Genomic DNA, 72,089 nt, shown 5'->3' with positions numbered 1-72,089 from the left:
AGATACTACAGACATCTTGGTTGAAGGGAAAGTTAAAGGTATTGTGGGTACTTCACCCTCAATTTTGAAAAATATCAAGATATTGGATATAGAGCCCTCGGTAGAAACTAATGTACATGCAAATATTGAGATACTGGCAGAATTAGTGAGTGTAAAGGTTGAAAGTGTACTAGTTACTAATGTTGAGGACAATAGTCCTCTGGATCTGAATGTATAGGTTGAGGACTTAGTTCCTAAGGGGGAATCGATAGTCACTGATACTGCACCAAGTGGCAAAGCCACCGATGCAAGTGAGGAAGCTATAAAATTTAAACCATTAGAGGAGAAGAAAGGGGAATCCAGCAGGGAACCGGTAGTGAGCCCATAATTGTTGTCAAAAGACACCTTGCAGGTTAAAAAGAAAAGCATAACGGAGATGAGTTCTACTGAACTCATGATGATGGCTGCATAGAAAATGATGAAGGAAGGATCTATGGATAAAGGATTTATTGAGAAGTCTATCCCATTTTTGTATAGACTTGTCTCAGAGTGCAAATTTGACAAAGAAGCAAGCCCATCTAGCAAGCTTAAAATAATCACAGAGCACATTTCAAAGGACTTTCAGTCTTTACAATAGATATCAAACCGACGGGGATTGGAGAGGTTTACATAGGAAAAAAGAGCTACATTTGATTAGATGATTGAGTCAGAGAAGAAGGAGATTAATGATAAGTTGAAGTTGATTGATAATGCCTTGACATAGTGTACTAATATTTATAGAGTATGTTGTAACACAATTTTACTTACTAGAGAGACAGATAAAAGGATTAAGGATATTCAAGAGGAGACTGTAGGTATAGTCAATTCTTTTGATGGATCAAATTCTTTAACTACATCTATAGATGGTTAGATTTTGGTTTTAGAAGCCCAAGTTTTAGTTCTTGAGAGGGAAAAAGATAAAATCATAAGGAGAGCTAGAGGTCTTAGAGGATTGGTGATTCCCTAGTTGGATTCATTAAGTGTACATAAGAAGGAGTGTATAGATTTGGTTGGTAAGCCCACACCAATAGAACTTAAGGATAAAGAGTCATATGCCCATGTGCTTAATGGAATTGTATCTATTTCTGGCACACTCAAATCAGGTTGGGATACCTATCTAGAGCTTTTGGAGAAGGCCTATCTAGAAATCTTCAAGTATATTCAGCTTTGGTAAGGTATTTTGGGACATTCATTGTACAGTCTTTCATTCTTTGTCCCAGTTTTTGGTATTTTTGGCATTGATGTCAAAGGGGGAGGTATAGGTGAGAAATATTCTAGAGATTTGGAGGTATGGAGTATTTTGTTTAGATGGATATTCAACTCAGGGGGGAGCAGGCTCTGGATGAAACCGGTAGATGGAAACCATGATCATTTTTCACATGAGTGTTTCCATCAATGCTAAAGGGAGAGATTGTTGGCAATTGACACTCAATTGATTGGTTCCAATATGTTGTCATTGATTGCAACATGTTCCAGCTTCATATTTTGGTTTAGTAGTGTATCGACAAACACTTCACCAGCATCGACACCGACATCGATAGGTATCTTCACCAGTGAGAAGGAATTTTTTGGGTACCGGCATTACAGGCCATCATGACTTCATCAGGTTATTGGTATTGGAGGCCGACATCATTTGGGAGATCTAGAATCAGAAATTGATTTTGATATTCATGTATTTATGTTATTGAGCTGACATGTATATTCGTATTGTAATTATGTTTGTAAGATGGCATAAGGCATGATGGATTGTAAAGGGGTATATAGGTCAGTTGATTAGATCATTTTATAATAGGAAATAAAATAGATATGTATGGTTATGGAATGTAGTGGAGATGTGAAATATATGAGAGAGATCATGTATGTGAGGATATTTATGTAAGAGGGTATTTCGGTAAGGGTTTAGGGTTTCAGACCAGAACAGACAGAGCTTAACCAGAACTGTATTCAAGCATAGAAGATGCTATCATTGCAATTCAATCATTTCTTTGGATTGTACTCTGGATTTGTATGTAGTCAGTGAGGCTCCTTTTGTGATTGAGCAGTGTGCTCTAGGCTATAAGCCTTCCTGCAAGTGCAGGCCCCTATATTTTGTAATATCTTTCCATATGGCTAGTGGATTGATATTGTGGGTCACAAATCCCACCGTGGTTTTTCCTCTTTGAGGTTTTCCATGTATAATTCTCTATGTTATGGTATTCATTTGTGTGATTGGCTTATTGGTTGCTTTGCTTCTTTCAATTCTATATGTACTGGTATACCGGTTGGTGAATGCATGTTTTAATAGGGTTAAAATTGATTATTTCGATAGAACACTGATTCACCCCCCTCTCAGTGTTCTTGGATTCCAACATCACATTTTTTGTAAATGTTAATTTTTTAACATGTATGAATTGTAAATTGTGATGCGACTTATGATATCTAACTTTTTGTTGTTTTTCACTTGTAGGAGAATCTCAATGTTCTTATTTGTAGGCAAGCGAAGCCTGATGGTCTTGATCTCTGAGATCAGTTATTTCAGTAGGATGTTGCATTGATTAGACATCTTGGGTTATACCATGTTTTAAATTTTCCCGAGGTTACGACCAACAGGGCCATGATCATTGCTTTGGTCAAGTGGTGGTATTCTAAGACATGCTCATTCCATCTTCTGACTGGTGAGACCTCGATCACTTTAGAGAATGTATGGTGGATTTTGCATATTCTAATTCATGGTGCGAGAGTAGTATATGGTCGTAGATTAGGTATCACAAGATTGTGTGATCTATTTGAGTGCACTAAGAAGGATTTACAAATGACTAGCCGGTATGAGATAGCATGGGATCTTCTTGATTACAATGATCTCATTATAGTTCTATGTAGTATAATAGCTGGTCTTTTTATCTATCGTAGGAGATCTTACAGGTTTCCAGTTGGATGGGGTCAAGTCATTCATTATATGATTATTCATAGATGCATATTCACATAGAGTGCTTGTCTTCTCACCATGTTGTATTATCAGATGCATGGTATTGTCTATTTGAGATATAGATCTATTAGCTATGGTGTTACTTTTATCTAGGTTTGGGCTTGGGAGCATATTCCCATTTTTAGACCAGTTGTTCATATATCTCTTCAAGAAGAGGAGCCTTATGTATACAGGTTGTAGAGCCCCTCCCTGATCAAGCTCTGGTTAACTTAGTTGATCAAGGTTGACCGTATTAATAAATGCAATAATTCAATAGGATGAGCTATGTTAGATGGATAAATTAGTGAGAAAAGTAATTAAACCAGGTTATGGAAGCATTTTACCTTGTGGTGCACATTTTGATGTGTTATGGATTTAGATCCTATAGGATCCATTGATTTGATAATCTTGATATGATGTAGGTCAGCTATCTTAGAATTTGCAGTACATCATTATGATATTAGAAAACATGGATGCATATCGTATTAATGATTGAGTTTCATAGGGATTATGATGATGCTTTTTGAGTAAATTGCATTATGTGGATTTTATTGGATAAATGATAAATTGATTGTTATGATTGAAATTATATGCAAAGTGTTTGAATTGTATGCGATGTCTGAATTGCATTCTTTTGATAATATTATATGTGATTTTTGGAATTACTAATGTGCAAGTGAGATGTGTAGGAAAATTATTCCATGTGACCATGGAAATTATTTTGGAGAATCAAGCCTAGGCCTATGTGCGATTGTGAAGCAAGGGGTTGTCTATTTGGAGAGACAACCCCTCATTTGTAAATGTATTTTAATTTGTAAATGCTATGCTTGGATGAGTGTTTAATTTGGAAATTTGTTTAATTTATAAATTTCAAAAGGGACATTTTCCATGTGTGCTTTAGTGATGTGTAATTCTTTTGCAGTGTCACTTGACACATGTGTTGTAAGTTGAGTTGGCATTGTCATGTCGCTTTTTGAGGAAATTTATTTTACCAATGCATATATTTTCAATTATCCTAAAATGGTCCCAAGTAAACCTAGGATAGGGAGCCATTAGAAGGGTCAACTCAGAGTTGACCCGTAGGTAAACTTTGGGTGGACTTCCAAGGGGTTAAACTAACTCCTGGGGTCTAGTTAGGAGCATTTTTAGTGGGCCATATGATGTACCTATGGATGAAGGCCAAATTTAGCCATGTGTCTACTCCCTAGGGCTTGTTTAACCTCCCCAAAAAGTGAGTTTCCCAAGTTGACCGAATTTCATCTTTAGAAGAGTCTTCCTTGGTTAGATAACCCACTTCATGAGTATCATTCCTCTTTCCTATTCCATTCCTCTTTTTGAGGTATCTTGGTTAGGGAGTGTGTAAGGTTTTGGGAAGACCAACCAATGAGAATCTTTCACCCTTTCCAAGTGGGTTGGAAAGAGTGAGGTGTGGCTTCATAGGGAATAGTTTGGGAGGGAAAAGTTTGATCACCCACTCTCCATTTTGGAGACTTGGAATTTTTCAAAATTTTTGCAAGTATTGGGAAGATTTTTGGGCTAAGTTTGGAAGGAGAAAAGTTGTGGATCTGGGAAGCTCTCCTACAAATTTCCTTACCCTTTTTGGAAGATTAAGGTTGGTTGAATTGTTATCTTTTGTATGTTGATGTTATGGAAAAGATTGTTGTTGCATTGTTTTCTTTGTTGTTTTTCCTTGTTGTTTATGGAGTCCTTCCATATGTGATTTTGGTTAAGTTTTTATGTCATTGTTTTTGGGAGTTTTCAAGGACAAACTCACCCTTGGGAGGGTAGAGTGGCCTTGGGGTGAAGGGTTATTTGATAGCCTTTTGAGTGAGAGGCTCTCTTTGGAAGAGAGTGATTCTCAAGGGATTTTTGTGGCCCTTGCTGCATAGTATTATGTTTATAAAATGGGGGTCATAAGGGGAGTTGTTGGCTTGTATGCCTTGGGGGTCATAAGGAATTATAGGGACAAGTTTGGAGCTTGTGAATGTGTTATATTTGCAGCCTTGTTATGGCATTATGTTTATTATTTGCAGAATTCTCCTCAAAGGTACTTAGTCCACCTTCACCCCACTTGGAAAGTCACATAAGTGACATTGTTTAAACCTTGGGTTGGGAGTGTTTTTGTTGTTTTGAGTTTCTGCATGTATGTGTTTGTATGTGTGTTTCTCGTCTAGCCTTGATTCTCCTAGCTCAGGGGTGTCTTCTAGTAAGCCTAGGTTGGGAGGTGAGCCTCCATGGTCACAACCTATAAACTTTTATTGCAGGTTTTCTTTGGGGATAAAAGATGAAGAAAATTCAAGATCGAGTGCATGGTCTTCTATTAGACTTATTTGGAAATTTGAAAATATGTAATGCAACAAGCCCTCATTTTTGTAGAAATGTAAGAAGCTTGAGGATGAGATTTTTGTTATTATTGTATAATGGATTTGAAAAGAAAAGAATGTTTATTTACTCATTGTTGCATTTTCACTTTAAGGAAATCAAAGAAAAAGTTAAAAAAGAACATACTTATATTGTCATTTGCTATCAATGGAAAAAAGTAGGATAAGTAAACTCATTTACTGGTTTATTGTTTGTTGAAAGAAATATATATAAATTGAGAGGGGTAAACATTTAAATTAAATGTAGCTTTAATTTTATACTCAGTTTTAAATGGTGTAAACTAGTTTATTATGAGTTCTAGATATGCAGTGTTAAGTGAAAATATTTGCAAGCATTTATTTATATTCATTATGTTAAAAGTTGTTAGTAGTAAATCTGTAGTGGATCATAAATGATTAGCAGAATGTAAAACCAATAAGCTAAAGTTTATATTTAAATCTGGCGACTCATTCATTTTTTACACTAGTTATATTGTGAGTTAGTCTTAAAGAAAGTAAAATCATTATTGTATTAATATACCATTTTGGTTATTTTTCTAGTTAAGAGTTCAGATTTTAATTCCTACATTAGCATTCATTGATATTTTTGATACTAGAAATGTTAAATCTAAGAGTATTCATTTGGAGTTTTATAGTTATTCATTTTGCGTATATTCCAATTGTATTTAAATCTGGTGAATAAGATAAGTTATTACTCATGAACTAGTAATAACCTAAAACTGAAAGTAAAAGTTCCTGGTAGTATTTCTATTAATCTCGACAAATAGTAAATCTAGGAAAAATACATTGCACAATAAATGTCTACATATATTCACACATACCATGTAGATTTGCTGGTTGTTGTACATTCAAATCTGGAAATATTAAAAAAAAAAAAAAAGGCTCACCGTGTTTACACAGTGAGTGTATGTTCTCATAAAAGAATATACACATATATGGATATGATAAAAATGTAAAGGCTGCTGACAAATAATTTGAACTTGCTCACTAATAATGTGTTTGTTAGAATATATTTATATATTACCTATAAAACTAAAGTTGCTATTTTTTTTATTATTTATTAAAAAAAAAATGGTAAGATTAAATTGTGAGCATGCATGTATAAATACATTTAATTTCATTTCTAATCTTTATATATATATATATATATATATAAAAAATTAAAAATAAAAAAATTTAAATAAAAAAAATTTAAAGAAAAAAAAAATGCTAGCAAAATTATGGGGAAGTACTAACCTCCGTAGCCCTCGCGAGCATGCAAGGGCGGCTTAGGCCCCCTCTGTGGGCCGAAGCCCATAGGGGTGCCCATGGCGCCGCTACGGGTCAAGATCCGTAGGGGCACCCATGGCACCATTGCGAGCCGAGACCCGCAGGGGCGCCCATGGCGCCACTGTGAGTGGCAACCCCTAGTGGTGGCCTCAGTCATCACTACGGTTGGCCACCGCATCAGCCGTCCCTGCCCCCTTTTCCTTACGGATCCCCCTCGTCATGCCCTTTTGCCACCGTCGCCTCCTCTATGGCCCTCCTTGCATTACACCCTCCATTGTACCTGCACACACACACTAAAACCCTAAGAAAAAAGAAACAAAGAATATGAAATGTTAAAATATGTCACCCTAACCCAATTTCGAGTTAGGGTTAGCATATAAAATAAAATAAAAGAAAATAAGATATGCAACCCTAGCCCACATTCGGGTTAGGGTTAGCATTTAGAAAGATGAATTATTAGGATTGTTTTTTAAAATAAAGTAAAGGGATAACTCAACCTTAATTAGGGTTCATAATTAATAAATATTAAAATAAGAAGAGGGGGAATTCTTTTTAAAATTTGAAAAAGAATTTCCCCCCATTTAGCTATAGTCAATATATGGGAATTATTATATTGACTAGGGAGGAAATTAATTTTAAAATAGTCTTTATTATCTAGGCCTATTTATAATTGGAGATTTAAATTTGAATGTAATATAGAATGAATTAATTAATCTAATATTATATTTGAAATAGGTTAACTTTATTAATTTAATTAAAGGTGTTATCGCGGTTGCTCAATTAATTAATTTTAGTATGAGTTTACATTATCATTATTTTTACTTAGCCTTGAGTATTTTAAATACTATTGAGATAATTAATATATATATATTTATAAATATTTATTGATGTTAAGTTAAACTTCTTTGTAAATTTTAATAATGGACCTTATTAAAAGTTAAATGTTCAATTTTAATCTATAGGGTCAATATTGGCTGAATATTAAATATTTGGTATTTAATATTTAAAAGGGATTAAATTTGACATTAATGTGAAGTGAATTATTAAGAAATTATTATACTTATTTGGGTTAATTTTACTGGTCGAATTTAAAAGCATTATTTGCATTTGCCAATTAATTATTTTTTTAAAGTCAATAAAATATGTGTTAACATGATTTTAACTAAGTCCTAGAGCAATTAAATACTGCACGAGGTGATTAACATCTCTGGATTAATAATTGAAGAATTATTGGAGGTAATTTATTTCAACTAATAAATTAAGTTGTGACGACCCTTTTTGGGGTATAATTAGTCAAGTTGTATTGTAATATTAAATTTGTAAAGTTAATTAAATTAACTTTAGAACACCATTCTAATATCATTTAAGATTTCATTTAGAACAACTTGTTAAGTTGTCACATCTAATTAAGCGTAGGATGCATGTATTTAAGTGTTCAAAAAAAAAAAAATTGTTGTTGTGTTTTTGCCCAAAAGTTTGGGCATGACAAAGGTACACTCCAGGCATCAAACATTGGGGTTCAGGGAACAACCTATATTGGAGGCACCATATAGACATATTTCAACATTTTATTTGGAGACCCTATTTGGATTGCCTTGATTAGGTAGATGATGCACAAGGTTTTCCATTCCACAGGCAACAAAGATATCTCATAGGATAAAAAATGGACACACAAAGGATCATTGAGCTACACCTATCAGGATAGGTACTTAGACTGTTCAGAGAGGTACGGGGTATGCTAGATGTGACCGCTTATTTTTCTCAAGTAGCTCGGGAGGTGTTAGATTGGGGTGTGTGCATTTAGACTTGTGTGGTTACCATGGAGTTTAATACACTTCATGTAGTTCAGTGGGGATGGAGAACCGGGGTTGCAGATCTTGCGACTACATCACAAGTATGATGCATGGTACGCCAAATAGAAGCCTATTCCATTGACTAATTTGACTATTACCATCTCACCATAGAAGATTCGGCATCAGAGATGATGGGGAGGGGGGATAGTAGGGATGATGGAGGAGACGAGGGTGGGGGTGGTGGTGTGGCCATTGTTGTAGTGGGGGGAGATGGAGGAGGTGATGGGGAGGAGGGAGAGGAGGGAGAGGAGGTTGAGGTTGATATCGATGGAGACACCGAGTCTAGTAATGATGATTATAATGATTCATCTTTAGGATCATCCAGCAGCGGGGATGAGGGTGATGAGGGCTCTTATAATATGGAGATGCTATATGTGGAGGATGTACCTGTTATGCAATCAGGTAGGGAGGGTGGATAAGAGCAGGGTGATGATGATGATCTGGAGGTCCTTAGGGCCCATGTCCAGAGTTTGGAGGATTCCCTAGCCACAGAGCAGCATAGGCATAGGAGTGATCGATATTTATTTCATAGAGTATGTAGTAGTGGTGATAGAGAGGGACTAGGATGTTGTTGAGTGAGATGATGCACATTGTCGAGCATAGTTATTCATGGATTCTTTTGATCAGTAGTTTGGTCTAGGTACAAACACATGAACACAAGCTAATAGGATTTTTGATGGTGCCCAAGAGGCTTTGTATTATAGACAACTCTATGAGAGAGTTATTCTTGAGGTACATAGACCTCCTATTTATCATGAGTACATATCTTGAAGTAGGTCTAGTAGATCTATGAGTCAAAGGACTAGTAGTGGGGGAGTCTTGGGTCCACCTCAGGCACCATCAGGATATCTTGAGGTAGGTTCTAGTGGATAGGATCCACCTAATAATAGAGGCAATGTTAGTTGACACTTGATTGTTATCTTACATGAGTCTTCGGGCATTTGATGTATTCTGACACATTTCCATTTTTGAGATATATATAAGCTATGTAGTTTTGGTGGTGATCTATATGTATGTGTTCTGTTAATGTGATGTATGATTCCATGTGCCTTCTATGATGTATTTTTATGTGATTTAAGGTGTATCATTTTATATGCTTTTATGTATGATCTCATGTAACTTATATTTTGATTCTAAATGAATGCAATTTAAATGAATTATGAAATGACCTAATGCAACTCTTATAATAATGGGTCTATCTGATAATGCAAGCTAAATGAGTTAATGAATGCAACTAAATGAATTAATGAATGCAACTAAATGATTTAATGAATGTGACTAAATGAATTAATGAACATGACTAAATGAATCTTTTTGTTGAAAATATGCCAGAATATTGTTTTACCTCTTGACCCAATTAACTTAGAAGAGATGTTACTAGGATGAAAGAGAGAAAATTGATGAAAGATTATGTTAGATGAAACAAAAGAAAATGATTCGACAGAGAGAAACATGATGCAAGAATGATGAAGAGAAAGAATCAACAGAACTAGAAATAAGAAAATGAGGTGAAACGAGAATGATCGGAAATGATTGATTATGGTTGATACGTGAACTTGTGCCTATTATTCATAGCGCAATATAAATTCATCACTGAGCCTTATTATGTAACAATGGAGCTTTGCACATCAGTGTATAAAGAACAAAGATGTAAATATATCTTATTATACAACAAACATGTAACAGACAAGGACTAAACTCTCCATTCTAATAATAATGCGAGGGGTCAAGTTATGTGCAGTAGTCACAAGCATAACTATCCATGATATTTTACATGATGTATTTGTCAAATGAACATACCAACACAAACACCCAAGGTACCATTTCCCTAGAACTTCATTGTTTCACACCACAAATAGCAAACAAAGAAAAGGATCATGCCCATCCCAACTCCTCTAGTCACTTGTGGACATCATTGAGTAGCATAGAAATATGACCTATCACCAAATGATAAAAGATAAAGACTGACTAGGACAAAATTTAGGAGCCATACTAATATGTTCCTTTTCTTTGATTGTTTGATGTGATGGTTGATAATGTATGATCTTAGAAAGTGTGAACCCCATTTAAGACTGACTTGTCTAATTTTGAGTGTATCCTTATTTGTCTAAGACAAGATAACGATTACTTGATATGGATAGTTGATATGATTTATTAGACAACTTGATCAGTGTGATTGTAGATCATTTCTTAGATAGTTGTATCCTTTGTTAACTTCGTACAAAATGTTTGTTGGATATCTACTAGGGTGTTTAATTCTTGTGAGACATTTTATTGCAAGTTTTTTTATTGGTTTTGGTTGTTTCCTAAATTTTTAGATTGATATTTGAATGGTTTTTGCTATTTTTGTGTTTTTCTATGCTTTTGGATTTTGTGTTTTCTCAATATTTTTGGATTTTGTGTTTTCTCAATATTTTTGGATTTTGTGTTTTCTCAATGTTTTGGGATTTTTTCAGGACTTTATTTTCTTTTTTAGGGATATTTTTTCAAGACTTTTTCTAATTTTAGGGATTTTTTTTCAAGACTTTATTTGAATTTTTAGATATTTGTTCAGCTATGCCCTCAATATGCAGACCTATTATGGTATGATTGTCTATAGAGTGCACATGGAAACAATGAAACTTTTGACATGAAACTACACTTATTTAATATGCAAGATTAAAATTCATTTCCTATTCGAACAAGGATGGTTGTCTACTCCTATCATTTTATAGTGCACTAATTGAATAAAAGTTACAAAAAATTTCAAAGATAGGAGTTCAATCCTTTTTCAAAAGACCTTGGATCATCCAACCTAACACATTGAGTAACTAGGATTTATAAATGAAGACGCAAAAAACTTCCCCACCGATACTTGAGACTTTTTGTCTTCTTTTGCCTGTGTGTGCAATTGAATTTATTCCAACCTTGTAACTATTAGAGACCCCTAGAATCCTATATGACTAGCTACGTAAGTTATTCTGACTTCAAAAGCATCCTAGATAGAGCCTCACTACTAGCCAAACATCTATAGCCCTAACAAGGTTATTCATTGTAATCTCTCGAATATTGCTCCATTTCCAGTAGGTGTCCATAGTCCTAATGGAGTTGCCCACATGTTCTCATAGCCAAGATTTTATTACATGATATTTCAGTTATATATCTTTACTCTTTTGCCTTGATATTTTGATATGTAAGTAGCCATAGCTTGTTTTTTTTTTAATTCTTTTGTATTGGCTTGTAAGTAATGAAACCTACATGGGTGTGACAATTACAACAACATTGAAGTAAATTTTGGATTTTTCACTAACCATATAATCAACCAGGTATCTATAATGACAAATGAATGACTAATGTGTATGATATAGCAATTGATAGACTTTGGGTAACAAGAGTCAATAGTAAAAATTCTACCTAACCATAGATAAATTTCAATCACAAGGTGACACTGAAGATGAATGACCTTAGACTTTCAAAAAACTTCATGCATGAGTATCTAGTAAATGAGATGACCTTTGTTCCTTTTGAGTGCAAACAAGTGACTAACTAAGAAAATCTTTGTGCTTTATTGATGCAGCTATATACGATGAGAGTTTTTTAATGTGATTCTCTTGAAAAATAAACTATATGCTATGCAGTGCTTTTAAGAAAATGAAATGAAAATACAATCTAATCTAACCATAATCAATGGTCCTTATGAATCCCACCTCCTACAACTTCTGTAACTTTTCTTTTAAAGTGATACGTGGATTCATCTTCTTAAGTTTCTTCTTGTATGTCTTGATTCCTAGTAATAATGGCAAGTGATGTAGCACCAATTTTGGGTCCAACCCTAGTATATCGGCATATGACCAAGAAAAGTTGATTGGTCTTTTTTTGAAGAATCAGAGAAAGTTGTCATTCTCTTTAGGATTTAATGATTCAGCCAAGTGTAGCTTATGTATGACGCCAACCTCTCCAAAGTAGGTTGTATGGTCCAGCTCTATTGTAAATCCATATTTATGATCATCGTAAGGAAATCCATCTCTGACCTCTAAGAATTCAACTATAGCTTGATCATTTTCAAACCAATCCAAATGTGGTGGTTCTTCTTGCCCCCAATCAATTAAGTGTGGATGGATAAGACATAAATCCTTGTTTTCTTCTGTATGAGGTGTTGTTGATATCATGCATTCTTGGTTGTCATAAGCATACTTTATTGACACGGGATCTAGTTATTTGTCTTCATATATGATGCCATCATCCATAGGTGGTTGATTTTCATAAGCCCTAAATGTTGAATATGTGCTACAACTATGAGTAGAAAGGAATTCATAATCATGAGAGTCATTTATGCTATCAATGTATGTCTCAATGTCCGGTCCTTCTTCATTTAGTTCATCATCTTCCTCAATGGGAGATAGAGAAGTTTCAGTAGTAGTAATAAATAGTGGAACTTGCCCATTACTTGTAGACCCTCTTTCTATAGTAGAGAATCCCCTCATTCTTAGTATAAGACACTCCATCCTTTCTTCATCTAAATCATTTGCCAAAGCTATATTTGTTTCCCTTGGTAGGTTTATTAATGATGTTGGTACAATCTAGGTACTAGACTCATTTACAGGTGCTAATCTAGTTTATGTCACCATATTTACATGTGAAGATGCTATAGGTTTAATATTTTTGGATGGTGCCACACTAGTTTCTTGATGGTGCATCTTGAAACCATTCCCATATTGGTCTAAGGGTAGCTTGATTATTGTCATGTCATCCTCTTCTCTGTATAACCATTGAGTAACATCTTCATCTAGGGATTCCTCCTATAAGTCTCCCCATCTAATGAATGAGCATGAATATGACTACTTAACTATGTCTTTTCCTTTATCATTTCTAGTCAAAGTAGATTCAGGTTTCCCAAAAGATTAGGAGAAAGAGATAATTGCCTAACCATTGATGTATCCACAATTTAGTATTCCCCACATCCAACTTCTTTGATTTGTAAAGAAGACACCATAGTATACAAGGTGCAGAATTTTGTGTATTAATGATTGCCAATGAGTCCATTTGTATGGTGGGAGGAGCCGCCTAATTGATAGGTACTTGATCATCCACACTAGCCTTTAAATGATTGTAATACTGAAATGGGTCTAGATCACCATATATGGTGATTTTGATGTCATTGTATGGAAATTTAACACACTATTGGAATACCAATGGTATGACCTATATGGCATGAATCCATAGGTGACCTAATAGTATATTATATCCCAACTCTCTATCTAAGACTTGAAAGGTAACATCAGTTATAATAGGTCCCACTTGTACTGGTAATGTAACCATACCTTTTGAAGGGTGTTCTTCATCATCATATGCCTTGGTGTTTATTCTCTTTGTGGGATCAATATGGAACTCAGAATATCCCAATGCCTTGATCAGTTTGAGTGTACATATGTTGAGACCAACTTCCCCATCTATAAGTACCCTTTTCACTTTCTTCTTATGTATGTAAGCCTATAAATGTAGTGGATCATTGTGAAAAGTTCTGTCAGTAGGAACATCTCACTTTATAAAAGCAATATGGGTAGAAGCAACCAAATTCCTTACCATGGATTGGAAGGTATCTTCATCTATATCCTTGGTAACCACTAAGTCTTGAAGAGCTTTATCTAGGATAGCTCTATGATTTGGTGATATGCGCAATAACTCAAAAAGGGATATTTGTGTACGATTTTTCTTCAATTTTTCAACCACAATATAGTTTCTTGTTTTTGGAGGAGGATTAGATGGTACACCTTGTAAGGTCACTTTTGATAGGCATGTGATTACTGCACAATCTTTGTCTCCTAGATTTACTCTGATGGTAATGATTATGTTATCTCCTGCACTGATAGCATTTATGGTATAGTCATATGAGACTTTTGTATAGTCGGTTGTGTTGTCTTGTGTTCCTTAGGTTTATGCCTTACCCTTATCATGCTTAACAAATGGGTCTTTAAAGATGGTATGATTTGTGTTTTCTGAACCCTTGTTTGTGTCCACTATGATATCCCCTTGGTCTATCATATCCTGAATTAAGTTCTTCAACTTATAGCAACTTGCAGTCTTATGGCCCTTTGTGCAATGGTATTCACAAAAGTTAGTGTCATTCCACCAATTTGGTTTGAAAGGACCTAGTTCATACTATATACACCTAAAAATGGTCTAAATATAATTAATTAAATAAGCAATTATTTAATTAATCCACCTTCCTAATTTAATTGAATTCACTAAGCAATTTGATTAAATTCCCCCTTTCATTTACTTATCAATAAATCTAAGGATTTATTTAATAAGTTCATTTTCATATTCCCCTTTGATTAATAATTCAAATTAATTAATTCTCCCCCCATCTTCAATTAATTCTTCTAATCTTCTAATTAATTAAAACAAATCAATTTATGAGTTGTTGAGAATTAATTAGTCTTATTTGAATTTTAAATTCAAATTTACCCACATGCCTCCCAACTCCTAACCACTTCTAAACCTAACTCCTTCCATCTAACCCTGGGTTTAATTAAACCTACTCTTCCCTTAAGACACGTGGCATTCTTGGGCCACATGTCCCCTTTCCTTAGACACTTTCTCTCTCATGAGCAAAGCTTCTTGACACTTGTCACCATAGAGATGGAAAATGTTCCCTTTCATCCAACCTTTCTAGAAGCTTCTTGACACTTGTCACCATAGAAATGGAAAATGTTCCCTTTCATCCAACCTCTTTTCCAACCTCCTCCAATTTCACCATTGATATCTTCAAACTTAATCTTGACTGTTGATTCCTGCCACCTCACCCCTGGCCTTGGAAATCCTATAAATAGACCCCATTTTGGAGCAATAATCATTCCATCTCATTTGCATTTCAGGCATTGTTACTATAGGCATATTGATCTTAACATATCATTTGAGCATTGTTATTATAGGCAATTGCATCTTAGATCTAGCTTATTTTCTAGCATAATTGTTGGATCATGTAGCTTAATCATTTTATTTTCTAGCTTAAATACATCATTATCATCTTAAATCCTTCATCTAGATGTAGTCAAGTCACTGAAATTTGCTTATCTAGATTTGAGAGCAAATCTACACTTGCATTTATTGGGAGGCAATAGATCGATTAGCCATGGTTTTATCTTTCTTTGTTTTAAATTTTCTAACCATGCTTGTAATGATCTATTAAGTGTTTTGTATTGCAACTACAGGTATACACTTCACAGGCATGATAGATACACCCTAATTTCTATCAAAGTAATCATGTTTGTTTGTGTCAGTTTCTTTAATATTGATTCAATAGGTTCTCCAAGCAATGTGTAGTTCCTTCTTGGGGTATTCATTCTTGGAAATCTTGTATTTGTAGCTAGTGAAGAATTTGAATTTGTTGACACTGTGTTATTCTCTTGAAATTGATTTTTGTTTTGGAAGGATGATTGAATAGGTCCTTGTAAAGATATAGTTGATTGAGCCATGTTCACTATACAAGCATTGACAACATCGTCATTGGTCACGTTCTTGTTTCTTGACCAAAACTTAGGTTTATCATTGTTTGTGTTGTTAGTTGAACCATGATTTTTTAGAATACCTTTCTCTATAAGCCCTTTCTCACATTTTAAGTATTTTTTTGTCATTTTTTTGAATGGGGTCAAATACTGCATTTGTATTAGGTATTTAATCTATGGTATTAATTTTTCTCTGAACATGTCAACTTGTTCGATTTCTAGAATATGACTCTAACATCTATAGTAAAGAGATCTCCACCATTGTAGAAAGGTTGCAAAAGTTTCCTTTTCCTTTTATTTTGTAGCACATAGATCCATGAAAGTAACTAGGGTATCAATTTTATGTGAGAAATTTTCTATGAACTATTCAACTAGTTCACCCTATGATGTGATCTTTGGTGGAAGGTGCAAGAACCATTCCAAAGTGGAACCACCAAGACTCTTAGGAAGCAATCTCATCAAATAGGTATCCTCATATGCAAATTCTATACAAGAAGTGAAAAACTCTCTGATATGATCCCTAGGATCACCTTTCCCTCAATATCTATCAAATTTTGGTGTTTCAAAATGAGGAGGGAAATGAGGCATGTATAGCATATGAACAAAAGGATAAGGACGTAAGTCCTACATTGTGTAGTTCTTCTTATCATTACTGGTTTACATATTTTTCATCTATTGTTGGATATTTTGGATTTGTTGAGCAAGGATCTCTATTTGAGTCAATGGTGTATTTTGTGTGTACATATTCCCAACAAATGGATTAGTGGTATTATAGATAGGAGGTTGTTAAAATGTACCATAGTCATAATTTTGTGTGTTCTGGGTTCCGCTAGGTAGTGTAAAATAAGCTAGTTGTGAACCTGTATTTGGTTGACTTATACCAAATGTATTAGAGGAACCTAGATTTATGTTTTTATGACTACACATGGATCCCATTGAATGGGAAGCTGGAGGTTGTATTGCACTTGTTGGATTTGAAACTTGTGATGTTTGTGTTTGACTTTGTGTGGAAGTTCTTGACACAACTGATGCAGCTTGAGAAGTGATACTAGCCTGTGTTTCTGTGTTGACATTTATAGTTGATGATGCCATGCCAGTTTGTGATCTATTAGTTGGAATTACAACTACTTGGGTGGATGACACTTGTTCACTTTGGGTAGTGTTTTGTGTAGAACTTGAAGCTACAACTTGTGTTTGTGGTGCATTCTATGTTTGAGTAGCATTTTGAAAAGAAGTAACCCCTGGTGGTAAAATTGTTGTAATGTCAAAACCTTGGGATAACTTAGCACCATTTTGCAATAATAGGGAGAGATACCTATTCTTGTCATGATTAATTAGTGCATTGAGGATCATAAGGACATGTAGGTCTTGTTGAAGGGCCTTAAGTTCTTCATGTGTCAAGTTTCATTGTGTTTCTTGTATCACTGGCGTGTTGTTAATGTTCAATTGTCTATGGGGTTGACTGTTTGGTATGTCCATATTCCATGTAGGGTTACACAATGGTCATTGTTTGAATCCATCTTACTTTTTCTCTTTTTGTGATCTTGAGATGGGCATTAAGGACACTATGATGCAAGACTACGATTCTCCTAGGATATAAGTGCAAGACTTGATACTATAGAACTTATAATGTATGCAAAACTATACTAACACTCTATTGGGGATTGAGATGGGGGAGTTGTCGAGGACCTTGTTGAGGATTTTGTTGTTGTAATGTCACTCTTGTCTTTCTTTAAGAAGTCCTTGTGCAATTTATCTATCACTTCTTTGAGCCTTTTAATACTCTTGGTTTATTTCAAACTCAACTCATATGTTTTGAGGTGTATTTGTCTTTGATTCCCAAACCAAGTTATCTAAGTTGTCAAGGATTTCTCATTGACCATCATTTGACACTAGATTAGGTTGTTCAAAGGGGAACAAACCATCACTTGGTAAACCCATTCGGACTCATGTTATGACTCCTAAAATGATGATACAAATGGTGGAGAACTATGACAGGCGTAAATGTAGATCAAACAAGGACTAATGCAAAGATTAAAATGACTATGCAAGGACCTATGCAAAGATTATGAGGATACAATTGGAATGTAAATGCAGATTCTATAAGGACTATACTAAGACTTATGCGAAGATTATGATGACGTATATGATAACTCTATGTAGATGAAAACTATATAAGGACTGATGCAAGACAATATGAGGACTATAATAAGGACTATAATGCAAAGACTAATGCAAAACCTATGGGCTTTAGGAAAACCTGTGATCACAAGTAGGTAAGATATTTTTCGTTGTGAATTTTTTGGACCTTGTTGAACTATTGATGTTTGAAGATGAACTTTGTTTGAGTAACTTTGTTTGTGGGACAAGTCTTTTCCAATTTTAAGAACACAGTCTGAAGATAAGTATAGATGAATGAATTATGTTCCAAAAAACTCTAAGAATTCAAAGTTATGCAAGGAAGGGCCTAAAATAGCCCAAAAATCTTGACTAACTCAATACTGGTTTAGCACATGTGATACAAATAAAAACATAGCAAGCAATTCCTAGGCTAGATATTAGAAACCATTCAATGAGGCCTTTACAAAATATCGAAACAAGACTGACAGATAGATAATCTAGCAGCATTGGCTCCACTCCACAATACACACTTCTTGAGCATGCCAGTTTCTCTTACCTCAAAAATTCAAAGATCTTATCACCTACGGACTTCTCTCTCATAATGTAAAGTACATGAAGGGTATCTATGGGGTACAATCCACACTCGCTGAATCATCAAATGTGGGATTTAGGATACTAATTTGGTTTGTAGTGGGGGCACTTTCAGGGTAAATCATGTGGATATACATGTGGTTCCTAGTTCATTTAAGAGATATCCCAACTTGTGAAACACAGGTTTTTACGCATCTAGCAAACAAGAACCAAGGGATTTTGACTTTCATCCAGACCACAGAGGTATTTGCATGTCGATACTATGGGAAACCATCAGCATACCACAGTGGCACCAACTGATTTATAGTTTTCACCAAAATCACATATTTATATAGTGGACCGAAAGAAAGTATCGCTTGGGTCGTTCCCTTCTAGAACCAGCGGGGTTCCAAAAGGCAGGTCTTATTTCTAAAAAATAAATAAATTTTTGAGTGTCGTTAACACTTTTATCTTGCACCCAGGTCCATGAAAGCTAGGAGAAAGGATGGTGTGTGTTAACAATAGGACAAATCCAGACAAAGAACAAGTGCTCAAAAATTTCCCTTAAGATATATAAATGTGTGATTTAATCTAATGATAAGTTAGATTCACGTCTATTTTAAAGCCCAAAATAAGGTGGGAGATATGCATGTGCATGTCAATTTTTAACACCAAAATGAAGTGTGAAGTCATGCATGTCAATTTTAATTGGATCCCATGTCAATTTTAAGCACCAAGATGAAGTGTGAGATCATGCATATCAATTTTAATCCAAATCAAAAAGTGAATTAATTATAAAGGATCTTGTAATCAAATGTATCAGTAGTTTCAAAATAATATGGGATTTATCTACCCTTCTCTATCCTTTCCACCACATATTGCAAACAGGAAATCAGTAACACCAAAAAACTAAATAAAAATAGAAAAACTCCTATCTTAATAGACGTATGCGACATAATATCTAAATGATTACGACACATTAACTAAACTATTGTGAATTTTTGCTAAGGTGATTGCAAAACAATAATAGGACGAATGCGAAACCCAATGAATGCATGATCCAAAAATAGAAAATTAAAAGATAAAGAAACCTACAAGACAAAAAGCTATCTCAAAATTAGATTAACCATTTGCTCATCTATGTTCATCATGTTGTATTTTGTAATTTAATTCTGCACCCGGGTATGGTATTTATCAAGGGCATTTTGTTCTTCTATCTCTTAGATTCTCATTTCTGCTTTTAATATTCAATGATGGTATCTTGGTTGTCTTTTTTGCTCTGATATCCTTATGGAACCTAAAATTTTAAACCTCACTTTACCTACCATAAGATTTGCACATATTTTAAGCAGCATATGAAAAGTATAATATCAGAATTTTAGAAATTAATGATGGGGTTAGACAGAAATAGAGAATTGCTACCTGGACACACAAAACTAAATGAATGCAAAACTAAAGTAAACGAATATGACATGGTGTGATAATGAATGTGACAATAACACAAAATGAATATGAAATCTACATTGGATGAATGCAAATTTCTAACAATACAGATGTGACCCAGGATCAAGACGAATGTGAAACAGGTTGTGGACAAATGCAAAAAGATAAACGCACCTACAAAATCCATACAAAACCTGCAAATTTTCAAAAATTTGTACGATCCTGCAAAAACACAAAAAAAGAAACACAAAAGATAAATTAGTTGTTTTTCACGTCGAGTTCACCAAATGTAACAGTAAAATTCATCATTTCTTAACTAGAAATAATAAAGAAATCATGAATCCCTATTCTAGCTATGAATTATAATAAATATCAATGGAATAATGCAAACAAGACAATAAGGATGTATAATATTAATCAAAACTCCCTATTTTATGATCTCATATAGCTTCCATTGTCCTTCTTTTCCTTGATCAATGATGGCTCTCAAATATTGCATTGCTAACCTGCAAATGGCACAAATATTCAAAGCTCGTGATTGTTCAAAATGGAGAATTGATGCTGAATTTATAGATTTTTGGAGGAGATTGGATGAGAGTTGGAACTCAAGTGAGCTCACATGTTGATTGATAGTCAAATTGTTGATTGAGAGGTAGAACTGAATAGATTGAATTGATGATTGAATAGATTGAATAGATAAATGAGTTAACTAATTGAGAAAAAAGTTGTTTGAAATATAAAAAAGATGATTGGAGGATAATTGAGAAAATTATTTAATTAATCAATTAATTGAAATGATCAATTAAATGGATTGAATTATTAACTAGAGATGACTAATTGAAAGCTTTCTAGGAAAAAAACAAATTGTAAGATAGAAATAAATGAATTAATTAATCAATTAATTGAATTGATTAATTTAACATGTGTTGTAGGATATTTTATTCAAAATTCAATTTATTGATTTTCATGCTTTTGAACTTGATTTAGATGTTCAATTTAATCTTGCATGATATTGATTTAAATATATTTAAATTCAATTTGAAATTTGAATTCATACAAACTTGATTTATATTTTCAATTTGATTTTGTATGATATTGAATTTGATTTTCGAAATCATGAAATTGAAATGCACATGTATTTGAAATTAGATGAAATTGGTCGAAATTGGAATTTGGGGAAATTCAATTTGAATTAGAAGAATATTGAATTTAGATGAAATTAGAATTTGGGGATTTGGAATTTGAATTTGAATTAGAAGAATATTAAAATTAGATGAAATTAGAATTTGGGGACTTGGAATTTGAATTTGAATTAGAAGAATAAATTAGTTAATTAAATAATTTAAAGAAATTATTTAATTATTTAGAAATTGATTTTAATTAAATTAAAGGAATTAAATCACAATTAATTAAATAAGAAATATTTAATTAATATTAGAAATTTGGTTGAGAGTTGGTTGCATTATATTCTGGAAAAATGGGGCAATACAGATTTCATCTTTTTTAAGAAACTACAATTCTTAAAGGAATAATTCAAAAATTGGAACGGGGAGTCTTTCAAAATATTTTTAGTGAGAAACTAGGGATAGAAGAAGAGCTAAAAAAGCTTCATGAACAAATCATTAGATAGGGTATGGATGAAGAGGCTTTCAACAAAGAAAAAGGTCTAAATAAATGCTACTATGAAGTATTAGCCAAAGAGGAAATCTTTTGGAGACAAAAATCTAGTTAGACTTGGTTAAAGGATGGAGATAGAAATACAAAAAAAATTCACACCTTAGTCAAAGTAAGGAGGACTCACAACAAGATTTTCTCGATCAGGAATGGTGATGGGACTCTTCTTTCTGACATGAAACAGATTAATTTGGAGGCAGTCGGATATTTTTCAGATTCTTTTAGTGGTGAAGCAAACCTTGATGCAGATCCCCATCACATTTTGGAGGTTATCCCCTCGTGTGTCAAGGAAGAATAGAACAAGATTCTTATAGATCCAGTGACTATGGAGGAGGTTAAAAGAGTTATCTTTGGGTTAGGATCGGATAACTCTCCTAGACTGGATGGATTCCTTGCCCTATTTTATCAAAAATTTTGGGACATCCTTGCAAAGGATATTCTAGATGTGGTGGGGCAATCAAGGAAAGGTGGCTTTGTGTTAAAGGATTTCAATAACACCTTTCTACCTTTGATTTCGAAGAAGGTGGATTATTCATCCTTTGATGATTTCCATCCCATTTCTTTATCTAATACCATATACAAGGTGATTTCTAAGGTAATTGCTAATAGATTAAAACTAGTTCTGGAATCTAAGATATCAAGTAAACAAAGTGGTTTTGCACCAGGTAGATCAATTTATGAGGGTATTATCCTTGCACGTGAAGTTTTCCACTCTATTCAAATGGAAAGAATAGAAAATATGATGGTTAAGGTGGATATAAGGAAAGCTTGTGATGAGGTAAATAGGAACTTCCTTGTGCAAGTCATGTCAAAATTTGGTTTTAGTGCGGAATGGATTTCTTGGATCAATAGTTGCATCAGCTCCCCTCAATTTTTTGTCATTATTAATGGCATCCCCCAAGGTTTTTTTGAGTCTAAGAAAGGAATTCAACAAGGGGTTCCTCTTTCCCCCTTTCCTTTCATTATCATGGTGGATGTGCTAGGTAGGTTGATTTCTAAGGGGTGTAGTGAGGGTTTATGGAAAGGAATTAAAATTGTAGATGGTGTGAACCCTCTTACACATTCGCAATTTGTTGATGACACTTTCCTTGCAAAAGATGCATTAGGCAGGGAGGCTCGGGTTATGAAGAGAACTCTAGATGATTACAAGCAAGCTTCAGGGTAGCGTATCAATTGGTTCAAGTCTGAAATTTTGTTTTTCAACACAAAGCCTGGCAAGCAAAGGGAGATATGTAGGATTTTAGGCATAAAGATGGGGAATCTTCCTAGTAAATATTTAGGAATCCCTCTATTTGGTGGTGCGAATAAGTCTGGTCTATGGAAAAATTTGATTGATAGTTGTCTAAATAAGTTGGATGGATGGGAATGTCGATGGCTAACCTCAGTTGGAAGGATCTTAATGTTAAGGTCAATTGTATCTATCATTCCTATCTTCTCATTGATGTGCCTCAAGATCCCGAAAAAAGGTGATTAGTGTGATAAAACAAAGAATGAGGAAATTCTTATGGAATGGGGCAAATGATCAAGATAAAATCCCTTTATTGGCATGGGATAAATTTTGTCAACCAAAGGTTAAGGGTGGAGCAGGTTTAAGGGATTCTCACAAGATGAATGTTTCTCTTAGGGCTAAGTTGGTTTGGAATTTGTATACTAATCTGAATCAAATGTGGGTTAAGGTTTTGAGAGCTAAATATTTGGACTCTTTAGATGATCATAGAATTTTTACAATTAGCAACACCCCCAAAGGTTCAGCTATATGGAATTTAATAGTTAGTTACTGACCACCTAACATGGTAGATTGGTATTGGTGCAAAAGCTAAGTTTGGGAAGATTCTTGGGCTGGGAAACTGGCTATCAAAGATATTGCAGATTTCTCTACTCTTAAGGGCTTTTTGTTTCCTCTATGGGGTGACCATGTTAAAGATTATATGGTGGTTGTTTATGGGGCTTTTGGTACTGAATGGGTGTGGAAAGATCTTTCATCAACTGGTCTCTCAAATCAGTCATAGCTTTAGATCAAGGAGGTTTTAGATCGAAGGAAGGTTCTACTTACTGGGAAAGATGATAAGGTGGTTTGGTGTGGTTCTTTGGATGGGAATTATTTTGTTAAGATAGGATGTCAGTTATTAGAAGGTAGGGAGGAGGAGCCCTCAAGGATTTGGGACTTGTTTTGGAGAAAACATTGCTTACCTAAAGCTGGTGCTTTCACATGGTTAGTAGTGAAAGGTGAAATTATTACTCGGGAGAAAAAGAAATGTCTTGGATTCATTGGCCCTTCTAAATGTGTAATGTGTGGTAAGGCAGAAGAATCTATGGATCATTTATTGATCCAATGTGAAATGGTTTCGAGGTGTTGGATGGATTTAATAGATAAGTTGAATTGGCAAGGTCCACTTCAACTCACCCTCAAAGAAGTGTTTGAAAGTTGGCCAAGCCAACCTAGGAAATCTACTCTTTCAAGTATTTGGCAAATAAGTCCTTCTCTAGTAATTTGGGAAATATGGAAAGAGTGCAATCATAGAATTTTTCAGGATAAAGGGGAAGATGTTAGAAGATTGCTGGGTAGAATTAACCGGGGGATCAAAGAAGTTGTTGGTGCTACAGCCTCATAGTCCTTTTCACTGTCTACCGCATTTACTATAGAGGATAGAAGAATTCAGAGTTCATGACCTAGAATTAAAATAAGGCATGGTTCTAGGTCAAGCAACAATGCTAATAAAAAGCTGGAGTTGTGTGTTTGTTGGAGCCCTCCAGCAAGGGGCTAGTTCAAGGCAAATTTTTATAGGGCTACACAAGCTAGTAGAAACTTGGCAAGGGCAGGGTTTGCCATTAGGGATAACAAAGGTGATTTAATTAAGTGTGGAGCTAAAATATTGAGAAGGAGCACTAATAATGAGGTTGAAGCTCAAGCATAACTCTTAGTTGTTAGGTTGGCTAGAAGCTTAGGTATCCGTAATCTACATTTGGAGGGGGATTCTCTAATAATAATTCAGGCCATTATGAATGGGGAAATTAGAGCCTGGCACGTACAAGGCTATATCTCTTTGATCATTGAAGATTTTGTTGGTATTTTGGATATGCTAATATGGTTTTGTCATTGATGTCAACACCTATTAACACTTATCAACTCTGGCACTTTGGAGAATTGGTTATGTTCACCGACAAGCAAGTGACTTATGCATAGTCACTGGTATCTGGTTCACCGGCAGGATATATTGTTCACCGACACTTGGAATGACATGGAAAACACTTGGTTATGTCAAAGACATCATTTGGACACTTTGTCTTGGAGATTTGTTCATTGGTATATTCATGTTTGCATATTTGTTGTTACCAGCAAATAAGTCCAAAATAAGCACCGACAGGCTTATCTATTCTAGATCAGCACGACACGCTTTGGAGATGATTTTGTTGTTATTGTAAATGCATTAAGCCGACATGTTGAATCGGATATTGCATCGGTTATTGATTTACTTGTAAATTGTTTTTATTGTAATATCTTTTAGAGTCGACCTACTAAAATTGGTCTTAGGTTATGGTATATATGTAAGATCTTATTTGTAAGATTGATATGTGATTGGAAAAAGGAATTGTAGTAAGGTATATGCGAGAATAAGAAGAGCTATACACGTAGACATCATTTGAAGGTGAAGCAAGGTTTTTTTGAAGGAATATTAGAACTGAACCGGTACTGAATCCAACATATGAAGATGCTATTTTGAGCAGTACATCATTATTGGATTTAACCATCCAATTGTAGTCAGTGTGACTCCTATTTGTGTTTGAGCAGTGAGCTCTAGGTGCTTGGCCTTTTTGCATGTGCAGACCCCATTTGTATACGCATACTATCTGCAGTAGTATCATCTAATTGTGGGTAAGGTTTCCTGCCGTGTTTTTTCCCCTTACAAGGTTTCCACATACAAATATTGGTGTTATGTGTTGTGGATGTTATTATCTTTCTATTTCATGCATTAATCTGGTACTACAATTAATTGATAAACTGTCCACCGGCATAAAGTTTGGTTTACCGGTATTAAGCATTAAGTTTGGATAAGTTGTTTTTAGTTTGAATTTATTTGACAACTGATTCACCCCCCCCCCCTCTCAGTTGTCTCCGGGACCTAACAATTGGTATCAGAGCTTAGTCCTCTTTTTGCAAAAGTTTAACAGCTTGAGGAGATCCAATGTCTACTAACTATTTCAGGAAGGATAGTCCTAAACTTGATGGAACCAACTATGGCATATGGAAGATCAAGATGGAGACACATCTGAAATGCATTGGAAAGGATGGCTGGGATGTTACAAAGAATGGCTATACTGCTCCTACTCAAAGTCAACCTAATCCACCTACCTTAGGAAAAGATGAAGAAAATGATTGCAAAGCAAGAGAAGCACTTTTGAGCGCATTATCAGATTAGCAAATCATGGGATTATTAGATAGATCTACTGCTAAAGCTATTTGGGACCATTTGGAAACATTGAATGAAGGTGACTCCACAATCAAAATTGCAAAACTTGATAGCTTCCGGGTCAGGTATGAAAATCTAAAAATGGAAGAAGATGAAAGGATTTCTGTTTTTATTGAAAGAGTAAATGAAATTGTTTTGGGTATTAAATGTTGTGGAGGAACCTTAAGTGAAAATGAAATTGTTTCAAAAGTTTGAAGAGGATTGCAACCGGCATATAAAATGAAAGTTACTGCTATAAATGAGTTAAGAACTATGCCTAATACATCAGTAACTAGGGACACATTGATTGGAAAACTTTCAGCTTTTGAAATTGAGGAATTTGGTCTTGTTGCTACTATAAAGACAGACTTAGCTTTTAAGGCATCAACATCATATGCACCATCATTTGACAAATCTGATTGGAAAGCCTTTTATGCAAGAGAACTTGAAGAAATCGGGAGAGAAAATGAAGAACTTGAAGCACTATTTGCAATAAAAATGCCTAAAGGTCTAGTTGGAAGTAAGTATGAAGGTAAAGCACCCTTTAAATGTTTTAACTGTAATAAGATTGTTCATATGGCTTCAAGATGCCTTGATAGACATGATACACTAAGAGAAGAAGCTAGAAGAACATACAAGCCTAACCCTGAATATCAGAGATACAGATTTAAGAAGAATAAAGATAAATCTTGTTATCTTGCTGATGAAGGAGTCACTGATGATTCTGATGAGGTTCTAGTAGACAATGGATGGGTTTTTGTTGCTATAACAGAAGATCAACTGACACCTACTGTTCAATTGGTAGAGCAGGCCCTGGCAGCTAAAGTTGAAGTTAAGGATGAATGGATCATTGATTCAGGATGTTCACATCATATGACTGGTGACAAAAGTAAATTCTTGAACTTTCAAGAATATAATGGAGGTCTGGTAAGATTTGGAGATGATAAAGCTTGTTTAATCAAAGGAAAAGGTTCTATATCTCTTGATGGTAAGCATAATACTGACAATGTTTACTATGTTGAAGGGTTAAAGCATAATCTTTTGAGTGTTGGTCAATTAGTTGAGAAAGGATTTCAGTTACAATTCAAGAATGGAAAATGCAAAATTATGAACAGAACTGGTTTGGAAATTGCAACTGGTAATCAAACTAGAGGTAACATCTTTCATTTGAATAACAATGAAAAGACATGCTTGATTGCACATATTGATGAAAGTTGGCTATGGTATAAGAGACTCTATCATGTAAATTTTGATTGCATTGTGAAAATCAGCACTACTAAGGTAGTTAGAGATTTACCTAAGATTGTTAAATCTCACAATCCGGTATGTAAGGAATGTCAATTTGGAAAACAAGTTAGAGCATCTTTTAAAAGTATTCCAAAAAATCCAATAATGCTCTTGACTTAATTCATACTGATTTATGTGGTCCAGCTAGAACTAAAAGCTTACAAGGTGATAGATATTTCATGCTAATCATTGATGACTATTCTAGATTGTGTTGGGTTACTTTTCTCAGAGAAAAATCAGAAGCACTTGGGAAGTTCAAACTATTCAAGGTGATGGTAGAAAATGAAACCGGCAAGAAAATCAAATGTTTGAGATCAAATCAAGGAGGTAAATTCACATCTAAGGAATTTAATACATTCTGTGAAGTGAATGGAATCAGAAGATAGTTATCAGCACCCCAGACACCACAACAGAATGAAGATCTAGTTACACCAGTATCATCTGAAAATTCCACTATAACTAAGGAACAATAACAAATGAAGACACCCCGATATGTAAGACTGAATCACTCTAAAAATCAGATAATTGGGAACAAGTATCAAGGAGTTATGATAAGAGGAATACTGGCAAATGAAGAGGTATGTCTTATTTCTCAAATTGAACCATCATCAATTAATGAGGCATGTGAAGATAAGCATTGGATTAAGGCTATGGAAGAAGAATTAGAACAAATTGAAAAGAATAACACATGGACATTAGTTCCCCAGTCCAAAGACAAAAATGTAATTGGAACAAAATGGATATTCAGAAACAAACTTAATGAAGATGGCAAGGTAATCAGAAATAAAGCAAGACTAGTATGTAAGGGATATTCTTAGAAAGAAGGAATTGATGACAATGAAACCTTTGCACCGGTATCTAGAATTGAGGTAGTCAGATTATTCTTGGCTTTTGCAGCACACGAGAACTACAAAGTATATCAAATGGATATTAAATGTGCATTTTTGAATGGAGATCTCGAAGAAGAAGTTTAAATTGAGCAACCTGATGGATTTTCTTTGACAGATAATGAAGATATGGTTTGCCGGTTAAGGAAAGCTTTGTATGGGTTGAAGCAAGCTCCAAGAGCTTGGTATGCTAGATTGGATAAATATCTTTTGAAGATTGGTTTTTCTGACATCTTGGTTATAGAAGTTTTTTTTGATGATATAATCATTGGAGGAGAAAATGCATTATGTAAAAACTTTTCTATTGAAACGCAACAAGAATTTGAAATGTCTATGATTGGAGAGATAAAATTCTTTTTAGGATTGCAGATTTCACAGATTGATAAAGGTATATTCTTGAGTCAATCCAAGTACTTGAAGGAGTTACTAAAGAACATTGGGATGGAGAACTCTAAACCGGTAAGCACACCTATGACTAAAAATGACAAATTATCACTAAGGGATAAATCTACACCTATTAATCCAGCTAGGTACAAATCTATGATAGGAGACCTACTGTATTTAACACAAACAAAACCTGATATTATGAATGTAGTATGTATTTTTTAAAGATTTCAGAGTAATCCTAAAGAAAATCATGTATCAACAGTAAAAAGGATTTTTCGATACTTACAAGGTACTACAAATCTTGGCTTATGGTATCCTAGAGATGACAACTTTGAATTATGTGCATGCACATATGCAAATTGGGTAGGAGATGTGGATGATAGAAAAAGAACCACCAGTAGAGCATTTTTTCTTGAAAACAAATTAATTTCTTGGTTGAGTAAGAAACAAAGTTGCACATCTTTATCAACTATTGAATAAGAATATGTTGCAGCAGCAACTAACTGTACACAGGTATTGTGGCTTAAGCAAATGTTGAAGGACATAAAGGTAAAATGAAAGGAACCTATAACTATCTATTGTGATAACACAACAACAATTGATATATCTAAGAATCCAATACTACATTCTAAAACTAAACATGTTTCTATCAAATTAAATTTTCTGAAAGAGAATGTTGAAGCAAAAGAAGTAAAACTAGTTTATGTGAATACTAAAGAGCAGATTGCAGATATTTTCAGTAAACCTTTGCCTAAGGAGACTTTTGAATATCTCAGAGATCAACTTGGGGTCATACCTCCACCGATAGAGACTTAGACAGTCGATGTTTGTCATCAACCGACAAAATTAATAGAGAAATCTTTTACTTCGGCTTTCATGAGGAGAGCTACTTCTCAGGGGGAGTAGTTGGTATACTGAATTGGTGGTATTTTGTGTTTGAAACTAGTTTTTGTATTGGCTTTGGCATTTGATGTCAAAGGGGGAGAGATTGATAAGGAAAAACACAAGGAAAATACATGTTACGCCTAGGAGGAGAGACTTTGGAGGAGTGATTGTTACTTTGGGAGAGATTGATTACTCTCTGTATTTGAATTTTGATTTCTACTTATGATCTCTTTTGGGGAGATTGTTGGTTTTTGGTATTTGGTATTTGGCATTTCTATTTTGGCACTTTGATGGTTTTTCCATCTTGTGTTGCCATCAATGCTAAAGGGGGAGAGTGTTGGTATTTTGGATATGTTGATATGGTTTTGTCATTGATGTCAACACCTATTAACACTTATCAACTCTGGCACTTTGGAGAATTGGTTATGTTCACCGACAAGCAAGTGACTTATGCACAGTCACTGGTATCTGGTTCACCGATAGGATAAATTGTTCACTGGCACTTGGAATGACATGGAAAACACTTGGTTATATTGAAGACATCGTTTAGACACTTTGTCTTGGAGATTTGTTCATTGGTATATTTGTGTTTGCATATTTGTTGTTACCGGCAAATAGGTCTAGAATAAGCATCGGCAGGCTTATCTATTCTAGATCAGCATGACACGCTTTGGAGATGATTTTTTGTTATTGTAAATGCATTAAGCCAACATGTTGAATCGGATATGCATCAGTTATTGATTTACTTGTCAAAAAAAATTATTGTAATATCTTTTAGAGCTGACCTACTAAAATTGGTCTTAGGTTATGGTATATATGTAAGATCTTATTTGTAAGATCGATATGCGATTGGAAAAAGGAATTGTAGTAAGGTATATGTGAGAATAAGTAGAGCTATACACGCAGACATCATTTGAAGGTGAAGCAAGGTTTTTGTGAAGGAATATCATAACTGAACCGGTACTAAATCCAACATATGAAAATGCTATTTTGAGCAGTACATCATTATTGGATTTAACCATCCAATTGTAGTCAGTGTGACTCCTATTTGTGTTTGAGCAGTGAGCTCTAGGTGCTTGGCCTTTCTGCATGTGCAGACCCCATTTGTATACACATACTATCTGCAATAGTATCATTTGATTGTGGGTAAGGTTTCCCACCGTGGTTTTTCCCCTTACAGGGTTTCCACGTACAAATATTGGTGTTATGTGTTGTGGATGTTATTGTCTTTCTGTTTCATGCATTAATCTTTACCGGTACTGTAATTAATTGATCAACTATCTACCGGTGGTTTACCGGTATTAAGCATTAAGTTTGGATAAGTTGTTTTTGGTTTGAATTTATTTGACAACTGATTCAGGCCCCCCCTCTCAGTTGTCTCTGGGACCTAACAGATTTGAAATCTTTTGACAATTTTAAGGTAAGCCACATTCATAGAGAAGGAAATCAAACTGCAAACATATTATCAAAATGGGCACTATCTTTTGAGCAGGAAGGTGACTCGAGGCTAGAAGATTTTCAGGGGATCTTAATTTAGATGTGATATAAGAGTTATGATTGTTGATAGATTTCTTATTGGGTGGTGTTCATAAGATGATGCCCTATCATAGTGATTAATCATGTAGTTATAATGCATGTGTGGAAGATGATGGGGTTTTTAATGAGTTAGTAAGGACAAATTAATTGTGATTGGGATTTTAAGCTTGGAATGGTGGTATTTCAGATTTTTTCTACAATTTCAAATGATGGCGGATGTACGGAACTTCTTGAATTTCTTCATTGCAATACTTATTTTCAATGAGATAAGGATTTTCATGCATGTGAAAGATGTTGGCAGAGCCTAACTTAAGTCTTCAAAGATGATCTAATCTGAGTTGGTGGGTTTTTGAGGCTAGGCGGATAGATTTGCAATATTTATTTAGGTTGGTATTTAAGGCACTGACATCCTCTTGTCTTTAGATGAAGCTGCTTTTAAAACCAAATTCAGTCATGTTCTCTAGTTTGGGTGAAGGTGAACTATTTGAATTGTGTGGTTAAAATCCATGGAAGCGAATTTCACAGTTAGCGTGAAGAAAAAATAGAAGGGGTTCAAGGGGCTAGTTAGCAAAGAAAGAATGCAAGGCCTTCTGCATTTTAAGGAAGAGGATGTGGTTAATGTTGCCTTAGGGATTCTGGGGCCCTTGTTTATGGAGAACAAAATGTGGTGGAGAGTCATTTTGGATGTAATATCCATGATCATTGCCTGGGGTTTGGAGTTAGGTGAAGACACAGAAGTAGTTAAGTGGGTTGTCACTTCAATATTTGAAGAAGAGATGTTGGATGGATTGTGTGTGTGTGAAAAAGTGGAATAAGTCTATAAGCTATAAGACACAACACTTGAATTCAGTCATTACATATATGGTTAGACAGATATAAGCATGAATAATAAAACCATCACAAATTGACCAATTGCCTTATAAAAGATGCAAGTCTAAAAGATGCGAGTATAGACTTGCTCTCAGATTTGTATAAGCAATACCAGTGACTAGACTACACCAAGATGAAGGATTTAATCTATATGAGCATGATATTAAGCTAAATGGATGCAAGATTATGCTAGATGGATGAATAGTAAACTATATGAATTCAAGCAATCATAATTGAACTAAATATGCAAAAAGGCTAAACTAAGATGCAATAATCTCAAAAAGCAAACACAATATCTTCAATGACTCCAGAGAAAAAACTACATAATAACAATAAATCTCTAGGGTGTTTTGAATGAGAGATGAAGGCTGAATTTATAGAGGATCACAAGAGAGATCAAGAAAAAGCACAATTTAGGATAATTGAAATAATTTAGAGATTGGATTCAGTTAACCTTGAGATAGATTCCAATTATAATTTAATTGAAATGCATTCAGATTATAAGTTTGAGTTTGCATTAGAGATATAATTCAATTATTTCCATGCACTTGAGATGAAAATAAGTAATTCCATGCATATTTCTTTGATTTATTCAAGAAAAGAGTCTTTTCAATGCAACTGAACTTCTTTTCTCAAAAGCTTTGAGTTCCAATTTTAGAGAATGATTAAATTCATTTAATTGCTTTTTTGATTTCAAGTTCTCAATTTAGAAGAAGAAACAATATCTCAAGTTTGATTTCTCTTTCAATTCAATTCTTTTATTTTATTTTCAATTTAACTCTTTCTTTGCATATTGATTCCTCTTTTGTAAGAAATTAATTCCTTTTTAATGATTAAATGGCAAATTTATTAATTAATTAAATATGCTAAGATATTTAATAAATTAAATAGGATAATTGATCAAAATGATTTACTTGGAATGATTTAATTAATTAAATAAATATTTAATTAATATAGAATAATTCACTTGCCATGTGAAATTTAATGATTGAAGAATTAATTAATTGTGTGCTCAAAGTTGATTTAATTGCCTTTGGTTAGGACCTTGGTGATGTTGTCAAGATTAGGGGCCCATGGTTTAAGTGACCATTTTTAGGGTATTACATTTGACCCTCTTTGAATTAATGTGCGAGCAGTGCATTGGTTCAAAGAATAGTTGATGTCTAAGAGATACCAGTTCTGAACTTGATTGATCATGAACCAGATGAAGAGTGAGGTGTTTAGCTTGATTTGAAGCGATGAAGATGAATAGAGTTGATTAAAGCGATACCGATCCTGAACTTGATTGAACTAGGACCGATGAAGAGAAAACATACCAAACTTGAACTTGATTGACCAAGAAGCGGATCTTACTGATCTAGAACTTGATTGAACTAGAAACAGTGAGAAAATATAAAATCGACCTTGAACTTGATGGATCAAGACATGATGAGCGAACATAAACTATCCAGCTTGATTTGAAGCGATGAAATTGAACACTTGCTTAGATTGAGCATGTGATCAAAGATACTCTTTAAACTTTTGATTGAGTTTAAATGAATCACCAGCTTGATGAAAAGCGATGAAACTAATTAACATTAAGAGACTGATTCAGATGAAGGCAATATCAACTTGAATTGAAGTGATGAAACTGATATGCCCCTAGAGATTGATTTGACTCAGATGATCAAGAGATCTCAACTTGATATGAAGCGATGAAGCTGAGATGCCCCTAGCGATAAGAATTTGTTTGATTTTCTTTAGTTGAGAAGATTTTTTCTCGACTGTGAAGATGTGAGGTCATGAGGTCATGAGTATGCTCCCTCGGGAGTGAAATTGAAAGAGAGCGAGGGTACATGATTTTAGGAAATTTGTGGTGATGGTAATTATTTGAGCACAAAGATTAAGTCAGAGGAATATTTGAAGATTTAGCGACAATTGATGTGAAATGAAGTGCAAATTGAAGAAAAGAATGAGAATGTGATGAAAGCGCTTAGTGATATCAGTTGTGCAAAATTGACTAGAAGAACGATCTCGTATTTCAATTTCTATCCCAAAAATGGAATCAGGAGGGGAAAATTAGCTAAGGGTACAATTTTCAAGTCCATCAGAGCAAGTTGAAAAATTAGGTTTTTGGCTATATAAGGGGTCAAAGTGTCATTTTAAATTCATTTTAACCTCCCATGTTTGAAATTCAAAAAAAGTCCCCTGCGAAGAAAAATGGTCATTCCGATCCAGGAGCACCTATTTGAGTGCCAGAGACATCATAATCGACCATGAAATTATGAGACAATGGTAAGAGACTAATCTTTTTCCTTTTTATTTCATCAATTGTGATTTTTGGTTGAATTTTTTGCTTTTTGTGGCGTTGAAAACTGGTCAGTTTTGTTTTGTCGTGCGAGACCATACTGTGTCTCATACAACAAACTATCTTTTTTCCTTTGTCATTTTTGGCCATTAGATTTGTCGTTTGAGACCTCCCCATGTATCGTACGAGTTTGTGCTTGATAGACCATTTTGTCGTGCTAATCCACATAGTTTATCGTATGAGAGTCTTTTGTCATGCTACCTGCATTCCTGACTTGTACGAGTTTTTGCCTAGACTATTAAATGTCGTATGAAAAATAGTGAGCATTTTTAGGTGTCCAAACATGAAAAATTGATTTTGCAATTGATGTATTTGGATTTGTATGATGTTTAATTTGTTTTGTAGCATAATTTGGATAATTTTTTGATGCTCTATTGTTTGATTCTTGCAGGTTTGATTGCCACATGTCCTTTTTTGGTGTGTTTATCCTCCTACAATGAGGCTAGTTCGTGAGTTATTCGATATAGATAGAGCACATATTGACTTGTGCGGGTTTACCCACCTTTTACAGATGTTGGATATCTGTGTGAATCACATAATTCTTACTGCACTAGTTGAGAGATTTCATTGTGAGCATAACATGTTCCATTTACCAATTAGGGAGATGACCATCACTCCAGAGGATGTTTACAAGATATTGAGGATTTCATTTGTTGGGGATAAGGTTGATTACGATTCTGCTCAACGTCCTGGTATATTAGCATTGAGATGCATTTTTCATGACGAGGACATTCTTACGTGGGCTATCAGTTGGGATAATATGATGGCCAGGTATAGTGAGTAGTTTCCCTTGGCATTTGTCTTGGCGAGATTCGTTGGTTGCTTCGTTATGCCAGACAGAGGACAATAGGGTTTCTTATGCGGTTGGGCTAGGATGCTGGAGAGACTTTTGGATCATCTTGAGAGATTAGGATGGGGTTCTTGTCTATTAGCCCACATGTATTGTGAGATGCATGAGGATGTATATAGGGAGGGAAAGAGCATGGTAGCAGGTGTCCTGGTTTTACAGATATGGGCCTGGGAGAATATCCCATTTTGCAAACCTATTGTGGATGATGCTAGAGATCCACAACAGTCAATAGTTTATAGATATTCTGGATACATTACTCAACCCCATCAGGGAAAGATAGAGTATTGGCGATGACAGCTTGATGATCTAATCGTTATTGTATGGAGACCATATAGGGGTCTTGAGCTTTAGGACGACTAGAGGTTGTGCGAAGAGATATGTTCATGACTCATCCTCTGATCGATAGGTTTGTGATGGTTATTGAGTGATTTGTTATATCTCGGGTCATGAGGCAGTATGGTAGGCCTCAGGGGATTTCACAGGAGTTCACTGCCTATGCTCGTTATGTAGACGAGGAGAGATGAGGATGGGCCCCTAGGTTGTCCTATGCATTGAGCATGCAAGAGCTGATAGGGTTACAACGACTTCGGTGGGACTACCTAGATGACATTATAGATGCAAGGGTATTGCTCTAGTACAAGGATTGGTTTCAGAGTCATCCCTTTCCTAGATTTATGGATCTAGCTGAGCAGACACCTCTCATAGAGGAGGTTGAGGATGATGCCCCTACACAGGCGTAGGGACAGGCACAAGGAGAGGGACAGGGATAGGGATGGAGAGCAGAGACTCCTAAGCAGGCAAGTGGTGATCCTAATACGAGTAGCAGCAGGGTACCAGCTGGGGGGAGACAATAGCAAAGAGGAGAGGGTGGATCCCTTGGAGCTATTGGTGTCTGGATGAGTGCTACTAGGGTAGTGGAGGGAGGAGGGGAGGAGGGTAGAGAAGATCTTAGACAGGTATGACAGAGGAGGGATGAGCAGGGTGGAGATGGAGGTGGAGAGCCTATGAGGGAGTAGGGGGCAACTGATACAACACGATTGATGAGGGTGAGATTAGTAGGTCTGTAGTCATAGTTGATGGTGGCTCAAACATAGATTGCAGAGCTGGACCGACAGCTAGCGGAGGTTAGGGCAAAGTGAGATACTCTTCAATGGGAGGTTTTGCATCAAACCAGTCAGGCAGCTTATTATGTTTTGGCATATAGTGTAGCTGCTCCTGTAGTGTAGTAGGTTGTTCCATATTCCCAGTATATGGCTCGATCTGAGGGAGCTCGGGCACCTAGGCAAGATGTTGGTAAGTAGGCTCCACCTCCTCCACCACCTAGCGATGAGGGAGAGGTAGAGAGCTAGATTTTTGTAGCCCTTAGATTTTATTATATACCCCATTTTTTGTAGCCTATATGATTCTTACTCCAATGGGAGATTGTAGATGGCAGTTGATATCATTTGTACCCTGAGACTTTTATTTGTACTCTGAGATATTTATGATGATATATATGAGATCTCAATTTGACTTCATCGTACATGTGTTGATTGATTATGAGATGTTTTTCTATATGCTTTATTCTATATGTATGCATATTTGTTCAGTATGGATGTATGTAATGCAGATGAATATGGATATTTGTTTTTGTTTCTTTTCATATGCAAATAAATGATGAAAATGAGTAACTAGTAATGCAAAAAAAATTATTTTTCTATGCAATAATGTGAATGCAAATGAATGTATATAATGAAATGCATGGATCTATATAAGATGCTTATGTATGCAGCTAACATTTCAATACACAAGTACTCGATCAGAGAAATGATGAAAAAGAGAGACCACTTAGCTTAGAAATGATGATACTTCAAACTCTCATTCAGAAGATAAAGAGATCATTGTTAACATGCAAAAATCACATGAAATACACAAAATACAAAATGAACGCAAACTCAAAAACTAGTCACTGGATTTGAAATGCTTATTTTTCATCACTGAGCATTTACAAACATAGCAGGCAGAATAGAGTTACTTCCTTTTCATGTGCAATATTAATTATCTTGTCCACAATGACCCTTTTTTAGTTCATATCCTTGGATAGATTACGCATGCATCTAGATTGTACATTTAAAGAAATTCCCTCAAAATAGACAAAGAAATGATGCCAACCTCTCTGTAGCATACAAATAAGCAGAGTTGAGGTATGTGTGGTGATTTCACCTTGATGTGAAGGCACTTATCACAGACACCCAGCTAATTAGATGTTTCTAGATCATTAGAGTCATTCCTACAAGCATAAAACAAAAAAAATATTATGCCCCCAATCCTTGCTCCTCTTAGTCAAGATAGACTTCCTCAAGTTACTCAGGGGGAATAATAATTGAAAACCAATATAAAAGACAACACCCAAAGAAAATGTCATGCATATCTCAAACTGTTTAGTGATTGTTTTCAGTAATGTTGTTTTGCTTGTGTACTCAGTGATAAAACTCTTCAGTAGTTAGGAGACATGTGTCTGACTCAGATTGGACAATCAAGTATCACTGACAGAATGATGACTTGGTTGATACTGCTTAGGACATGTAAATTGCTTAGTCGATTACCCTAAGACTAGGATATTGATCAGTTTCAAGCCATGAGGGTTCTAAAAGAACCAGGATGTCACAAAAGTGACTAAAATATATGTACAAGTGAAATCAAAGATGCATGAAAGAGGGAAATTCCAACTTTGCATTGATAGATGGCGCGCTTGAGTACAAGAGGCGCCTGTTTGCTAGGTTTTCACCTGCTTGGCAAAGATTCTTTTTTTTTTCTTTTTTTTCTTTTTTTCAGGTTTTTTTATCTATATAGGTTGCTGGAGCAAAGAATACTAAGTGAATAAATTTTTCAAGTGGATGGTGTTGATCAGTTCATGGATTTTTTCTCCTTCCGATGTTGAGAGTTGATAGGCATCGAAGCCAAAGACTGCAGTAACAATGTAGGGACCCAACCAGTTAGGTTCAAACTTCCCTTTGTTGTCTCAAAACTATTGATTTTTAGGATTTTCTCTCAGAACAAAGTCACCAACTTGAAATTCTCATTATCGAACCTTCTTGTTATATCCTTTAGACATTCTCTTTTGATACACTCTTAGATGATCAAACACCACTTGCCAATGTTCATCCAGTAACTTGAGTTCTTGCAATCTAGATATTTTGTAGTCTTCATCAATAATGAGACCTTGCAAAGAAACTCTCAAAGATGGTATTTCCACCTCAATAGGTAAGACGCTTTAGATCCATACACCAAAGAAAAAGGTGTAGCCCTAGTATGTGTTCTAATACTTTTTCTATAAGTGCATGGTGTAAGATTGAGCTGCAGATGCCAATCCCTCCCAGATTTGTTTATTGTTTTGTGTAAGATAGTCAGAAGGATTTTGTTAGATGCCTCAGCTTGTCCATTTCCTTGAGGATAATATATGGATGACGAGTGCTATTTGATTTTGATTTTTCATAGAGCTCATCTAGATCTTTATTCTTGAATTTTCATCCATTGTCAGTCACAATGGATGAAGGCATCCCATACCTGCAGATGATATAGTTAAGGATGAATAGAGCTACTTGTTTACTAGTTGCTTTGATGAGTGGAACTACTTCTACCCACTTAGTGAAGTACTCAGTGGTAGTTATGATAAACTTGTGTCCGTTGGATGATGCAAGATATATTTGGCCAATGAGATCAAAGGCCCATTGTTGAAAAGCCCAATGTGTAATCAAGGGTATGAGATCCATTGCTGGAGCATATATGATATTCCCATGTCGCTGACACTTCTCACAAGTTTTAGAAAAATTTATAGCATCTTTCTCCATGTCTGGCCAGTAGTAGCCATCCCTTAGTATTTTCTAAGCTAAAGTTAGACCATTCAAATGAGATCCACAAATACCTTCATGGACTTCCGATAATGCACATTGGGACTCTTTAGTTTCTAGACACTTAAGAAAAGTACTATCCAAACATCACCTAAATAGATCGTTAGCGATGATGATGTACCATGAAGCATTTCAGATTAGGTTCCTTTTTTCATTACGGGTAAGATTTTCTGGGACAATTTGGTCTTGTAGATAAGAGTAAATATGGTTGTAGCAAGATGAGTCATGTCCAATAATAGAACACACCAGCTGGGACTCATGAGAATCATAGGCAGGGTAATGTAACTCTTCCACCAAGAATTCAAAGCTAAAATTAGATTCTTGTAACTCTGGTATGGATGCTAAGGTGGCCATAGCATCTGCTACTCTGTTTGTGGATCTGGGAATCTACTGGATTGACACAAAAGTAAAATATTTCTTGAGATCATCCACCATTCTCTTATAAGGCATCAGTTTCTCATCTCGATTCTAATATGTATCATTGATTTTATTGATGATTAGCTAAGAATCTCCATAGATGTGTAATTCCAGAACCTTTCATTTGATAGCCAGCTTGATCCTGTTTACCAAAGCTTCATACTCTGCAATGTTGTTTGTGCAAGGGAAGAAAATCTTGTAAGCCTTCAAGATTAAATATTTTTTAGGAGTAATAAAAACTATTCCAGCACCAGAACCATGTTGAGTGAAAGACCCATCAAAGAACATCTTCCATGATTGTTGAGTAAGGTGCATGATTGATTCATCTGGAAATTCTATATGCAAAGGGTGAGTGTCTTCAAATGCAGCATCAACAAGTTGATCTGCAATTACTTGTCCTTTGATGGCTTTATGTTCTACATATTTAATATCAAACTCTATAAGAACCATGACCCATTTAGCCAATCTTCCTATAAGTGTTGCTTTGTTGAGAAGATATTTGAGTGGATCAATCTTAGCTACTAGCTTGATGGAATATGCTAACATGTAGTGTCTTAATTTTTGTGATTCAAAGACTAATGCCAAGCATGCTTTCTCTATTATAGTATAGTTCATTTCATAAGACACCAATGTTCTGTTGATATAATATATAGCTCTCTTTTTTATTTTCATCCTATTGTGGCAGAAGTGCCCCTAGTGATGAATTAGTAGCTGACATGTATAGAATCAATGGTTTACCTTGAATTGGCAACATCAGTATTGGTGGATTAGATAGATATTCTTTGATTTTGTGAAGGTGTTGTTCACATTCTTGATCCCAGTTGTATGTTGCTCCTTTCCTTAATACTTTTGTGAAGGGTTGAGGTTTATCTTCTAGTTGAGAAATAAAGTGTCTGATTGACTGAAGACGTCCTTGTAAACTTCTCATTTGATTGATATTATTTAGAGGTGGCATTTCCATTATAGCTTGGACCTTCTCAGGATCAACCTCAATTCCTTTCTTAGAAATGATGTAGCCAAGTAATTTCCTTGATGTCACTCCAAATGTACACTTTTTAGGATTTAGCCGAAGCTTGAATTTTTCCATTCTATCTAGTATGAGGCCTAGCTCTTGAAAATGTGTGGATCTCTTCATAGTCTTCACTAAAGTGTCATCAACATAATCTTCCATATTCTTATGCATCATATAATGAAATATAGTTGTTACTATTTTTTGGTAAGTTGCTCCTACATTCTTTAGCCCAAATGGCATGACGTTCCAGCAAAAGGTTCCCCATGCACAGGTGAAAGCTATCTTTTCTTGATCCCTAAGAGCTATTTTGATATGGTTATAATTGGAGAATCCATCCATTAGTGAGTACATCTCATATCCAATAGTCATATCCACTATCATATCAATGTTAGGCAATGGAAAATCATCTTTCGGACATGCTTTATTGAGATCCCTGAAGTCTGTGCAAACCCTAATAGATTTGTTTGCCTTTGACACAAGTACTATGTTTGATATCCATTCTGCATAGTCTATTGCTTGGATAAATCCATCTTTTAGAAATTTTTCTAGCTCAGCTTTGACTAGAAGTGCCACATGAGGGTGCATCTTACGAAGTTTTTCCTTGAATGGTTTAACTTCTAGTGTAATAGAAAGATGGTGCATGATAAGATCAGGATCTAGGCCTAGCATATCAGAGTATGTCCATGCAAAGTTGATCTTCTTTTCTAAAAAGAGATTGCTGAAATCTTTTAACTCTTCTGCTGATAATGATTGAGCTAAGTGGATGATATGTGGTGTCTCTTGACTCCCAATATTTACTGGCTGAGTTGGTTCAATCAATATAAAAGACATTTCCTGGAAGTGACTTGGCAGTATATCAAGTATCTCACCTTCAGGTGCCTCAGAGAGGTTTTCACCCTTAGGTACATCCTTTATTTTCTCTATTTTTTATTCTGACACCGCCACAATGTGGTTTTTGCCATCAGATCTTTTATTTTTCTTTTTTTGATTTTTGTGACTAAGATACTTGATATCTGTTTCAATCATGTTCTCACTTTGCTTACTAGTGGAAGATTCCATGGGTTCAACTGCATTAAGATAGTAGGCTAACGTATAGCCAGTGGCAAAGATAGGTACATTCATAGGTTGGTTTTGGAGACTACATTCAATTAGTTCAGATTGTACCTATTGTCACATGGATTTGCACCCGATGCAAGCTTGAAATTCTTGTAATCCAGTGACACATTGGACTACTCTCAGGCTGTGGGTATCCTATTATGAGAGCAGACCTCCGAATTATAGGTCGGCTTCCTATTTGATCACCTAAAGAACTTAATTGAAATTCTGAGAAAAGGGAAGAGGGATATGCATAAAACTGAAAAATAACTACTACTAGGTGATCCACCAATGATAAAAGACCTGCAAACTGCTTACAAATCCACAAGATAACCAACAAATGAAACTTCTTAAACTCACAACTCAAACATACATGTTTGCATAAATGATTCTCTTGAAAGGCTAGCTTACTGATGTTCACAAAAAGGAGAATAATAATGTTCTCACAATTTTGATGCAACAGAATCATATACACAATCAAAGACCTACACTATAACATGTACCTTAGCCCTAAGCATCCAAAGAAACTAAGATAAAATGAAGGATTCTACAAAAGAATCACAAAATTTTAATCAAAATGCTTACAATCATAACACTTAGACCAAACAATTTAAGTAGGAACTTGGCTTCTTTATTGAAAACAAGGAATTCTACATTACAAATCTAGAAAAAATCCTAAAAAATCAGTTACAGGAGCCTGAATATCTGATGCTACACAAGTACAAAAACTCCCCAAAATCTCCAATTTCCAAACCTCTTTTTAGAGTGAAAAGAAATCACTTATACAAAAGTTTTCAAAACTAAAATTTTGAATCTTTTTTCGCTCCAAGATGGATTGGCTGTCATTAATTCTAGGCTTCTCCTCAAAATCAAGGGCTTAACTGAGAGAGAAACTCTTCCAAAACTGCAACCTACTACTTGATGACTTCTCCTTTCTTCTTCATTGATTCCACCGGGATGATATCGAACTTGGCCCGCTTTTATGTCATTTGTCTATAGAGAGTTTACAATTGGTGCACCTTCTTATTGGGTTATCAGGCATATCTTCTAAACATGTTGTACTGATAGCCGATGGTGCACTCCAAAACAACATGCTTTCCTATCGGGTCATCGGGTTGGCATCAAAATACTTACCCCAGTGCTCAATGATATTTTTGCATTTCACCTACTTTTCTATCAGGTCACCGAAATAGCATTGAAATAGCTATTCTAATGGTCGATGTCTTTTTCCAAACTGTGCACTCCCTCAATGGTTTCCATCGGGTCATTGGGTTGGAATTGAAACACTTATTCCGATGGCCGATGGCACGTTCTATATCCTCAGTCGCTGGGTCGCGATGGAAATCCTAACAAGCACCTTTCCACTATGACTTGGTGACCACCATCAGATCTTCTCTGGTCACCATTGATATTCCCAAATTAATGACCCTTATCTCACCTGGGCCACTCTCTCCTCTAGTGGATCTACCATGTGGCACCCCCTAGTTGGCTTGCATATCCATCGGGATGACACCTCACCAGCCATTGGGTTGCCACCTTATCATACGCCAAATCGTGGGGAATATAGGTCGAGCACTTGTGTATTGTAGCATAGCGACCACCGTTAGATCTTCTCTTATCACCATTGATATTCCCAAACCTGCATGCCCATTAACCTCTCCTCGAGAGGCTCTCTCTTATGCCATGGTGTCACCACATGTCAGACACTGGTTCGTTCATGAGATCTACCTATCTCACCACTTGGACCTACCACCTGTCACGAGTGTATTTGTTCTAGGCACTTCACAACCATGGTACAGCGACAGTCATGGATAGCCCCAAAATGTCACTCCACCGTCCAATCTTTTCTTGACCTGCCATTGGATCTCAGCGATCTTCTCAATCTTTACCCTGCCTCTTTTTTGCACGTGCTTTGTTGCCAAGTCACAAAGATAACTTGGTGATCATCTTTGCATCATGACATAGAGATAGCCATTAGATCATCTTGATCACCATTTATATTCCCTTTCATTGCAAAAATTGGCCACTTTGAGATGCGCGCGCATGCGGGAGGCCCACCAACACTCAACTTCTCCTTGTCAAAATCTCATAAGCTTTGACACTAAGGATATATGTGGCCTTGCATATAAATGCAATCAATTTCCTTTGCGTGGCCAATGTGGGATAAATGGTCCTTCTTGGGCCTTTCCTCTATCATGTGACCCCTACGGTTTGCTTTTACCTAAAGGTTTCTGAGCTTCTCCAAATTAAAAAATGAATTTTGCAATGGAGCATGAACATTTATGTGATCTATTTATCCTTGTAACATTCATCTCCCTCAACATGCTAGGCTCAACCCTCATGGGAGCCACATTTTAACTCACATGCTATATTTTTCCATGAACAAAAAGATACTTACCCTGTGTCTGCACATGAAGCAAACAAGTTAGACAAAAAATATGTATTCTTTTCATACTTAGCACTTGTTTCTCCTTCTGAGTCATATTGAGCTTGTATCAAAAATAGGTAATAGTACCAAGGATAAATTTTGAACAGGTTTGAGGGAGTTCACAGTATTGTCATCATAACTTCGGACCGACAAGTCGAGTTCTAGAAGACTAACTTGCGTAAATGTCTTGAGACCAGGAATAGTTACAACATGATCATTGAAGTGCACATTAATATTTAGTTGACCAAATCCAATAGACCTACCTGTAGCACCATCTTCTATGCCAAACTGGACTACATATCATGGTTCAACTGTAACAAGATCAATAGATAGAATCCTGACATCCATGGCAGAGGAGTCAGAGTTTGATGTTGAATAGGTATTGTCATCAATAGGACTATTTTTGGAGTCATCAGAGTGATAAGAGGAAGTTTCCGACTCTTCTTCAAGTGATTGAGTGAATGTATGTATAGTGTCAACACCTACAGCTTTGATGCTACAAGTTCCTTTGTGATTTGGTTCATTTATCACTTTTATCTGACATACCTGTTGACATAACCTTGATGGTTCTGTGAATTTCTGTCTTCTACTCCATTCAGCTTCTTTTGGACTAATGACTGGTTCTGTTTCTATAGCTTCCAATTCTTCTTGTGTAGTTCCATACCTAATTTGTTTTGTCCTATTAGAGGGAGACATAGTAGGTGAAGAATTTTCTTGTGTCCTTCCTCTTTTCAGCTTTTGTTCATAGTCTTCTTGTCTTTTTAGTCTGATTTCTTCTATCTTTGTTTGTAGTTTTAAGCGTATCAGATCTTGTGTGTCATCTATGATATCATTAGACTCTTCTAGATTTTTTGTACTATATGTATCTGAGAGATGATCTAGACCCCATTCATACTCATTCAAGTCAGTTTCTGAATCATCTACTTGTTGTCTACTAGTGTATGTGACTAGAATTTTTAGTGGTGCAAACAATTCTCTAATTCTTTCTACCTCTTCTCTCATATCCTCTAGAATTTCTACTCCTTGTAATGTTGTAGATGATATCATTGGGACTTGAGTACTAACTATTTCCACTCTCTTGATTGATAGTTATTTTTGTTCTTTTTCATACTCTTCTTGAGTCTGTTGAGTGTTTACTTCCTGTGATGTTGAAGGCAGTATCTTTTTCCAACTGGTGATGGGAAGTATGTTTCTGGTTTGATGTCTTTCCTGGATTGTATCCCAGTCCAGCTTTGTCATTTGTAGACTTAGTTTGTAGTTGAACAGGTTCAATAATACCTCCTTGATTTTTTCCCAGAGGACCAGTACCTGAATATCCTATGCGTTGAATCATTTTATATCCTGGACCATATTGTGTTGGGGAAATCTCACAATGTCTCAGTTCTTTGTTTTCACTATCTTCTTTGAAAAGCCATTTGAGAACAACATCTTCATCTATTTCATCTGCAAGGGAAGTAGAGGATTGTACAAAGAGACCATCATATATGACATTTGGAGTGGAAGTCTGTGGCTTCATAACCTTTGATGGTTTTCCTGATTGTCTTGGTGATGGAGGAAGAGAGATTAGCCAAAGGAATAGTGCTATCTTGTATCCATCCATGCCAGTATCTGTGATTTTCAATTTCTTTTCTAAGTCTTTCATCAAGGTTTCTGAACTTTTAGTTGTAGAGGTTGCTCTATTATGAGGTACAAAGGTATCAACACTTTTTGTCAATGTATTACAGAGGGAATTTGTATCAACAAGAATATTGACTTCAACTCTGTTATAAGGAAATTTTAAGCACTAATGATATGTAGATGGAACTGCCTTCATTTCATGAATCCATGACCTACCCAGTAAGATGTTGTATGACAAAGGAAGATCAAGCACCTAGAAAATAACATCTCTTTCTACAGGTCCTACCCTGATTGGTAATAGTACCAGACCTTTAGAAGTAATTTCTTCTTCATCATAAGCTTTGATTGTTATTTTCTTGGCCAGATCAATGACATTTTCAGAAAAGCTCAATTGTGTAAGCATATTATAGGTACAAATATTCAACCCAATGCCTCCATCTATCAAAACATGTTTAACTTGATGTTTATGGATCATAGCTTCAATGTGCAATGGTTGCTTATGTGGGTGATTCAGTGAGTTGTCATCTTCTTCAGAGAAAGTAAGATAATGAGGTGAGGTTAGGTGACCCACCATAGATTGAAATTGATCGATATCTAAATATTTTGGGACATTAGTAGTGAGCAACGCTTTGTCAAGGATCTCTTTATGACCATAAGAGATTTTGCGAAATTCAAAGATGGAGGTTTGAGCATTTGTTCTTTTCAATTGTTCAACAATGCTATAACCAAGAGAGAATGATGAAGCTAGATGTTTGGATTTATCCATGGTTGTATCTGTTTGTCTGTTCGAAGAAGTTGGTAGGTTTGATGTTGCTTGAGCAGGAGTTGAAGAACTAGCTCCTTGGAGAGTGACTTTCTTTTGAGTGCAGGTCACAGTATTTGCATTTTGTGACTCGTTTTGTTTATATTTGATTATGATCACATTGTAATATTTAGGTTGGGAAGACTCAATCATGTTAATAACATTGTCATTGCTGGTATAGATGTAATTAACTTTGGCACCTCCTTTTGACTTTGAAGAGTCACCTTGTTCATCAATAGGTAAGGGATCTTTAAAATCTTTGTTATCAACATTAGTTGTGTGATTTCCAACAACAACTTTGCCAGCGTCAATGAGATCTTGAATCTCATGCTTGAGCTTCATGCAGTTGTTTGTGTTATGACCTTTGCTTCGATAGTTGTTTGTGTTATGACCTTTGCTTCGATGGTATTCGTAGTATTCATTCTCTCTCCATGATTTTGGTTTAACTTCTGGATCATATGGCCTAGAATTGTTTGGTAATGTTATCAGATAATTTGTTAATAAAGTTTTGAAAGCGGATTCGTATGATTCTTCTAGAGGAGTGAATTCATGTTTAGGTTTCGAAAGCCAAGATTTCTCTTTAAACCACTCCTTTACTTTCTTCAGAGGATTTTTGTTGTGGTTTCAACTACTTTGAGTGCTTGTGTGCCACTAGCCAAGTTAAATATCATGGATTTTGATTTTTCTTTAATAGTGTCTACCACTCCATCATTAACAACATTTTTGTTGTTGTCTTTTCCATATTTCCAATATTTGTTCTTTTCTTTGGAACTAGAACCTTGTTGTGTTTCTTTCTAGAGTGAGATATCTCCTTTCTTTATAAGCACATCTTCCATTCTGAGGGCACTGTCTACCATTTTATTGAATGAAGGGTATACTTGGATTTGGATATTGTATTTCTATTTAGGGATTAAGTTGTTGATGAAAATATCCATCTTCTTAGAATTTGGAATAAGTCGTGAATATCTAGAGAACATCTTTCTCCATCATTGGAGAAAAGTGAGAAAGGGCTCTCCTATTTTTTGTTTGGTATTGCAAAGCTCTATCATAGTGACTAGGTGATGAATGTTATAGGAGTATTGTTGTAGAAACAATTGGATTTTCTTCAAAAGTTTGTATTCCCATAGGTAGGCTTGAGAAACATTCCATAGCTTTCCCTCCTAAACTTCTCAGGAAAAGGCACATGAGATATGTTTGCTCGTGCATGAACTCCATACATAAAGCACAAAATTCTCTAATATGGTCTTGGGGATCTGAGTTGCCATCATATTTGTCAAATTTTGGGATCTCCACTCATGAAGGAAATGGAGGCATGTAAAGGTTTTTATCAAATGGAAATGGGCATATCGTGTTCAGAGAATATTGTTTTGATGATTTATCTTTGTTTTTCAGTTATGTTATCTCAATTTGCAATGCTTGTAATTGTCTATTTACCATTACTATGGGTGTCTCTTCCTCTTTAGTGACGAGGGTCTCAACGTTATAACTAGTAGGAAGTTTAGCACCTTGTTTTGCTAGTTCTAGAAAATAGTCTTCTTTTTCTCTGGCCATGATAAACTTCATCATTTTTTGGAAATCTTTATCCTTTTGACATTTATGTATATCAATTTTGGAGGTTCAGAGACTTTAGATTCACTTAATAAGGAATCACTATTGGTATTATGGATACTGAGGTTGTCATTGTGTTTAGCAGCTCATCTTTCTTGTTTTGTTCTAGATATGGTAGGAGACAAGGGTTTATCATAAACTAGCATATCTGATGATGAAGGTTTATTAGTGAAAGGATCCTCTACGCAAAATGGATTATCTTGATATGAAAAGGATTGTCCTTTTCCTTTGGCAGCTTTCTTACGAGAACTTCTAGTTTGAATAGGCATTTTTATTGACTAATGTGACCTAAAGTTGTTTGTGATGCAGAAGTCAAGAACAAATTTGGAGCTAGTTGTTCGTTTAACGTATCGATTGAGAAAAGAAAATAAGATTTAGTCTAGTTTCAAGAAAGATCTATCCTGTGTAAGACGTTATCTAAGTTACCTAGTTTGATTTAAGAGAATTGACTAAGACTCAGTCAAGTTTCAGGAATGATCTATCCTGTGTAAGATGTTTTATCTAAGTAACTTGAGTTTGATAAATGGTTGATTGAACTAGCCGAAAGGTGATCGACAAAATCATGCAACACAATGACAGAAGTGTACTGTTTAGATTTGTTTATGCTCAGAATGATGATAACCAGTTTTATGCTTACTATAGACTGTTTTAGGCAAGTTTGACTGTTCTGGACTAACAAAATTAGAGATTCATATGATAGTTTTTACAGGACCAAATGACAGTTTAATAGCTTTAGGACGATAAAAACAAAATTTTGTACGAGTTGCTGCCTATGTTCGCATGACAGATGGGTATACCTCAGATGGCAAACTGATGAATGTAATGTTTTTTTGTACAACACAGGACCAGAGATCAGACGATAATTCCCTAGGAAGGACGATAGTTTATCAGATTTCGTATGACAAGGAATAAGGACATAGACGACAAACTATAAGACCTGATGAAATTTCGTACCACAATAGTTATCTAGAAGGACTATAAATCAGAAGACTCATATGACAGTTTACTAGACAGGGACAAAATTTTGATAGACAATGACTGACGACGACCAGTTTTGAGATGGACTGAGTTTTTGATGACTGATGTAGACTAGTTTGTGGCATGGACTGAGTTTTGACTAAGATAGACTAGTTTTTGATATGGATAGAGTTTTGACTAAGATAGAGTTGTTTTTGATATAGACAGAGGTTTGACTAAGATAGACTAGTTTTTGACAGGGACAGAGTTTTGACTAAGATGGACTAGTTTTTGACATGGACAGAGTTTTGACCACTGAGTTGTTTATTTTTTTCTCCAGTTTTGGTATTCCAATTTCAGTTTTAGGGATGAAAACATAGTAAAAATGTAATATGTATAATGACTTCAATCACATCATGCTAACCCTATGGAAACTGGTGAGAGAAGAAAACCTTTGCTTGTAGACTTGGGTACACATCCAATAGCTAATCACAATATGGCTGTTGAGTCTCACATAATGGATTCTCAACGTCATATTAGCCGACTCCAAATGCTAATGGGGGTATGAAATAGCAAGTATCTTCGGTGAGTTACTATCTCTCTTGCACAAAGATTATCCCCCCTTTTGGAGGTGAACCAGATAGCTTCTAATCTTAATTGGAACTATTAAGGGATCCGTTCGATGTTTTGGGGTATAAACTCATTTAAGAGGTCTCCCAGCCTTGAAAACCAAGGTTTGATATACCTGAAGGTACAGAGGAGAGCTATTCTCAAGCACTTTTGTTGACTTTATTTTCATCAAATCATGTTTATTTTATAGTGGGTTGGAGTACTTGGTGTTAGCCATTCCTACTTGGGTTGTTCCCCTCTCACCGGCCTTAATTGCTTTGGTCTTATAGGCTCCTCAGGAGGGTAGGCTCGCTAAAGTTACTCAAATCTCAAACCTAGAAAAAGCCTCAAGGGTTTGGATTTTTTATTGTCTATGCAGACAAGAGCATACTCTCCTACTTCTCATAATTTTCTTAAAACATGAAAGATAGATTTGTTCATTAACTAGATAGCAATTTAGGTGCCTAAAAATGAATTTAAAGAATACACAATGTTTACTTGAATCTCCTCAGCCAACCTACAAAGACAATGAATCAGTAGTCATATTGTCTTTATTTGACAAGCATATTCTTCGACAAGCACTTTGCAAAAACTGATTAGGCTGTGAAAATTTCTCAAATAGACGAACAACAAGCCAAGGTCAGCGTTAGTATGATAAAAATTGAATAAGAAAACCTAAAGAATGAAATCTGCTTTTAACATAAAAAACACATAATATCGTACGACAATTCTCACTGAGTCGTACGATAATTTGTACGAGATCACATGATATGTGCAGTTTCTCATTCAGTATTGTGGGAAAACTTGTACAATGTTTCGTAGTAACTGTACAGATGAAAATCCAAAAAAATAAAAATCTGAAAAGTAAGAAAAAGTTAGTCTTTGAGGCCGAAAGATGTAGTCTTCGGCTCCATGGTGGACGCCAAAAATGTGTGTGTGAAAAAGTGGAATAAGTCTGTAAGCTGTAAGACACAACACTTCAATTAAGTCATTACATGTATGGTTAGACAGATATTGTGTGTGTGAAAAAGTGAACCTGTAGCTCCAAGCACAACACTTCAATTAAGTCATTATATGCATGGTTAGTAATCAATAATTAATAAGAAATAAACCATAGCAAAGCGACTAATTGTCTTCTAAAAGATGCAAGTATAAGATTGCTCTCAGATTTTTATAAGCAATACCAGTGACTAGACTACACCAAGATGAAGGATTTAATCTATATGATATTAAACTATATGGATATAAGATGGATGAATAATTCAAGCAATAATAACCAATTCAAGCAATAATGGGTGCAAGAAATAATGAATGTAAAATGGATGCAAGTAATCTAAAAAAAGCACAATGATTTCAATGACTCCAGAGCAAAATTAGCGTGATAATAATCTCCAAGCATGTTCTCAAAAATCTCTGGGGTGAATCGAAATGAGAGCTAAAGACTGAATTTATAGAGAATCACAAAAAGCTCAATTTAGGATTAATTGAAAATAATTGAGAAATCAGGTTGAGTTAACCTTGAGATAGATTCCAACTATAATTTAATTGAAATGCATTCAAATTACAAGTCCAAGTTGCATTGGAAAATAATAATAAATTAATTCCATGCACATCTGATAAAAATAGATAATTCCATGCACATATTTGATTCATTCAAGAAAAGGCTTTTTCAATGCAACTGAACTTCTTTTTATGTTTTGAAAAGCTTTGAGTTCCAATTTAGAGAATAATTTCATAATTCAATTAAATTGCTTTTCTGATTTCAAGTTCTAAATTTAGAAAAAGAAATAATATCTCAAGTTTGATTTCTCTTTTAATTCAATTCTTTTTTTGATTTTTGTTTTGTTTCAATTCAACTCTTTGTAATAAATTAATTCATGTTTTGTAATAAATTAATCCTTTTTGCATGATTGAATGGAAAATTTATTAATTAAATATGCAAGGATATTTAATAAATTAAAATGGGATAATTGATCAAAATGATATTCTTGGAATGATTCAATTAATTAAATAAATATTTAATTAATGTTGAGTAGTTGATTTGCCATATGATTTTGGATAATTAAAGAATTAATAATGTGCTCAAGATTAATTTAATTGCCTTGGTTAGGACCTTGGTGATGTTGTCGAGATTAGGGGCCCATGGTTTAGATGACCAATTTTAGGGTATTACATTTGCCCCTCTTTGAATTAAAGTGCGAGCAGCGCTTTGATTCAAAGAATGTGTGATGTCTAGGAGATGCCAGTTTTGAACTTGATTGATCACGAACTAGATAAAAAAGCAAGGTGTTTAGCCTGATTCGAAGTGACAAAGCTAAATAAAGTCTGATTAAAGTGATACTGATCCCAAACTTGATTGAATTGAGGAATGATAGAAAACAAAGATATCGAACTTGAACTTGATTGATCAAGAAGCAGATCTTACTAATCTAGAACTTGATTGATCTTAGATACAGTGAGTGATGATAAAAATCGATCTTGAACTTGATAGATCAAGACATAATGAGTGAAGAATAAACCGTCTAGCTTGATCAAGAAATGAATATTGAACACCTGCTTAGATTTAGTGTGATCAAAGAAACTCTTAAACTTTTGATTGAGTTTAAACGAATAATTAGTTTGATTTAAAGCGATGAAACTAATTAATGTTAAGAGATTAATTCAGATGAAAGACAAATATCAGCTTGATTTGAAGTGATGAAAGTGATATGCCCCTAACAATTGATTTGATTCAGATGATCGAGAGATCTCAACTTGATGTGAAGCGATGAAACTGAGATGCCCCTTAGCGATAAGGATTGATTTTCTTTAATTGAAAAGATTTTGCTCGACTTTTGATGAAGATTTGAAAAAATTTCTCGACTTGTGAGATGTGAAGTCATAAGGTCATGAGTATGCCCCCTCGAGAGAGAAATCGAAAGATAGCGAGGGATTGATTGTAGGCAATTGTATGGCAAAAAATAACTTATTTGAGCACAAATTGATTCTGAGGATTTTTTTTTTGAAAATTTTGACAATGATTGATAAGAAATTGAGTGTAGAGTTGATTGTAATGTTGATGTGTAGAATGAAATTGAATTAAGATTCAGTTTTTGAAATTGAGCGCAATTTGAAGAAAGAATGAGCATTTGATGAAAAAAAAATGCTAAGTGGTCAAAATTTTGAAATTGACTAACAAAACGATCTCAAATTTTGATTTCGATCCCAAAAATGGAATCGGAGCAGGCATATTAGCTAAGGGTACAATTTTCGTGACCATCGGAGCAAGTTGAAAAATTAGGTTTTAGGCTATATATAGGATGAAAGTGTCATTTTCAATTCATTTTAACCCTCCAAGTTTGAAAATTCAAAAAGCCTTTTGTGAAGAAAAATGGTGGTCCCTACTCGTCAGCATCGATTTGAGCGCCAGAGATGTCACAATTGACCCCAAAACTATGAGCCAGTGGTAAGTGATCAATCTTTAGCCTCTTTATGTTTCCAATTTTGAAATTTTTTGTTTATTTTTCATGTTTTTCACGGGTTTTGGGTCGGGTGTCGCGGTTTATCATGCGAGATAGGATCCTGTTTCATACGAGAAACTGGCAATTTTTCTTTTATCATTTGAAGCCATTAGATTTGTCGTACTGGATCCACCCTTGTGTCATACGACAGGTCGGTTAGGAGACCATTTTGTCGTGCGTAGTCCAATAAAGTGTCGTTTGAGGCTGTTTTCTAGTACAAGAGCCATTCCTGACTCGTACGAGATTCTGTTTAACTGTGTTTTGTCGTTCAAAAAATAGTGACCATTTTTGAAAGTGTAAACATGAAATTTTGGTTTTGCATTTGACTTATTTGGATTTGTGTGATGTTTTACTTCTCTTGTAGGCTCATGTGGAATGTTTTCTAATGATCGTTGTTGGGTTTTTGTGCAGGTGTGCTTACCTCCTATGCTCTTCAGATGCGTATATCCTCCTACTATGGCTTTAGTTCATGATTTGTCTGAGGTCGAGCAAGCTCATATTGATATGTGTGGCTTTACTCACCTGATGAGGTTACTTGATATCCGTGTGAACCACAAGATGTTGACAACGTTGGTAGAGTGATTTCATTCAGAGCATAATACCTTTCATTTGCTAGTTGGGGAGTTGACTGTGTACAGGATCCTTCATATCCCTTTTGCTAGGGATAAGGTGGATTATTACTGCAATATTCGGTTCTGGGTCCAGAGTAGTAGGGTTTCATATTATGTGGCGGCATATAGTGTCATAGTTCCTATTGTACAGCAGGTGCAACCCTATTCATAGTATATGGCTAGATCGGAGGGAGTACGAGCACCGCGCCAGGATCCTAGGCATTAGGCTCCTCCTCCTCCACCAGGCAATGAGGGAGAGGGCGCCAGCTAGATGATTCTTTTTGTAGCTAGGATATTTTTTATAGACCCACCCATTTTTTTGTAGCCGATACGATTCTTGCTCCGATGGGAGTTTTGTACATGTCATTGGACATCATTTTGTACTCTTAGACTTGAGATGATATATATATACGAGATCCAATTTGATTTCATTATACTTGTGTCAATTCGAATATGAGATGTTTCTATATGCTTTTACATGTATGTATTTCTTTCAGCATGAATGTATGTATTGCAAATGATAATGAATGTCTATGTTTTTGTTTCTTTTCATATGCAAATAAATGAGTGAAAATGAGTAGTGCAACTTTTTTTATTTTTTTCTATGCAATAAGATGAATGCAAATGATTAATAATAAAATGAATGAATGAATCTATATGAAATGTTATGTATGCAGCTAAACATCTCAAAACACAAGTACTCAATCGAAGAAATAATGATTAAAAAGACCACTTAGCATAAGAAATGATGACGCTCTCAGCTCTCATTCATAAGATAAGGAGATTATTACTATACCGAAATCACTCTAGATTCACAAAAATGCAAAATGAGATGCAAAATGATATGCAAAATGCAACCTAAACCTAGTCACTAGATTTAAAATACTTAAGATTCATCACTGAGCATAACAAACACAACAGGTAGGTTAGAGTTCCTTTCTTTTTCAATGTGCAATATTAGTTATCTTGTCCGTAATGACCCTTTTCTTTTTTTTTCATATCCTTGGACAGATTTTGTAGGGACCCGAATTGCATCATAAAGAAATTCCCTCAAAACAGACAAAGAAATGATATGGGCCTCCCTGTAGCATACAAATAAGTAGAGTCAAGGTATGTGAGGCAATTTCACCTTAATGTGAAAGCTCTTATCACAGACACCCAGCTAATTTATATGTTTCCAGATCATCAAGATCATTCCTTCAAGCAAAAAACAAAGAAAATATTACGCCCCCAATCCTTGTTTCTCTTAGTCACAATAGACTTCCTCAAGTTACTCAGAGAGACATTAATCGAAAATCAATATAAAAGACAGCATACAAAGAAAATTTTCATTCATAGCCCAAACTGTTTAGTAATTGTTTTCCATTATGTTGTTTTGCTTGTGAACTCAGTGATAAAAACTTTGTAGTAGTCAGGAGACGGGTAACTGACTTGGAGTGGATGACCAGGTTTCACTGACAGAATAATGACTTGGTTGACACTGCTTAGGATATGTAATGTGCTTTGTCGAGTAACCTAAGACTAGGATGTTGATCAGTTTCAAGTCATGAGGGTTCCAACAAACTAGGATGTCACAAAAGTGACTGAAAATAGTACAAGCGAAAGCAAAAGATGCTTGAAAGCGGGAAATGCCAACGTTGCGTTGATAGATGGAGTGCTTGAGTAAAAGAGGTGCCTGTTTGCCAGGTTTTCACCTGCTTGACAGAGATTCATTTTTATTTTTTTTTACCAAAGTGCTTGTTTACCAGGTTTTCACCAGGGCAATTTTTTTATTTTTTATTTTTTGTTTCTTCAGGACTTTTTCCGATTTTTAGAATTTTTTCAGGACTTTTTCCAACTGTACAAGTTTGCTAGAGCAAAAAGTGCTAATCGAAGAATTTCTTCAAGTGGATGGTGTTAATCGATTCACGGAGTTTTTCTCCTTCCATGTTTGAGAGTTGATAGGCACCAGAACCGAATACTGCAGTAACAATGTAGGGACCCAGCCAGTTGGGTTCAAACTTCCCTTTGTTGTCGCGAAACTGTTGATTTTTTGGATTTTCTCTTACAACTAGGTCACCAACTTGAAATTCTCTTTGTCAAACTTTCTTGTTATACCCTCTGGACATTCTCTTCTGATACACTCTGAGATGATCAAATGCCACTTGCCGACGCTCATCCAGCAATTCGAGTTCTTGCAATCTAGATATTCTACGATCTTCATCAGTAACAAGACCTTGCAATGAAACTCTTAGAGATGGTATTTCTACTTCAATAGGTAATACTGCTTCGGACCCGTACACCAAAGAAAAAGGTGTAGCCTCAGTAGGTGTTCTGATACTGTTTCTATAAGCCCATAGTGCGGGATTGAGCTGCAGATGCCAATCCTTCCCAGACTTGTTCACTATTCTGTGCAAGATAGTCAGTAGGCTTTTGTTAGATGTCTCAGCTTGTCCATTACCTTGAGGGTAATATACTGATGACCAGTGTTGCTTTATTTTCAATTTCTCACAAAGCTCGTCCAGATCTTTATTTTTGAATTGTCCTCCATTATTAGTCACGATGGACGAAGATATCCCATACTTGCAAATTATATAGTTTAGGATGAATAAGGTGACTTGTTTACCGGTTTCTTTGGTGAGCGGAACTGCCTCTACCCACTTGGTGAAATACTCAGTGGTAGTTATGATGAACTTATGTCTGTTGGATGAAGCCAGATATATCTGACCGATGAGATCAAAGGCCCATTGTTGAAAAGGCTAGTGTGTTATAAATGGTATGAGGTCCCTTATCGGGGAATGTATGAGATTTCCATGAAGCTGACATTTCTCACAAGTCTTAGCAAATTTAATGGCATCTTTTTCCATATTTGGCTAGTAGTAGCCAGCCCATAATAGTTTTTGAGCTAAAGTAAAACCATTCAAATGAGATCCACAAATACCTTCATGGACTTCCGATAATGCATGTTTAGATTCTTTAGTTTCTAGACATCTAAGCAAAGTACCGTCCAAACCTCATCTAAATAAATCATTAGCTATGATAAGATACCGTGAAGCATTTCGAGTTAGGTTTTTTTTCTCGTTACGAGTAAGGTTTTCAGGGATAATTTGATCATATAGATAGGAATAGATGTGGTTGTATCGGGATGAGTCGTGCCCAATAATAGAACAAACTATTTGGGTCTCAGGAGAATCATAAGCAAGGTAATATAACTCTTCCACTAGGAAATCAAAATGAAAATTGGACTCCTGTAGCTCAGGTATAGATGCCAAGGTAGCCATAGCATCTGCTGCTCTATTAGCTAATCTAGGAATTTGTTGGAATAATACAAAAGCAAAATACTTCTTGAAATAATCTACCATCCTCTTGTAAGGCATCAATTTCTCATCTCAAATCTAATATGTGTCGTTGATTTGATTGATGACCAGCTGAGAATCTCCATAAATATGTAATTCAGCAACCTTCCATTCAATGGCTAGTTTTATTCCATTCACTAGAGCTTCATATCCTGCAATATTGTTTGTGCAAGGGAATAGAATCTTATAAGACTTTGGAATTGAGTCCTTCTAAGGAGTAATGAATAGTATGCCAGCACTTGAACCATTTTGAGTAAAGGAACCATCAAAGAACATCTTCCAGGGTTGTTGAGTAAGATGCATTATTGATTCATCTGGGAACTCAATGTGTAGTGGTTGAGTATCCTCAAGTGGAGCTTCAGCAAGTTGATTAGCAATTACCTGTCCTTTTATGGCTTTGCATTCCACATATTCAATGTCAAACTCTGTAAGGATCATTACCCACTTTGCCAATCGTCTGGTGAGTGTTTCTTTATTAAGAAGATACTTGAGTGGATCAATTTTGGCCACCAACTTGACTGAATGTGTGAGCATATATTGCCTTAGTTTCTATGATGCAAAGACTAATGCCAAGCATGCTTTTTCTATTATACTATAGCTCATTTCATAAGACACCAATGTCCTATTGATGTAATAAATAGCTCTTTCCTTTTTGTTGTCATCCTATTGTGCCAGAAGTGCCCCTAGTGATGAATCAGTTGCTGATATATATAAGATTAGTGGCTCACCCTGAATAGGTGGCATCAATATCAGTGGGCTAGATAGGTACTCTTTTATCTGCTGAAGATGTTGTTCACACTGTTGATCCCAGTTGTATATTATTCCTTTTCTCAATACTTTTGTAAAAGGTTGAGCCTTGTCTGCTAGTTGAGAAATGAATCTTCTAATGGATTGGAGACGTCCCTGTAGACTTCTCATTTGACTGATGTTCTTTGGAGGTGGCATTTCCATTATAGCTTGGACCTTCTCAGGATCAACCTCGATGTCCTTATTTGAAATGATGTAGCCAAGTAGTTTACTAGATGTCACTCCAAATGCACACTTCTTTGGATTTAATCGAAGCTTGAACTTTTCCATTCTGTCAAGTATAGGACCTAACTCTTGAATATGCGTTGATCTTTTCATAGTCTTCACTAAGGTGTCATCAACATAATCTTCCATATTCTTATGCATCATGTCATGAAAGATAGTTGTAACTACTCTTTGATAGGTCACCCCTGTGTTCTTTAACCCAAATGGCATAACATTCTAGCAAAAGGTTCCCCATGCACAGGTGAAAGCTATCTTTTCTTGATCTCCAAGAGCAATTTTAATCTGATTGTATCCGAAAAATCCATCCATTAGTGAGTACATCTCATACCCAACTGTCATGTCAACTATCATATCAATAGTTGGCAATGGAAAGTCATCTTTTGGACATGCTTTATTGATATCTCTAAAATCTGTACAAACTCTGATAGATTTATCTACCTTCGACATAGGTACTATGTTGGAAATCCATTTAGCATAATCTATTGCTCTGATAAATCCAGCTTTGAGTAGTTTCTCTAGTTTAGCTTTGACCAATAGTGCGACATGCGGGTACATCTTACGGAGTTTTTGTTTGACTGGTTTTACTCCTGGTGTGATTGAGAGATGGTGCATAATGAGATCAGGATCCAAGCCTGGCATATCAGAGTACGTCCATGCAAAATTTATTTTCTTCTCTAAGAATAACTGAGTGAAATCCTTCAATTCCTCTACTGATAGTGATTGAGCTACGTGAATAATTTGTGGTGTCTCTTGATTCTCGATATTCACTGGCTGAGTTGGCTTGATCAATATGGAAGATTGCTCCTGAAAATGGCTGGGTAGTATACCAAGTATCTCACCTTCAGGCACCTCAGAGAGGTTTTCACCTTTAAGTACGTCCTTTATTTTCTCTTTTTTAGATTCTGACATCACCACAATATGGTTTTTGCCATCAGATCTTTTATTTTTATTTTTCTTGTTTTTGTGACTAAGATACTTGATATCCTCTTCAGTCATATTTTCACTCCATTCACTGGTGGAAGAGTTCATAGGTTCGACTGCATTGAGATAATAGGAAAATGTATAATCATTGGCAAAAGTAGGTATATCCATGGGTTGATTCTATAAAGTACAGTCAATCGATTCGGGATGTATTAAGGACAAATTTTGGATAGGTTCAAGAGAATTCATGGTATTGTTATCACAACTGCTGATTGAAAAGTCAAGTTCCAGAATGATACCTTGCGTAAGTGTCTCAAGGCCAGGAAGAGTCAGATCATGATTATTAAATTTCATGTTAATATTTAATTGATCTAATCCAATAGATATACTGTAACATCGTTTACTACGTCGAACTAGATGTCATGTCGTGGTTTAATAGCAATAAGACTAGTAGGCAACTTTTCATTGTTTGTATCAGATGATTCAGAATTTGAGGATGAGTGGGTATCATCATGAACAGGACTGTCATCAGAGTCATCAGAATAATTAGAGTTATCGGGTGAAGTTTCCAAGTCTCTTTTAGGTGATTTAGTAAGCATATGTATGGTATCAATACTAACATCTTTAATGCTACAAATTCTTTCATATTGTAGTTCATTTGTCATTTGTATCCGATGCTCTGCAAAAAGGATTAGAAAATCTATTTGATGGCAACACACACAAGAGCACAAGAAACAAACATTAGTGTTAGCTGTAGACACCCAAAAATGGTCAAACGCTTGCGAGGTCATACTTTAACATTTGCGCATTGCCTCATTTTAGGTTTTTGCGTCACATTAACATTTCTCCTATGTCACGCACTTGATCTTTATCATTTGCAAGCATCGAGTCATTCTTCTGTATTCTTCATTTGTCTCGCTTTTGAATTAGGTCTTGTCGATAACAATCTTTAATCATGATTTTGGTCGATCTTTGTCCTTGTCAATCTTGTCATATTGTGATCGATTCGTCATCGATCCTTGTCCTTTTCAATCATGTCAATTTGGTCAATTTGTCATTGATTTTTGTCAACCAATCTCAATCAAATCATTTATCAATTGAATCATTTTATCACATTGGTCATTTATCAATCCAAAATCAAATCGAATCAAATCAATTATCTTTCATCAAGACCTAATTCGCCTTCTAGGGTTTCATGATTTAGTCATTTAACCTTGCTTATCATTTTCTTCCTTTAGGATTAATAAATTATTTATTTATCCTAAGTTTTCTCATTACAATTAAATATTCATTTAATTGGCTAATTATTCCTCTTTGTGAATGAATTAATTAATAAATGAAAAATTATTGATTAATTCACTAATTTCTAATTTTCATTAATTTCCTAATTTCTAAATTCTAATTCCTAATTCCACCTATTTTCTAATTTCCTAATTGCAATTTCCACCTAATTAACTTGTCTCTAGTTCTCCCTATTTGTGTGCTTCATGCGTCATACTCTTGACATAGCAATTTGTCATAGAGTTTTGTCTTGACATAGAAATTTTTCATAGAATAAGTTCTTGACATAGAAATTTGTCATAGAACTTGTCTTGACATGGAAATTTGTCATAAAATCTGTCATAAAATTGTCATAAGCCCCTTTGCATAGCAACATGTCATAATTTTGCTATTCTTGATTTGAATTTCCATTCGAATCTCATCATGCTAATCTTGTCTTTTTCTCCAATTCTTCTATAAATTGGATAATTTTCTTCGAATCCCTTGATCCTTGACCCTTGAGTCTGAATTTTCTATCAATTTACCGAACCTTCGTTTCTAGTACTCTTGAGCCTTTTTGCTTTCAATTGTGTGAGCACTTGTAGGTGAGATCCACAAAACTATTGAAGAGGAAAGAACAACAATGGAGCCGCATGGAAGAAGTATTCAACTCTACATCTGGTTTGCATAATTTTACTCTTGAATGCTTTGTTTCCATACCTCTATTGAATGTGCTTTAGAATTAGGTTCATTTCAATAAGTTTTGCATTAGCATATCCTAAGTCTCTTCATTAAGCCTAAGTCATTGTCATATCATATTAAGATCATTTGCATATTAATTATCCTTTTGCATATAGTGTCAAACCCAGGTTTTGTCATACTTGAGTAATCCAAATCTTTGATAAACCTTAAGTCATTGTTAGGAGGTCTAGACCTTATCAAACCCTTTGTCCTTTTGTCATCAATATCATTTCATCAAACCTAGCTTAGTATCCAAGCATATAGGGGAGACATTGCCATCTTGTCCTTTGTCAATTAAGTCCTTTTGTCCTTTGAGGTCTAGACATTATTTCAATTTCCTAAAGGTCCATCTCTTAGATTTGCATTTCAAAAGTTTGTCAAAATCTTCAAAACCACCAAAAACATAGATTGCATTTTCATTTATTTAGGTTGCATTTAATTGCATATCATATACTATCCTTGAAAAATTCCAAAAAAAAAAATATTGCATTTGCATAGTGACATGTCTATTGAAACAAGGTTCCAAGCACCAACGATGCAACAAAGTTTGACATATCAACCGACAATGCAATCAAATTTTAATCCAAGGCAATCACAATTATATCCAACCCAACAACAAGGCAATATCGGTCAAACTTATCATGATGATTTAAATGTCCAAATACAGAAACTAGAGGAGAACCTAGCTCAAGAAAAGGAGATATTGGAGCAAAAAGTGATAAACAGTGAGAAGATAAGATCTCAAATGTCCAAAATGTTTCAAAAATTTCCAAGTCAAAATCCAAATTTTGAGCCAATTAATGTAAGATCTCTTCTTGAACGATCAGACATACCAGCTCTCCTCTCCCAAATAGAGATGATGAAACAATTACAAGAAAGGAGACAACATCAATTTCAACATTATGTGCCTCCACAACAAGAACAAGAAGGTGTTTACTATCAATCATATTTTCAACCATCACAACCAATGACACAACCAATTGTTCAACATATGCAACCAACACAATCAATGGTCCAATTTCAACAATATGTCCAACCAACTATACAATGTCAACAAATGGTTCAACCAATGGTGGAATATCAATGTCAACAACCACAATCACCAATTTAAAAACAAAACTTGCAACATGCACCAAGCCGAATTTTGAACATGTCAAACCAAAATGATCAACATCTAGTTCAATATCAGAAAATGACATCAAATCAAAAACAAGTTCAAGTTCAATCAACATATCAATGTCAACAACTGCCACAAAACATTCAAAAACAAAGGTTTCAACACACACCAACCCAAGTTTCAAACATGTCAAACCAATCTGATCAACATCAAGTCCAATATCAAAACATGACATCAAATCAAAAACAAGTTCAAATTCTAGGTCCAATCATGTCAAAACCTCGAAAGAAAGGTGGCTTTATTGCAATGCTCTTAAGGAAACTACCAAGTGAGTTCTTTGAGGAAGATCAAGATAATACACTTATGTCTAGCAATGCCTCATCCCCCCGCAAGAAAATTGACTCTCCAGTGGCATCTATCCCTACACCTTTAAAAGTTTCACAAGAACCTTCCATATTGTCCTCATTAAATAATACACCCAAGGATGCAATTACCCAGGGGCTATCCATAATTGATTGCCAAGATAATCCAATTCATGATGCACATCCTTGTCATGTTTCAGAAATACAAGACCCAATGCCACCATGCACTTTATTGCCATTACCTATTTTAGAGGATCCCATTCGAAGTCCCTCTTCCTCATGTTCAAGCATTGATTCCTTGCCAGAATCCATCGCAAATGTTCAAAGTGCATTCCCTTCATGCCAAAGCATTGATTCCTTGTCAGAATCCTCCATGCATATCCAAAGTCCAACCTCATGTCAAGAGGATAATTTAGAGCACGAAGAAATGAGTCCTAAAGAAAATCAAGATCAAGATCTTGAAACCTTATCACCCCATCCAATTGTTGACCAAGATCCCATTTCCCCAGACACTCATAATGATTCCCCTATTCTTGTACATCCTATCCAAAGTCCTATTGGCACTCCATTCCCCGGGCAAGATCAAGATATCCCAGTCTATCCAATCCCAAACGATCCCATTCCATTTCATGAACACGATGTCCTTTCAAATCCCATTGACATTCCACTTCCTCAGAAAGATCAAGATATCCCTTCCATTCTTTCCCATGATCCCATTGAAAGTCAAGAGCAAAGCACCTTTAAAGAAGATTCCAATGATCTTCCTCCTTGTCAAGATCAAATTATTCCCTCAGATCCTCCACAAGATCCTTTTTTTTCTCCATCTCCATGTCCTAATCCTCCGTGTCCACCCCAAGATCCCATTTCTTTTGAGGATCCCATTATTTCTCCCATTCCATCTCTTGAAGAGCCTGTCATTGAACCATGTCCACTACACACTCCTAGTCCCCCTCATGATCCTGATACCCCTCATGATTCTAACGTGTCAGTGCAAGATGTTCATGAACCCTTGACATGCATAATGGGTTCTTCCACTTTGGTGCAATCTGATCCACTTCAAGATCTCATTATTTCTCTCATATCACATCCACCTCATAATGGACTCGCGTCTTCTTCCCAAAGAAAAGAGTATCCTACAAGTCAAGATATTGATAAAGGCAAAGGGGTAGACCTTCACAAGCAAGAACCCCTCCATATTGAAGAGTATACTAATGGTCATGGCTACAGAGCTCACTCTCAAGGCGTTGGTATCCCTTCAAAGTCAAAATCCAAATGTCCACCTTCCCCATCATCGCTTCCATCCATTCTAGGTCCCTATATCCCTCCATCTCCTATGCAACATCAGCAAAGGCACACATCTTGGAGAACCTTCCATCCATCCCATAGGCCTCCATATCATTCCCATCCACACCGACATTCCTTTCCTCCTCCAAGCAATTTGGATGCCAAGTATAAGCATAAAAGTCATAAGTCTAGAAATCCACATGTATTCCAGGATCAACATGTCCAATATAATCGACATGTCAAAACAAAGAAAAATATGATCTATAAAGAAAAAGAAAAATCCAAAAGGCCACAAAGGCCCACTGAGCAAAATAAAGAAAAGTCAAAATATATATGGGTTCCTAAATCCCTTGTGCAAGCAATGCACTCCAAGGAACCACAAAAGCATGAAAAATCAAAAACCATGTGGATCCCCAAGAAGCTCCTTGAAGCACAAAAAGAAACATCCAACTTGGCATCTAAAATTGCTATTCCTCCATCCAAACTATCCAAGTCTATTCCTCCACCACCTTCTTCATCCATTTTGGGCCCTTATGTCCCAAAATCCATAGTTGTTCCTCCGTCAAAATCTCAATATCCAAAATCCATTTTTCCTCCATCAGTCCATCACCCCTCAAGGTGTGTGCCAATGTCGATCTTGCCAACATTTCCATCCAGTGAAGCCCAATTCTTCCAATACCCTATCCATTATCCAATCCATATTTTCCATCCTTCAATCCCTTTGATCGAATCCTTTGCATAAATCCTTGCCTTAGTCTCATCTCATTTTCCATGTCCTTCTCCTACCAACGTCTTTGAGCATACTTTTAAAGGTCATGGTCCATTTATTTCAAGGCTACTATCCAAAAACAATAAAAAGACGCTTGAGTCCTTCTTCCATCCCCTATCATGTGTCCATCTTCTTCTGAAAAAGTCAAAAAATCAAAAAAAAAGAAAAAAGTGAAGAAAGACAAAAGAAAGAAAAAAAGTAAAGCAAAAATAATTCGTCCACTGGTGAAAACCTGGCAAACAGGCGCCTTGGGCAAGTACCATGATGAAAACCTGGCAAACAGGCATCATGCGTAATTTATGAACTTCTTGCACACTACACTTGGGGGCAGATTTCCTCCTTCATATCCTTTTGTCCTTCATTGTTCCATTATCCTATCGAACCCCCGTCATTACCCTTCATATACTATTGTCCCTCATGTCCATTTTCCTCTTTCCACCTTTGATCTTGACAAGGCTGAAGATCATCATGAGCATCATGTATCTTGTTTGCAGCTTTCAGTCCATCATAGCTTTTGGTCTTTATCCATTTGCTTATTATAACCTTTCATCCATATTCCCTAGCTTATTGCAACTTTCTACCACTATCCCTTATCCTACCCCGACCTTCTGTCCATGTCCTTTATCCATTCTTGGTCTTGCTTATCCTATCCATATCTTATCACTATCCATACACTCTTTTTCATTCCTTGATCTTGATCTGACATAAGGACGTGAAATGCAAAATATATTTTTCAAAAACCTCTTGACATGTCCCTCATGCCATGTCACTGCTATACATTGTCATATCCAGTCTCTTGTCCCATCACGTCATAGTCCTTGGAAATTGCATCCGTATTGTCTCCATGATAAAAGGCCTTTGTCTTCTCTCTATCCACCATCATTGCAGCAAGCCTATTTATCCATTTGTCATATTCCTTGCATTGCTAGATACTGGGGGCAAAGTCATAAAAATTGAATAATGTCCTGAAAAAATTCCAAAAAAATTGAATAAAGTCCTGAAAAAAGAACACAAAAAAGTATAAAACTCCCACAAACAAACATTTTGCAATAAATGATTCCCTTTGTGCATCGACAGCTCACTACGTATACATCCAACAATTTGCAACCAAACACTGTGCTTTAATGAAATCATGCGTTAATAGATGAACCTTTTCAGTCAACTCAAACATTCAAACTGATCAAAATTGTCTTATCACTCGAATATCAGCATCAAAATCATTTGTCCTTGTCACATTATCATGGGTCTTATACAGGGTGTGGTATACTCGAAACCAGACTGTGTCCTGTCTTAGACGGGGTACCTCATTTCCTGAAACCAGACAGCATGATCGTCCTATCAGCGTGTTCAACTTTTGACAATGAAGATCAAGATGTTTGTTTGATTTGCTTGAATTTGTGAGTCTTATCTTTTTATTGATTTATCTTTGGCTTCGATCATGTTCCTATGTTGCTCGATGATGTCACCGAGTGATTTAGAGTGACCGGGATGGCTCATGATCCTTTTCTTTTTTGATTGTGATTGTCGTTTGTCTATGATGTGTCTGTCTTTTGCAAATCGGGTTGCATTTCAACTCTGGCCTTCAATGCCATGATGCTACGCATCCATTTTGCTAAATAAAATAAAGGTTCTCACCTACAAATTGCATTATTGAAAGCAAGTTTTCATCATCTCTAACTGTCCTCTATCTCATTTCCTACTAACATTTCTTCCGTCCGGTCGGATAGTCAGTTCGGTCTAGTGCTCCGATATCCAAAACCATATTGCATCCTGCATCCATCTGGTTAGTACATTTGCATTCCATCACATATTACATTAAGCATTTTATCCATTTCATTTCATAAATGCATCAAAAAATACATAAAAATACATCCATACATGTTCATAAAAAGGGCATAAGTCATCCATACATAGAAAAAAAAACATAAGTCATAACATATTGCATCCATCATGTCGATGCATATCATATCACATATCATAATAATATCGGAGTACAAAATCGGACTGTTTGTCCTAAGTCTGGCCCACAGGCTGACTACAAAATGCCAAACTACATAATGTCCACTGTCTGTCATAAGGACTACGTGCCTCTGTCACTGGGTGCTTCCTCTGTCCTCCTCATCCCCGCAATGTCCCGCAAACGTGTCAAATTCATGAAATTCAAAACATGGGTTTTTGAGATACATACCGCTGCTCCTGCGTCGTCCGGTCGTCTGAATGTGCGTACACATTCTCCAAGGTGATCCACCGTGGGAATGTTCGCCATCTGTCTGCAAGTGTCTTTGTCCAGAGCAACAAATCCTCCTCTTTAGTTAAGTGCAAATGAGTCATTTTCACCCTCTTGGTCCCATTTATAGCTCTTTGTCCTTGCATAGATGGATGTGCGTCCTCTCCATCTTATGTTGGTCGCGGTCTTGTGCATGTTAAATTGATTGTCTGTCAGGCATCCGATCTCCGATTGTCAGTCCCTTCGATCCTATCATTTTTATCGATCAATTGGCCTCTTTTCCGCATGTTTCCGGCCAATTCCTCGAGGGGGCATGCATATGTCATTATTATTGTCTGGGGCATTTAGTTATTGTTCTTTGAAACAACGCTCAGAATCGTATTGTCTCAAAGAGGGGCAAACTGTAGACACCCAAAAATGGTCAAACGCTTGCGAGGTCATACTTTAACATTTGCGCATTGCCTCATTTTAGGTTTTTGCGTCACATTAACATTTCTCCTATGTCACGCACTTGATCTTTATCATTTGCAAGCATCGAGTCATTCTTCTGTATTCTTCATTTGTCTCGCTTTTGAATTAGGTCTTGTCGATAACAATCTTTAATCATGATTTTGGTCGATCTTTGTCCTTGTCAATCTTGTCATATTGTGATCGATTCGTCATCGATCCTTGTCCTTTTCAATCATGTCAATTTGGTCAATTTGTCATTGATTTTTGTCAACCAATCTCAATCAAATCATTTATCAATTGAATCATTTTATCACATTGGTCATTTATCAATCCAAAATCAAATCGAATCAAATCAATTATCTTTCATCAAGACCTAATTCGCCTTCTAGGGTTTCATGATTTAGTCATTTAACCTTGCTTATCATTTTCTTCCTTTAGGATTAATAAATTATTTATTTATCCTAAGTTTTCTCATTACAATTAAATATTCATTTAATTGGCTAATTATTCCTCTTTGTGAATGAATTAATTAATAAATGAAAAATTATTGATTAATTCACTAATTTCTAATTTTCATTAATTTCCTAATTTCTAAATTCTAATTCCTAATTCCACCTATTTTCTAATTTCCTAATTGCAATTTCCACCTAATTAACTTGTCTCTAGTTCTCCCTATTTGTGTGCTTCATGCGTCATACTCTTGACATAGCAATTTGTCATAGAGTTTTGTCTTGACATAGAAATTTTTCATAGAATAAGTTCTTGACATAGAAATTTGTCATAGAACTTGTATTGACATGGAAATTTGTCATAAAATCTGTCATAAAATTGTCATAAGCCCCTTTGCATAGCAACATGTCATAATTTTGCTATTCTTGATTTGAATTTCCATTCGAATCTCATCATGCTAATCTTGTCTTTTTCTCCAATTCTTCTATAAATTGGATAATTTTCTTCGAATCCCTTGATCCTTGACCCTTGAGTCTGAATTTTCTATCAATTTACCGAACCTTCGTTTCTAGTACTCTTGAGCCTTTTTGCTTTCAATTGTGTGAGCACTTGTAGGTGAGATCCACAAAACTATTGAAGAGGAAAGAACAACAATGGAGCCGCATGGAAGAAGTATTCAACTCTACATCTGGTTTGCATAATTTTACTCTTGAATGCTTTGTTTCCATACCTCTATTGAATGTGCTTTAGAATTAGGTTCATTTCAATAAGTTTTCTTATGATTGAGCTATCATGTTTAATGTTTTGATCTACTTATCTTGTTTTGATGATTCCTAATTTCTATGCTACATTAGCAACAAAAGATTATCCTAAACAGGCATATCAAGAGAGATATTAAGCATGAAATAGAAAGCATACAAACATAGAATAGATAAACTATACTCCTCCAAATGCTAATCGAGATGCTCATAGTTGCTCCTCCCTTGTTCCTCTTCTCTCCAAGTCCCGAATGAGTGTAGCTCTTAGCTTTTAGCACTATCCATGGATGCCATATGGAGATTCAAGATGGTTGAATATGATAAGCAAATGCTATGCAAGTGTAGACAATGATGCTATGAGAAAACTCTATGCTAATGCCAGTATAACAACAATACTCTAATGCTTCTCTTTTGCTTGAGGAGAAGGGTTCTATTTATAGAAGAAATGGGGAAATGAAGGGTTAAGATTGAGTAATCTTAACAAGGGTTAGGATTGAAAGATATTCAATCCATGTGAGACTTTCAACGCAATCCCATGTTGACAAGTGTCACCATGAGGAGGCTTGAGAGGAGTGATAAGGAGCATTAAATGCTTGAGGGAACATGATGGTTACCCTAGTCAAAGAAATAAATGCTTTGAAGAGACACATGGGTTACATGAGGGTTAAGTTAGGGGTCAAAGTCCTTAACCATGGGTGCAAGTGGAATTAACCATTAATGGTCATGTAAGAGCCATAAGTGGTTTGGAAGACTTTAGAGGTTAATTTGTTGAACACACAAAGCATTAATTGCTTTTCAAAGACTTTGGAGTCTTTGAGAAGTGACTCTAATTTTCTTAGGAATGTGACACTATTTAGGGGATGGATTAGGTTAATTAGGAAAGGTTTAGAAGAATCTAGAAGGGGTTTAAGCATGCAAGTGGATTTTGTAGGAAAATGCAAGTGGGAGGAATTTTGGTATTTTCAATTAAAATAAAATCATTTATTTCAATTAAATGGTGTAATTTACATTTGGATAAATATTCAAATAAATATTAATTTATTTAAATGAGAAAAAGGAAGATAAAGCATTAAAATGCTTGAAGACTTTGAGGGAAACCATTAAAGGCTTGAAGACTTTAAGGAAAACCATTAAAGTCTTAAGAAGACTTTAAGGGAAGCCATTAAGTTTGAAGACTTTAAAGCCATCAAGTTTGAAGACTTTAAAGGAAACCATTAAAGGCTTAAGAAGACTATAGAACAAAGCCATCAAGTTTGAAAACTTTAAAGCCATCAAGTTTGAAGACTTTAAGGGAAACCATTAAAGGTTTCAAGTGGGTGAGGATAAATAGGATTTTAAATAAATAATTTATTTAAAATAGTTGTGCAACTTGCTTTTGTAGGAAAATACAAGTGGGTGGAGGATAAAGGTGATTTAAATAAATTATTTATTTAAAATAATTGTGCAACTTGCATTTGTAGGAAAATACAAGTGGGTAGAGGATAAAGGTGATTTAAATAAATGTTAATTTATTTAAATGTGCAACTTGCATTTGTAGGAAAATACAAGTGGGTGGAGGATAAAGGTGATTTAAATAAATGATTTATTTATTTAAATGTGAGAGAATATTTAATTAAATAAATATGATTTATTTATTTAATTAAGTGGACAGATTTTGTTAAGTGAATTAAATCAAATAAATTGAATAATTTATTTAATTAATAGGAGAAGAGGGTTAAGATGAATTAATTAAATATTAATTTAATTAATTATTAATTGATGGTTAAATAATCAAATAAATACTAAGTATTCATTTAATTAAGTGGACAAATTTATGTGACTACATTTGCCCCTCTTTGAGACGGTGCGGTTTATCGCATCGTTTCAAAGAAAGAAAAATAGGTGTGAAGAAATGCCCCATAAAATGTAAATTTAATGGGTGGTATGCCCCCTCGAGAGATGGGCCGAATTTTTTTTTTTTTGAAAAATCGGGCGGTCTCTCGAAAAAGAATGAAAAGTGGAGGGGATGTAGAATAGAAGAAATTAGAACTAATGATGAAAGAATGAGAGAAAATGGAGTGACTATGAAGAAACAACAAGCCAGCAAGTACCCTGAGGTCATGCAAGAGATACATAGCAGATGTAGTGTGGGGTTTGGATTGATGTTGTACAATTGATCAAAATTGGTTGGACAATCTAGTGCAATCGGTTTAATTGCCCTAGTCAAGTCAAAGCGTGATAGTTGATGTCAGTTGGTCGCTTGGACATGATAAAGTCTGAGTAAGTGAATCAAAGTGACCTGATGTGACTTAGACAATTGATATAATTGCTTGATGAAGTCAAGGTATATGAAGAAAAATACTCGTTGAGACGTAGACAATTGATGTAACTGTCTGTTGGATTGTGTTTGATTGGTTGATCAATTGATAGTGTGTGCGTGTGATGGATGGTTGTGGGGAATCATGGCAGCCCCGTTGAGACTAGGTCATTATGATAAATGCCTGATGTAGTCTAGGACTACCATAATCGATTACTTGTTGAGACCCGAAGATACTTGATCAGAGTATCTGTTGATAGTCTAGGTGTGTGTGACTCAATGTATCTGTGCAGATAGAGTAACTTTCTTGACTTATTGGATGACTTAGGATAGAAAACACAATCCCTCCTATTTAGAGATGGATGGTGATGAACGTGGCTTGATTAGGTTGATTGGGACACGATGTAGGGTATGTGATGTTGATTGTTGAGATGGGGAGGGTGGGGGGGGGTTCAATGTTAAATAGAAGAAATGGAGGACCTATTACATTCCTGTGGAAGAAGAGGAAAATAGAGTATCCATTGTCATTACTATGTATGAATGATATGCAACTATTTATGAATGTATGGATGGATGGAATGCAATGAAATGCAATATATACAGATGAGATGAAATGATGATCCATGGTGCTTTATTTTTCATCATTGAGCTTTAAAATGTTGTAAGAAAATACAAGCAACTTGACATAAAGATTCAAGATGACCAGAGTATTTCTTACATGGATTTTGATATAGCAAGTTAATACAAGCAACTTGATATAATGGATCAAGTTGACCTGAGTATTGCTTGCGGAATAGACAAGGATTATCTCCTTTCATGCATGACTTGGATCATCCTCCTTGATCTTAGGCTGATCATATCCTGAGACAAGTGCATACCGTAATAAGAGATAAAACCTTTATCCAATTTGGATGAGGTAGGAGGAACCAAAGAAAAAGCATTGCACCTGCAAACAAACAGTATATACATAAAGAATAAAGAATAAGGATCCTTGGTAATGGTTCATGCTCATATGGTCGAGGTATACGCTGTAGTCAGCAAGCTATAGTGATCTATGACTGTATTTTTGCCTATGATCACATAACTTAGTGAACTTCCCACGTAGACACCATTAGTACATGCCCCAGAACTTCATTGGAATAATGTGTCGAAGATACACAAACAATGCCGTAGGAACCTGATATAAATTACTAGACCATAAATCAACCAAGTATTTGATAGCATAAACAGAATTTTCTTGTCAAAGAAAATGTCATCTTGTCTTTGTTTTGGTAAGGAAGGATG

This window comes from Cryptomeria japonica, chromosome 6 (assembly GCF_030272615.1).
Source record: "Cryptomeria japonica chromosome 6, Sugi_1.0, whole genome shotgun sequence".
In the NCBI taxonomy this organism is placed as follows: Eukaryota; Viridiplantae; Streptophyta; class Pinopsida; order Cupressales; family Cupressaceae; genus Cryptomeria; species Cryptomeria japonica.
This window is presented reverse-complemented; position numbering follows the sequence as displayed.